At 42.4% G+C, this 72,089-nt stretch overlaps 1 protein-coding gene across 1 annotated transcript; it reads left to right on the top strand.

The window, feature by feature from the left end:
* The first annotated feature begins 47,770 nt into the window (after positions 1-47,770).
* On the top strand, positions 47,771-52,241 carry LOC118400964 (dual specificity protein phosphatase 6-like). Its single transcript, XM_035798022.2, has 3 exons — positions 47,771-48,718; positions 48,935-49,369; positions 50,413-52,241. Exons 1-3 carry the CDS (start codon positions 48,319-48,321, stop codon positions 50,724-50,726), a joined length of 1,149 nt encoding a protein of 382 aa, XP_035653915.1. The 5' UTR covers positions 47,771-48,318; the 3' UTR covers positions 50,727-52,241.
* The last annotated feature ends 19,848 nt before the right edge of the window (positions 52,242-72,089 follow it).

Genomic DNA, 72,089 nt, shown 5'->3' with positions numbered 1-72,089 from the left:
TCTTTTTACCACAAGTGGGGTGATGCCCTTCAACGCCCTAATGGGTGGGCCACCGCTGCGTCTATCCTGTTCTCAGACTCCTCCATCCCTGGCATTTCTAATTGCTTTGATAGTTAGCATCTTTCCCAGTCACTTCATACAACTTACCAGCATGGTGTGCTTTCGCCGTAAAGCCTTTTTGAAATCTGACACAGTGGCTGGATTACCAAAAGATTAAGCATTATTTTGATGTATAACACTTGTATTTTCGTGAATGTTAAATATTTATATTTCTGTCATTTGAATTTCGCGTTCTGCAATTTCATCGGATGTTGTCGAGGTGGGTCGCTAGCGGAACGCCTGCGCTAGATAGGTTAAACAAATCAATATTTTAGATTATATGTTCTTCAAAGAGGTCACCCTTTGCCTTGATGACAGCTTTGCACACTCTTGGCATTCTCTCAACCAGCTTCATGAGGTAGTCACTTGGAATACATTTCAATTAACAGGTGTGCCTTGTTAAAAGTACATTTGTGGAATTTCTTTCCTTCTTAATTAATGCGATTGAGCAGTTGTGTTGTGACAAGGTAAGAGTGGTATATAGAAGACAGACCTATTTGGTAAAAGACCAAGAACATTATTATGTATTATGTATTATGGCAAGAACAGCTCAAATAAGCAAAGATAAACTACAGTCCATCATTACTTTAATACATGTAGGTCAGTCAATACTGAAAAGGTCATTAACTTTGAAGTGAAGTTTCTTCAAGTGCAGTCGCAAAAACCATCAAGAACTATGATGAAACTCCTTCTCATGAGGACCCAGAGTTACCTCTGCTGCAGGGGATAAGGTCATTAGAGTTAGTAGGCTCAGAAATTGCAGCCCAAATAAATGCTTCACAGAGATCAACTATCAGACACATGAACTGTTCAGAGGAGACCGCCTTCATGGTTCAATTGCTGCAAAGAAACCATTACTAAAGGACAACAATAATAAGAAGAGACTTTCTTCGACCAAGAAACATGAGCAATGGACATTAGACCGGTGGAAATCTGTCCTTTGGTCTGATGAGTCCAAATTGGAGATTTTTGGTTCCAACTGCCGTGTCGTTGTGAGACTCAGAGTAGGTGAACAGATGATCTCCGCATGTGTGATTCCCACAGTGAAACATGAAGGAGAAGGTGTGGGGGTGCTTTGCTGTTGACACTATCAGTGATTTATTTAGAATTCAAGGCAAGCTTAACCAGCATAGCTACAACATTCTGCAGCGATACGCCATCCTATCTGGTTTGCACTTAGCAGGACTATCATTCGTTTTTCAACAGGAAAATGACCCAACACACCTCCAGAGTGTGTAAGGGCTATTTAACCAAGAAGGAGAGTGATGGGGTGCTGCAACAGATGACCTGGCCTCCACAATTACCCAACCTTAACACAATTGAGATGGTTTGGGATGAGTTGGATCGCAGAGTGAAGGAAAAGCAGCCAACAAATGCTCAGCATATGTGGGAACTCCTGCTGTAAAAGTATTCCAGGTTAAGCTGTTTTTTTTTTGGTTACGACATGATTCCATATGTGTTATTTCCTACTTCTGATGTCTTCACTACTATTCTATAATGTAGAAAACAATACAAACCTTTGAATGATTAGGTGTGTCTAAACCTTTGACTGGTACTGTACATCTATAGATATATTTTAAATATGTATATACAGTACAGTATATACAGCTCTGGAAGAAATTAAGAGACCACTGCAAAATTATCAGTTTTACTATATATATGTACTGTGTTTGGGTCAAATTAAAATTTTTGGTTTATTCTAGATACTACTGACAACATTGCTTCCAAATTCCAAACAAAAATATTGTCATTTAGAGCATTTATTTACAGAAAATTACAACTTGTCAAAATAACAAAAAAGATGCAGTGTTGTCACACCTCGAATAATGCAAAAATAAATAAGTTAATATTCATTTTTAAACAACACAATAAGAATATTTTAATTTAGGAAGAGTTCAGAAAATCAATTAAAGCGGCTCAGCTTTGTTTGATGGCTTGTGACCATCCATCTTCCTCTTGATCACATTCCAGAGGTTTTCAATGGGGTTCAGGTCTGGAGATCGGGCTGGCCATGACAGGGTCTTGATCTGGTGGTCCATCCACACCTTGATTGACCTGGCTGTGTGGTATGGAGCATTGTCCTGCTGGAAAAACCAATCCTCAGATTTGGGGAACAATGTCAAAGCAGAAAGAAGGAAGCAAGTTTTCATCCAGGACAACTTTGTATGTGGCTTGATTCATGCATCCTTCACAAAGACAAATCTGCCCGATTCCAGCCTTGCTGAAGCACCCCCAGCTCAACACTGATCCGCCACCAAATTTCACAGTGGGTGCTAGACATTGTGGCTTGTAGGCCTCTCCAGGTCTCACACCCATTGTAAAATTTGGTGGAGGATTAGTGATGATCTTGAGGTGTTTCAGCAAGGCTGGAATCGGGCAGATTTTTTGTTATTTTGACCAGTTGTCATTTTCTGCAAATAAATGCTCTAAATGACATTTTTTTTTATTTGGAATTTGGGATACATTTTGTCAGTAGTTTAGCAAACATTTTCATTTTACCCAAATACATTTCGCAGTGGTCTCTTAATGTTTTCCAGCGCTTATGTTTGACCAATCATAAGTGGTATTTTCTTTTTACCACAAGTGGGGTGCTGCCCTTCAACGCCCTAATGAGTGGGCCACCGCTGCGTCTATCCTGTTCTCAGACTCCTCCATCCCTGGCATTTCTAATTGCTTTGATAGTTAGCATCTTTCCCAGTCACTTCATACAACTTACCAGCCAATAGGAAATCACCTGTGGTCGACCAAAGTGATAATTTAAAAGTTATATTTATTGTCCGTCAGAATTTATTTTTGTTTAAACAAGGAGAGAACATATTGTAATAGGCACCTGTAAAATGGTAAGCTTAGGTAACTTTTTGGGAAAGGGCAAGTGTGTGTGTACATGTGCGCATGCTAGTTTTCCTATAATTATGAGTACCGGAAGTACTCACAAGAATAGTAAACCAAAGGGGTTAGGAGTTAGGTTTAGGGTTAGGGAAAATAGGATTTTGAATGTAAATCAATTGTTGATCCCCCAAAAGTCCTCACAAGTAAAGTAAATATAGTATAGTGTGTGTGTGCAAGTGTGAATGCAGGCGTGAAGCTCCAGTTCCTCCACACAGACGCTGTGACTCAAGTCTAATCCCGAGAGGTGTGTGCGTGTGTGTGTGTGTGTGTGTGTGTGTGTGTGGGAAGCCCCAGTTCCTCCACACACAGGCTGTGCCTCAAGTTTAATCCACAGAGGTGTGTGCGTGCGTGTATCTGTGTGTATGGGAAGCCACAGTTCCTCCACGCTGTGTCTCAATTCTAATGCACAGACGTTCCAACAAAGCACTGGCCTAGAGAACACAACAAGCGCTCTGGGTTTACCCGCCTCTCTCCATCCCTCCCTCCTCCCTACACCCCTCTTTAATCCTCACCAGATGCTCTCCTGTCCAAACCCCAAATTGCCCCCCTGACCTCTCCTCCTCTCTCTTCCCCACCGCCCACCCTTCCCGCCTCTCCTTCCCCGTCCACCTCCCACAATCCCTACATCTCTGTAATCAGACAGATCCTCAGCCCGTAGGGAGGATTTTGAACCTGGCATCTCGCAATGTTGTTTTAGCTAGGCCCATCTGTAGGGCCATCCTAGGCCCATCTGTCAGCTAGTCTACCCCAAACTGGAGTGAGGGAGGGAGGAGGGAGAAAGGGAAAGATGACAGATGAATAAACGTGAGGATGAGAGCCTGTAGCCGTGCATATGCTCAGCAAAAAATGAAACGTCCCTTTTTCAGGACCCTGTCTTTCAAAGATAATTCGTAAAAATCTAAAACTTCACAGACCTTCATTGTAAGGGGTTTAATCACTGTTTCCAATGCTTGTTCAATGAACCATAAACAATTAATGAACATACACCTGTGGAACGGTCTTTAAGACACTAATAGCTTACAGACGGTAGGCAATTAAGGTCACAGTTATGAAGATGTAGGACAGAAGAGGCCTTTCAACTGACTGAAAAACACCAAAAGAAAGATGCACAGGGTTCCTGCTCATCTGTGTGAACGTGCCTTAGGCATGCTGCAAGGAGGCATGAGGACTGCAGATGTGGCCAGGGCAATAAATTACAATGTCTGTACTGTGAGTCGACTAAGAGTGCTACAGGGAGACAGGGCGGACAGCTGATCATGCTCACAGTGGCAGCCCACGTTTATGAATACCTGCACAGGATCGGTACATCCGAACATCACACTTGCGGGCCAGGTACAGGATGGCAACAACAACTGCCTGAGTTACACAAGGAATGCACAATCTCTCCATCAGTGCTCAGACTGTCTGCAATAGGCTAAGAGAGGCTTGACTGAGGGCTTATAAGCCTGCTGTAAGGCAGGCCTCACCAGACATCGCCGGCAACAACATTGCCTATGGGCACAAACCCACCGTCGCTGGACCAGACAGGACTGGCAAAAATGGCTCTTTGCTGACAAGTTTTATTTCACCAGGGGTGATGGTCGGATTCTCGTTTATCGTCGAAGGAATGAGTGTTACACCGAGGCCTGTACTCTGGAGTGGGATCGATTTGGAGGTGGAGGGTCCGTCATGGTCTGGGGCAGTGTTTCACAGCATCATTGGGCTGAGCTTGTTGTTATTGCAGGAAATCTCACCGCTGTGCGTTACAGGGAAGACATCCTCCTCCCTCCTGTGGTATCCTTCCTGCAGCCTCATCCTGACATGACCCTCCAGCATGATAATGCCACCAGCCATATTGCTCTTTTGTGCATGATTTCCTGCAAGACAGGAATGTCAGTGTTCTGCTATGGCCAGCGAAGAGCCCGGATCTCAATCCCATTGAGCAAGTATGGGAACTGTTGGATCAGAGGGTGAGGGCTAGGGACATTCCCCCCAGAAATGTCCGGGAACTTGCAGGTGCCTTTGGTGAAAGAGTGGGGTAACATCACACAGCAAGAACTGGCAAATCTGGTGCAGTCCATGAGGAGGAGATGCACTGCAGTACTTAATGTAACTGGAGGCCACACCAGATTCTGGTGTTGCTTTTGATTTTGACCCCCCCTTTGTTCAGGGACACATTATTCCATTTATGTTAGTCAAATGTCTGTAGAACTTGTTCAGTTTATGTCTCAGTTCCTGTTATGTTCATACAAATATTTACACATGTTAAGTTTGCTGAAAATAAACACAGTTGACATGGAGAGGACTTTTCTTTTTGCCCTGACCACATCTGCAGTCCCAATGCCTCCTTGCAGCATGCCTAAGGCATGTTCACACAGATGAGCAGGAACCCTGGGCATCTTTCTTTTTGTGTTTTTCAGAGTCAGTAGAAAGGCCTCTTTTACTGTCCTAAGTTTTCATAATTCTATCCTGGTACCTCAGGAACTGGACGAGGAAGGGTCCTGGCTTTTGATCGGGGGATGGGCTAGGGGCGAGTGACCTATGTGCCCGTTTGATAACCAGGGGCTCAGAAAAATGTTCTTTGCCCAGTAGGGAGGGGATAATGGCAGCAGAGAAATCAATGGGGGCCGTCCCCTCACAGTGGACGATAATTCTAAGGTTGTTTCGCCTGCTGTAGTTTTCCAAATGGTCGACCTTAATCAACAGGTATTCATTGTTTTTGTGCAGTTTCTGTTATTCCGTCCCCATGCTCTCTAGCGTGTCCTCAGCAGTGCTGATGCGCTCTTCAGCTTCTTCAATTCGTGACCCTATCATGTTGATAGATGTGGTCAAACCTGAGATGAAGTTGTTGATTTCAGCCAGCTGTGCTGAGATATCATGGTGCCATCTTGGGTTTCTGAGGAGGCCATGGTCAGAGGTTCTATGTCTGTCATTTCTTAGTCTTGTTGTGGTGCTTCCCTTGCTTTTTTTTGTCTCATAGGTATATCACCACTCTACAGTGTTGTTATCAGTATGGGTGAAGTTATCAAGTTTTAGAATATATAAAGATTTCTCGGGAGCTCTCGGTCATGTTTCTTCCTAGCTTCACGGCATCATGTGACCCCCTATTTTCCTCCTTTGAATGTCATTCTATTTCCAAGCCACTGTAAAGCACTTTAGATTACATGTTCATCAGCACTCATTGACGATGTATTAACTAGAATGCTCATTTGGGGATCAGTCCAAAATGAACATTCAAAACAATGTTGTGACAAAACATGCAATAATGACAAACCTCCTGACATTGACAATGTTACGAATCCCTTTTGGCCCGACAGTCTAGGGGGAATGGTAATGAGACCCGTAACATAACTCATGCAAATTATAATAGTGACAAAGTAAAAGTGTGAACGAAATAACCACGACAACTGAAATCTACCGTCAAACTCAGGGTTTATTGTAAGACACACGGTAATTGGGGGGGCAGGAAAAGGGGCTGAGCTGGACCCAAGGAAAGAAACAATAAGTATTCAAAAACACCCCTAAGCTAGACACGCCTACTTTAACAACAGCTAACTAACTAACCAAAAATACAGTGGGTGGTCCGCCCAGTTCTAACTAGTGTATTTAACAAAGTTTTACCTACTGGTAGTGTATGCCCATGGGCGACTTGTCTTGGTTCCCCCTTTTCCCACCAGCAAACACCATAACCAAAAACAATACTCACAGGTGATGACAAAGTGCTATGGAGGGGCTCAAACAAAAGAGAGGTCAATACACAAAGAGTGAGTGAAACACAGAGACCTACAGACATGGCATTTACAGAGAGATTGAGCTCTAGAGGGTTTTAATTGACAGGGTTTTTAAACCAAGGGAAAGGAACTGTGATAGGGTAGGAAACAGGTGGAGGTGTGTCTTCTGATTGATGATTGGATTGGTGACTGATTGGGGAGTGATGATTTTCACCTGTGAGGGGAGAAGGGGAGAAAAGAACACAGGATACACACACACACACACAGGATACACACACAGGATACTGGTATCCGTAACAGACAACTTAGATGGAAAGCTACTGAGGATGGTAGCTGGCTCTATCGCCACTCCTATTTGTCATATCTGAGTCTTGAGGAACATGTTTGTCCTGAGGCCTGGAGGGAAGCCAAAGTAATTTCGCTACCCAAAAGTGGTAAAGCGGCCTTTACTGGTTCTAACAGCAGGCCAATGAGCTTGCTGCCCAAGTTCAACACGATTTCTCTGTAAACAAATTGACAAGACTTTCAGCACGCCTACATAGAAGGGCACTCAACATGCACTGACACAAATGATTGATGATTGGTTGAAAGAAGTGATAATAAGAAGATTGTGGGAGCTGCACTGTTAGATTTCAGTGTAGCCTTTGATATTATTGACCATAACCTGTTGTTGAGAAAACACAAGTTTTATAGCTTTTCAACCTCTGCCATATCTGGGATTCAGAGCTGTCTATCTAATATAACTCAGAGGATGTTCTTTTATAGAAGCTTCTCTAATGTCGAATATGTAGGGTGGGGTGTACCTCAGGGCAGTGCTCTAGGCCCTCTACTTTTTAAAAATATTTTTACAATTGACATGCCACTGGTATTAAGCAAAGCCTGTGTGTCTATGTATGCTAATGATTCAACCATATGTGTCTGACGTCTTTGATTCAGTCTTATGTAGCTTAATTTGAAATTGTGTTTTTTTGTATTGGATAAAAGCAAAGACACAGAGCTACAAATGGTATATCATACACTGCGTTTGAGGAACAATGGGAAAGAAATTCATCTTTGAAAGTTGATAAACTGAGAAAATGGCCTTTGAATGTTTTGGTACCAACTGGAGAGCCCTTCTTTGTCTACACTCATTCAGCATCGTTCACACCCTCTTAAGCTTTAGCCCAACCCATCTCTTTAAATGTTGATCTGAGCGTTCTGTACTAACAACAGCAGTCAAGCACGCAAGCTAACTAGCTAACTTGCTAGCTACATCCAGACACAAATTTGAGCAGCTCACTGAACATTACTCGCCCTAGAATAGCTGGTTAGGCTCTTTTTATGTTATCCAGAGCGTTCGTGACTGCAACTATGCTATCAGATTGTCCATTCGTAAATTCAGAGCGCACAATGGATGCTTTGGCCAATGAGTTGGGTTGATCCGAGCGTTCTGACCTCACAACAGCAGTCAAGCACCCAAGTTAACTGGCTAACATTGGCTAGCTTGCTAGCTTCTTCCAGACACAAATGAGAGAACACCCCACTCCAACCATTTTACCCGCCCTAGCAGAGCTGGTTAGGCTATTGTTATGTTATCGAAAGTGTTGGTTTCTGTAGCTGTGCTGCTGGCGCCAATTTAATTACGCCTTTTTGCCAATGTTTACTAACAACGGTCATATTCAATGGGCATTGAGAGTTCATAAATTCATCAGTTATTCTGCTCTCCCGCACACTCAGATGAGACTGCTCTGAAATCAGAGTAGATGGCCAGACTGAATTTACGAACGCACCCAAAATGGTTACTTGCATAGTGGAGTCTTCTGTTACGACATGTAGCTAGCTAGCTAGGTACACAATGAACCATAATCCCAACTCATGAATTGCATGAATCTGCAGGTAGCTAACCAACCAAGTTCAATGTTAGGTAGCTAACATTAGGCTATAACTAGCCAAGCAAATGGCTCTGAGATACGAATAATAAGAGCATGTAATACATGTAATGTTAGCTAGCAAGCCAACCAGCTAATGCTAGCTAGCTAACTGTACATTTCAACTTTAACTAGACTATTTTACCACTGCTCTGGAATCGGAGTAGATAGCCATAGCCCATGTCTATCAACAGTTGTCGCAGTGATATTCTATTGAAATGGATACTTGTATAGTGGAGTCTTTTGTTAAGACATGTAGCTAGCTAGCTAAACAATGAACCATAATCCTAACTCATGATGTTACTACCCTGCATTAATCTGCAGGTAACTAACCAACTAGGTTCAATGTTAGCTAGCTAACATTGGGCTATATCTAGCCAAGCAAATGGCTCTGAGATACGAATAATAACAGCATACACGTAACATTAGCTAGCGAGCTAGCTAGCTAACTTGAAATGAAAATCACTTTGTCAAAATTAGAAACCTGTAATATCAGAAAATGTAGCTAGCTAGATTATTTTACTCTGTCACAGATGCCATGGTTGCCCTTAGTTTGAAGATGTAATCCGTAGACAGGTGTTTTCTCCGTCTCCTTAACCTCTTGCTCCTACCCGACACGCAGGCGTCCCATCTAGACATCTGGAAATGCAAATGCGCTACGCTACATGCTAATAGCACTCGTTAAAACTCAAACGTTCATTAAAATACACATGCAGGGTACTGAATTAAAGCTACACTCGTTGTGAATCCAGGCAACAAGTCAGATTTTTAAAATGCTTTTCAGCGAAAGCATGAGAAGCTATTATCTGATAGCATGTAACACCCCAAAAGACCCGCAGGGGACGTAAACAAAATAATTAGCATTGTCGGCGCTACACAAAACGCACAAATAAAATATAAAACATTCATTACCTTTGACCATCTTCTTTGTTGGCACTCCTAGATGTCCCATAAACATCACTATTGGGTCTTTTTTTAAATTAAATCGGTCCATATATAGCCTAGATATCGAGCTATGAAGACTGTGATCAAGGAAAAAAAGAGGTCTGTCCGTAATGAAGTAATGTTCTGCTTTTTTGACATCACACATCGCAAAGCAAGTCCTGCAGGCTCCAGTTTTGTATTATCTTGATTATTATCCAGCCATGTGGTCAAGTGCTGTTAGGAAAGACCTACTTAAGCTGCAACAGGCTCAGAACAGAGCAGCATTTCTTGTTCTTCTGTCACGAGTCCGACCGAGGGTGTTTCCCCTTCCCGGGCGGGTGGAGCTCGGCAGTGATCTCTTCATATTCGTCGCCAAACCCACTGGCTCCAGGTCATCTATAAGTCTTTGCTAGGTAAAGCCTCGCCTTATCTCAGCTCACTGGTCACCATAGCAGCACCCACCCATAGCACGCGCTCCAGCAAGTATATTTCACTGGTCAACCCCAAAGCCAACTCCTCCTTTGGCCGCCTTTCCTTCCAGTTATCTGCTGCCAATGACTGGAACAAATGGCAAAAATCACTGAAGCTGGAGTCCTATATCTCCCTCACAACTTTAAGCATCAACTGTCAGAGAAGCTTAATGATCATTGCACCTGTACAAAGCCCATCTGTAAATAGTCCACCAACTGCCTCATCCCCATATTGTTTTTTTTTTTTTTTGCTCCATTACACCCCAGTATCTCTACTTGTACATTCATCTTCTGCACATCTGTCATTCCAGTTTTTAATTTCTAAGTTGTAATTATTTTGCTGCTATGGCCTATTTATTGCCTTACCCCCCTGATCTTACTACATTTGCACACACTGTATATAGACTTTTCTATTGTGTTATTGACTGTAGATTTGTTTATCCCATGTGTAACTCTGTGTTGTTTGTGTCGGACTGCTTTGCTTGGCAGGGTCGTAGTTGTAAATGAGAACTTGTTCTACACTGGCCTACCTGGTTAAATAAAAAATAAAAACACAAATGCTTTGTTTGTAAATTATGTCTGACTGTTGAAGTGTGACCCTGGCTATCCGTAAATTAAAAACACAAGAAAATTGTGCCGTCTGGGTTACAAATACTTTTAGAGTTTTACTGAAGCAGTATTTTACTCAGTGACTCTTTCTTTTAAGGTATCTTTACTTTTACTCAAGTATGACAATTGGGTACTTTTTCCACTACTAGTGTGGAGCCCTAGACAGAATTTTCACGTGGGATGAGGAAATCACCTCAAAAACCTCTAAACTCAGCAAGGAAATAAAGATCCTCTCACTGTCAACTGTGTTTAGTTTCAGCAAACTTAACATGTGTAAATATTTGTATGAACATAACAAGATTCAACAACTGAGACAAACTGAACAAGTTCCACAGACATGTGACTAACAGAAATGGAATAATGTGTCGCTGAACAAAGAGAGGGTCAAAAACAACAGTAATAGTCAGTATCTGGTGTGGCCACCAACTCCATTAACAACTGCAGTGCATCTCCTCCTCATGGACTGCACCAGATTTGCCAGTTCTTGTTGTGGAATGTTCCCACGCTCTTCCACCGGGCACCTGAAAGTTCCCAGACATTTCTGGGGAGAATGGCCCTAGCCCTCACCCTCTGATCCAACAGGTCCCAGACATGCTCAATGGGATTGAGATCCGGGCTCTTCGCTGGCCATGGCAGAACACTGACATTCCTGTCTTTCAGGAAATCACGCACAGAAGAGCAGTATGGCTGGTGGCATTGTGCTGGAGGGTCATGTCAGGATGAGCCTGCAGGAAGGGTACCACATGAGGGAGGAGGATGTCTTCCCTGTAACGCACAGCTTTGAGATTTTCTGCAATGACAACAAGCTCAGCCCAATGATGCTGTGAAACACCACCCCAGACCATGACGGACCCTCCACCTTCAAATCGATCCAACTCCAGAGTACAGGCCTCGGTGTAACGCTCATTCCTTCGACGATAAACGAGAATCCGACCATCATCCCTGGTGAAACAAAACCGTGACTTGTCAATGAAGAGCACTTTTTGCCAGTCCTGTCTGGTCCAGCGACGGTGGGTTTGTGCCCATAGGCGACGTTGTTGCAGGTGATGTCTGGTGAGGACCTGCCTTATAACTGGCGTACAAGCCCTCAGTCCAACCTCTCTCCGCCTATTGTGGAACACATTCGTGTACATTGCACAAATTCTATTTTGTTGTGGCTAACGTTAGCTAGGCGGCTAACATTAGTTAAGGTTAAGGTTAAGGTTATGGGTTAAGGTTAGGGATAAGGATAGGTTTAGGGGTTAAGGTTAGGGCTAGTTTAATTTTAGGAGATAGGTTAAAGGTTAGGTTTAGCTAACATGCTAAGTATTTCCAAATCAGCTAATATGCTAAAGTTATATATGATTTGAACACACATCCCTTGGGTTGCTAGACGCTCGCATTATATGCCAACCCATCCTCCCCGACCAACCTCCCCCCTATCGTTTAAGTAACCTACTCTCTTTATCTGTGATTAAAATGCACTGTAATTGAAATTGTGTACTGCACACAAAAAAAACTTTGTGTGCCTGTCACATATTTCCAAATATGCAATTTGTGTCTATTGCACAATAATTTGTCATACTGGGTTGCTAATATATGCATTATAAATACTGTACAATTTTGCTTTCTGATCACGCTTCATGATACTCATAGTCATTTCTACACTTATTTAAACTGCATCTATGTAAATGATTTAAAAGCCCTGTTGGAGTAAAATGACATTTTCAGTCAACTGCGTAGATCCCTACTGTAGTCATTTTGTAGTCGCCTTGTTTTGTTAAAATCTAGCTGCGCTCCCTTTACATTTTGAACCGTTAATCATGAAGACATTTAGTTTATGTCGCCTGAGGTGTTGTCAGCCTGTCATACAGAGAATGTGTTGTCTCATTGAGTGCCTTGGACAACCAAACAATCAGTGACCTAACGCCCTCTCATCCTCCCTATCTGACTGCAGTTTGGGACTGCAGCATTCTGTAGTGACTATGTCATAATCAGCTGCCAGGAAGTCAGGAAGCAGATTTTCACATACAAACAATGTTTCATTACACTTTTATGTTTTATATTATTTGGATTATTGAGCAAATTGATGCTCTGTTTCTTACACAGTGCACAAACAAAACACAACTACACACAGAAACCACACATATCTTTGGCGATTCATTTGATCCAAGAACGACGAAGCACAGTGGAGGTTACCTCACCACCACACAGACATGACTGCATCTACTCTAGGATATGCCTTATTTATCTTGGTGTGTGGATATGTGCACATACGCGTGTGCGTGTATTAGAAAGGCATGGTACACAGCCACAAATGATGATCTAGAAAGACAGATCAATAAACAGCGTCATTGCAAACCTTTAAAATGACACATACAGATACAGTAATTCCTACCAGGCTGTCTGGAGAGAGCTTAGCTATAGTTACAGTGGACTCGTGACTTTGGTGCAGTCGGGTGAGGACTGTGACGTTTGAACTAAGGCAGGCTGAGCCCCTCTGCTCTCTCTCTGAAGCGCTTAAGTGGCTTTAGGGCCAGGGAGATCCTTTAAGATGCTGCTGCCGTGGACGAGACCCACTGGCCCTACTGGCGGCCGTCGCAGATGGTATGGATGAAAGGAGGGATGAAGGGAGGGAGATGAGGGCGGTATGCCAGGGCACTACGGGGGCAAGCTGCCACGCCTGTCTCACTCCACCAAAGCCCTGACATCACTCATCCCGGTTGTACAGAAGAACACAGAGCAGCATAGAGAATTAGGGATGTTTGGCTGGGAATGGAAATAGGGGTGTATGGGCTTGTGGTGAGGGTGGCAGGTTGTGTGTGTGTGTGGGGGGGGGGGGGTATTTGAATCTTTCTTTTAGATTTTACAGAAACAACTTGGTCAAATGTGTGTGTGCATATGTTCTGTCTTTGTGTGTGTGTTTTATTTATCTTTATTTTTTATTTTACTAAGTAAGTTGACTGAGAACACATTCTCATTTACAGCAACGACCTGGGAAATAGTTACAGGGGAGAGGAGGGGGATGAATGAGCCAATTGTAAGCTGGGGATGATTAGGTGACCATGATGGTATGAGGGACAGCTTGGGAATTTAGCTGGGACACTGGGGTTAACACCCCTACTCTTACGATGCCATGGGATCTTTAATGACCTCAGAGAGTCAGGACACCCGTTTAACATCCCATCCGAAAGACGGCACCCTACACAGAGCAGTGTCCCCAATCACTGCCCTGGGGCATTGGAATATTTCTTCTTAGACCAGAGGAAAGAGTGCCTCCTACTGGCCCTCCAACACCACTTCCAGCAGCATCTGGTCTCCCATCCAGGGACCAACCAGGACCAAACAGGACCAACCCTGCTTAGCTTCAGAAGTAAGCCAGCAGTGGGATGCAGGGTGTGTGTGTGTGTGTGTGTGTGTGTGTGTGTGTGTGTGTGTGTGTGTGTGTGTGTGTGTGTGTGTGTGTGTGTGTGTGTGTGTGTGTGTGTGTGTGTGTGTGTGTGTGTGTGTGTGTGTGTGTGTGTGTGTGTGTGTGTGTGTGTGTGTGTGTGTGTGTGTGTGTGTGTGTGTGTGTGTGTGTATGTGTGTATGTGTGGAGATGCCAACTTCCAGGAGTTTATGAGTGATGAAAAGGCAGTACAATGATGCATTGTTGCACTCCCGCCCATTTCTCTGGACTGGGGCTATGCCCATCGTTAGTTTGCATGTTGTTCTGTGATTTTTGTTTTACAGACATTATAGTATTCAGCTGGTGCAGAAATAGTTACTACAAAAAATACTAAAAGCAACCACCACCTGCAAGTTGTCATGCGGCCATCTCTGTCCGGCACCGACAGAGATGGCCGCTTCGCTTCGCGTTCCTAGGAAACTATGCAGTTTTTTGTTTTTTTTTACGTGTTATTTCTTACGTTGGTACCCCAGGTCATCTTAGGTTTCATTACATACAGTCGGGAAGAACAACTGAATATAAGAGCAACGTCAACTCACCATCAGTACGAGCAGGAATATGACTTTCCCGAAGCGGGTCCTGTGTTCTGCCTTTCACCCAGGACAACGGAATGGATCCCAGCCTGCGACCCAAAACAAAGACCTTGTAAAAGAGGGAAACGAAGCGGTCTTCTGGTCAGGCTCCAGAGACGGGCACATCGCGCACCACTCCCAAGCATACTTCTCGCCAATGTCCAGTCTCTTGACAACAAGGTTGATGTTCTTTGCTTCACGGAAACATGGCTCACTCGAGAGACGCTAATGGAATTGGTGCAGCCAGCTGGTTTCTCCACGCATCGTGCCAACAGAAACAAACATCTTTCTGGTAAGAAGAGGGGCGAGGGCGTATGCCTTATGGTTAACGAGACGTGGTGTGGTCACAACAACATACAGGAACTCAAGTCCTTCTGTTCACCTGATTTAGAATTCCTCACAATCAAATGTCGACCGCATTATCTACCAAGGGAATTCTCTTCGATTATAGTCACAGCCGTATATATTCCCCCCCAAGCAGACACATCGATGGCTCTGAACGAACTTTATTTGACTCTTTGCAAACTGGAAACCACATATCCTGAGGCTGCATTCATTGTAGCTGGGGATTTTAACGAGGCTAATCTGAAAACAAGACTCCCTAAATTGTATCAGCATATCGATTGCGCAACCAGGGCTGGTAAAACCTTGGATCATTGCTATTCTAACTTCCGCGACGCATATAAGGCCCTCCCCCGCCCTCCTTTCGGAAAATCTGACCACGACTCCATTTTGTTGATCCCTGCCTACAGACAGAAGCTAAAACAAGAAGCTCCCGAGCTGAGGTCTGTTCAATGCTGGTCCGACCAATCTGATTCCACGCTCCAAGACTGCTTCCATCACGTGGACTGGGATATGTTCTGCATTGCTGCGAACAACAACATTGACGAATACGCTGATTTGGTGTGCGAGTTCATTAGAACGTGCATTGAAGATGTCGTTCCCATAGCAACGATTAAAACATCCCCAAACCAGAAACCGTGGATTGATGGCAGCATTCGCGTGAAACTGAAACCGCAAACCACTGCTTTTAATCAGGGCAAGGTGACCGGAAACATGACCGAATACAAACAGTGTAACTATTCCCTCCGCAAGGCAATCAAACAAGCTAAGTGTCAGTATAGAGACAAAGTATAGTCGCAATTCAACGCCTCAGACACAAGAGGTATGTGGCAGGGTCTACAGTCAATCACGGATTACAAAAAGAAAACCAGCCCCGTCACGGACCAGGATGTCTTGCTCCCAGGCAGACTAAATAACTTTTTTGCCCGCTTTGAAGACAATACAGTGCCACTGACACGGCCTGCAACCAAAACATGCGGACTCTCATTCACTGCAGCCGACGTGAGTAAAACATTTAAACGTGTTAAACCTCGCAAGGCTGCAGGCATCCCCAGCCGCACCCTCAGAGCATGCGCAGAACACCTGGCTGGTCTGTTTACGGACATATTCAATCAATCCTTATCCCAGTCTGCTGTTCCCACATGCTTCAAGAGGGCCACCATTATTCCTCTTCCCAAGAAAGCTAAGGTAACTGAGCTAAACGACTACCGCCCCGTAACACTCACTTCCGTCATCATGAAGTGCTTTGAGAGACTAGTCAAGGACCATATCACCTCCACCCTACCTGACACCCTAGACCCACTCCAATTTGCTTACCGCCCAAATAGGTCCACAGAAGATGCAATCTCAACCACACTGCACACTGCCCTAACCCATCTGGACAAGAGGAATACCTATGTGAGAATGCTGTTCATCGACTACAGCTCAGCATTTAACACCATAGTACCCTCCAAACTCATCATCAAGCTTGAGACCCTGGGTCTCGACCCCGCCCTGTGCAACTGGGTACTGGACTTCCTGACGGGACGCCCCCAGGTGGTGAGGGTAGGTAACATCTCCACCCCGCTGATCCTCAACACTGGGGCCCCACAAGGGTGCGTTCTGAGCCCTCTCCTGTACTCCCTGTTCACCCACGACTGCGTGGCCACGCACGCCTCCAACTCAATCATCAAGTTTGCGGACGACACTTCAGTGGGAAGCTTGATTACCAACAACGACGAGACGGCCTACAGGGAGGAGGTGAGGGCCCTCGGAGTGTGGTGTCAGGAAAATAACCTCACACTCAACGTCAACAAAACTAAGGAGATGATTGTGGACTTCAGGAAACAGCAGAGGGAGCACCCCCTATCCACATCGATGGGACAGTAATGGAGAGGGTAGTAAGTTTTAAGTTCCTCGGCGTACACATCACAGACAAACTTAATTGGTCCACCCACACAGACAGCATCGTGAAGAAGGCGCAGCAGTGCCTCTTCAACCTCAGGAGGCTGAAGAAATTTGGCTTGTCACCAAAAACACTCACAAACTTCTACAGATGCACAATCGAGAGCATCCTGTCGGGCTGGCACAATCGAGAGCATCCTGTCGGGCTGTATTACCGCCTGGTACGGCAACTGCTCCGCCCACAACCTCAAGGCTCTCCAGAGGGTAGTGAGGTCTGCACAACAAATCACCGATGTCACAGGAAGGCCATAAAGATCATCAAGGACAACAACGACCTGAGCCACTGCCTGTTCACCCCGCTATCATCCAGAAGGCGAGGTCAGTACAGGTGCATCAAAGCTGGGACCGAGAGACTGAAAAACAGCTTCTATCTCAAGGCCATCAGACTGTTAAACAGGCACCACTAACATTGAGTGGCTGCTGCCAACACACTGACTCAACTCCAGCCACTTTAATAATGGGAATTGATGGAAATTGATGGAAAATATATCACTAGCCACTTTAAACAATGCTACTTAATATAATGTTTACATACCCTACATTATTCATCTCATATGTATATGTCTATACTGTACTCTATCATCTACTGCATCTTTATGTAATACATGTATCACTAGCCACTTTAAACTATGCCACTTTGTTTACATACCCTACATTACTCATCTCATATGTATATACGGTACTCGATACCATCTACTGCATATATAATAATAATAAATGCCATTTAGCAGACGCTTTTATCCAAAGCGACTTACAGTCATGTGTGCATACATTCTACATATGGGTGGTCCCGGGAATCGAACCCACTAACCTGGCGTTACAAGCGCCATGCTCTACCAACTGAGCTACAGAAGGACCATGCATCTTGCCTATGCAGTTCTGCACCATCACTCATTCATATATCTTTATGTACATTTTCTTTATCCCTTTACACTTGTGTGTATAAGGTAGTAGTTTTGGAATTGTTAGGTTAGATTACTCGTTGGTTGTTACTGCATTGTCGGAACTAGAAGCACAAGCATTTCGCTACACTCGCATTAACATCTGCTAACCATGTGTATGTGACAAATAAATTTGATTTGAAATAAAAATTAATATCATACGTGTGTCATCTTGACAGGATGTCCTGTGTGTTGGTGCATGTGAAGACTGGGTTAATAGGTGTAACGGCGTTCGTCTGTTGAAAGAGGAGTGGACCAAAATGCGGCGTGGTGGTTACTTACGTTCTTTAATGAAAAAATGTAGGATACATGAAATAACTTAAATCTACAAAACAACAAACGAAACGTGAAAACCTATACAGCCTATCTTGTGACAACAAACACAGAGACAGGTACAATCACCCACGAAACACTCACAGAATATGGCTGCCTAAATATGGCTCCCAATCAGAGACAACGATAATCACCTGACTCTGATTGAGAACCGCCTCAGGCAGCCATAGACTACGTAGACACCCCACAAAACCCCAATACAAAAAACACACCACAATAACCCATGTCACACCCTGGCCTGACCAAATAAATAAAGAAAACACAAAATACTAAGACCAAGGCGTGACAATAGGTTAATGAATTAAGCCTACCCCCTAGTTTTTCAAACATTCTGTTAAAAATCGCGCAACATTTCAGCGTCCTGCTACTCATGCCAGGAATATAGTATATGATTAGTATGTGCGGATAGAAAACACTCTGACGTTTCTAAAACTGGTTAAATCACGGCTGTGACTATAACATAACGCGTGTTTCATCGAAAAGCGGAGGAAAAACTGATCACCAAAATCTGGAAAATATATCAATGTGCCACTTGCATGTATTGTCTATTCGAAAGCAAATGACATGGGGCTGAGATTGCAAGTCCTACAGCTTCCACACGATGTCACCAGTCTTGTCAATTGCCTGGGCTTTGTTTCGTGGTCAAACGAGTAAGAGAGAGAGCCCATTCCTTCCGGTCTCCGACAGGATGTTTTGGAGGAGAAATTTCCGAACATGATTTCAAGACGTGGAGCTATTGAATACACATCGCCCCGTGATCAATTTGATAGATTATTAACGTTTACTAATACCTAAAGTTGGATTACAAAAGTATTTCGAAGTGTTTTGTGAAAGTTTATCGTCGACTTTTTTAATTTAAAAAAATGACGTTGCGTTTTAAAACAGTGTTTTTTCCTGGATCACACACTTTTCATAGATCGATATTTAGGGTATATATGGACCGATTTAATCGAAAAAAAGACCCAATAGTGATGTTTATGGGACATCTAGGAGTGCCAACAAAGAAGATCGTCAAAGGTAATGAATGTTTTATATTTTCTTTCTGCGTTTTGTGTAGCGCCGGCTATGCTAATTATTTTGTTTACGTCCCCTTCAGGTATTTCGGGGTGTTGCATGCTATCAGATAATAGCTTCTCATGCTTTCGCCGAAAAGCATTTGAAAAATCTGACTTGTTGGCTGGATTCACAACGAGTGTAGCTTTAATTCAGTACCCTGCATGTGTGTTTTAATGAACGTTTGAGTTTTAACGAGTACTATTAGCATTTAGCGTAGCGCATTTGCATTTCCAGATGTCTAGATGGGACGCCTGCGTGCCAGGTAGGAGCAAGAGGTTAATGTTTTATTGTGCGATCGATAAACTTACAAACGCTTGGATGTCTTTTGCTGTAAAGCATAATTTCAAAATCTGACACGACAGGTGGATTAACAAAAGGCTAAGCTGTGTTTTCCTATATTGCACTTGTGATTTCATGAATATAAATATTTATAGTAATATTTATTGTATTCAGCGGTTATCCCGACACTTATCCCGATATCGGATTGCAGCCATAACAAGTTATTAACTGACTGAACACTGAATAAAAAATAACAAAAGAATAGCCGAAACAGTTCTGCAAGGTGCAACCAACACTAAAAAGAAAATAACCACCCACAACTAACAGTGGGAAAACAGGCTACCTTAGTATGGTTCTCAATCAGAGACAATGAAAGACAGCTGTCCCTGATTGAGAACCATACCTGGCCAAAACATAGAAATACAAAACCTAGACATACAAACATAGAATGCCCACCCACATCACACCCGGACCAAACAAAAAATAGTCCACGGTCAGGGCGTGACAACGGCATGATGTTGCCTTTGTGCAACCCAGACAAAGACTTGAACTATATGAAGTAAACACTGAGCCATACAATAACAATGTGAAGTCATACAGTCACACAAAGGTGTTATGAACTAAATAAAGCCACATATAACAGCCCCATCCCTTCTTTGGAGCTGTCAAATGCAGCTTAATATATGGAAAAAACACTTCACCAATAACACTTTACAGAGTTATACAAGGAAGTTAGAAACAAAGAAAACAACACATGATTGTTACCACACCTCAGACGAAGGTCACTACTGACCGAAAGCTTAGAAAATTGGCTTAGCATCTGTAGAGACATTCTATGTTACCACAACTCACCCAGCTTTGAGATTACAGTCTGTTAATTTCCCTCCCATAGCTTCTGAGGGGGTCAAAGGTTATTCTCATAGTAATTGTTTCAAGAGGGCGTAATGATGGTAGAACTGCTTATCCTGGACCTGTTCCAAGGAGCCAGAGAGGAGAACAATGACGACCGTGGGTGGTGACCTGTGCTGGGGTCTGGGCCATATCTCTGCCTGGGTGGTCTGGGTGTCTCTGGTCTGCTGTGTGTGGGTATGCTGTAAATCCAACCACCCCTCCTGCCTGAAATAGTCTGTGACCTTCATATAGGTCTATAGACGATCCCCTTGGGTGCTTCAATAGAAATAACTCCAGTAGTCAAATTGACTTAAATATGAGTCTCTTGTTACACAGTCAAACCTGACCCCTTTTTTTTACCACTATCTATCTAACAAATGGCATGGTGAAATAGTAATGACACAGTACAAATATATAAATCACTTTTCTTTTGAGGTTCATAATACCTGGTAGTTTCCCACCGTAAAAAGTGCTACAAGTATCACGTTTGAGGCCAGTTAAAAGAAAATAGTTTTTCCAATGTGTAAGATGTGATGTAAATGTGATAATAATATGTGAATTCTGTGAAAGGAAGGAGGGTAGGTGGTGCTGTCAGATGTTTGTATCTGAAGTTTGCATTTTTCCCTATTGAGCAATACAATACATGTTATTTTTTTGTAACATTTTACTGTACGTATTTTTTTTGGACAACAAACGAAGACAAAAACGTAATGTTTACATACATTTCAACAAACATGTCTGATAATTGTGCACTATTTGGTACAACGTCATCCATTTCGTTTGATTATGTTATGACTTTCAAAAATGATGTACAACGAATTCCAATAACAAAGCTAAACTACTTAATTGTGAAGATGCCCAAAGCTTCTGCGATGGTGTTCAAATGTCGGCAAAGTTTTTTTGTTGTTCTCCTTAAAATGATCATGAGTGGGAGAGGGAAAGGAAGGGTAAGATATTTTTTATTTACTAGTTGAATCAAAAAGCTCTGAAAATATAAACTGAATTCTGAAAATGGTATCTGCTGCTATTGGTTACCAAGTGATAATGCTGTTACGTCCTTCGGTCGAATGAGACCAAGGTGCAGCGTGGTAGGTGTACATTTTCTTTAATATATTAAATGTTCACCAAAAAAAACTATAAACAACTCAACGAACGACAAGCTTAGGAGTGCAACCCATGCAACAAATAAAGACAAGATCCCACAACAGAAAGTGGGAAAAAGGGCTGCCTAAGTACGATCCCCAATCAGAGACAACGATAGACAGCTGCCTCTGATTGGGAACCATAATCGGCCAAAACAAAGAAATAGAAATAGACAACAACATAGAATGCCCACCCCAAATCACAGCCTGACCTAACCAAATAGAGAAATAAAACGTCTCTCTAAGGCCAGGGCTTGACAAATGCTAACTGTACATTAACTGCATTTGCTTTTTTTTTTCTATATAATATATGTGATTTTCTGTTGTTATAAGTATTGCACAAACTTTTTTTTGGGGGGGGGGGTATTTCTGTTTTCTCTGTTTTCTCACTGAAAATGGTTTCTTATTCTCTTGGCCTTTGTCAGAGCTTTAAAACTGAATGATAAACCATCTTTTGATTTCTGAATGTGTTGGCAATGTGGACTCGAGATGTGGCTGCGGTATTAATGTCATGGAAGTCAGGACTTTTAGTTTTAACATATTGGTTGTTATAGGTTTGAATTATTATACTTATGGATAAAGCCTTAGCAGTCATGCTGATCTTGTTCCCAATGATCAGTGCTTTAGTTTATTATGTTGCTGTCTAGTGGTTCTGATTTGAATATTTAAAAGGTTTTGGCGTGTGTACTGGGCTATCTAATTGAATTTATATATATGTTACAGCACTTTGGTTTCACTAGTAAATATGTTGAAATGGAACCAAATCACCTGTTTCTGTCTTCAGACATTTTTATATAATATGTCAAATGTGATAGTCGGCCTATAACCAGTATAACCCATTACTATTCTGTTCAGACTTTAGAGAAATTAATCAATTTGGAAGGAGCTATTATCAAGCTGGTTAATGTGATGCATATCTGTTGAATTTGGAAAAATCAACCTGCACTCGGCCCACCCCACCTACTCAGCCAATCAGGAGCCGCTACTGTGTTGCGGCCATGGCATACTGCATACTTTTTTACTAAACCGTACGTGCATTTCAAGTATGTAGTGCGCTAGCATTGGTATTCAGACACAGCCACTGTGTCCTAAAGAAAGCAGAAGTGGTCAGAGTAAAGTGTCTTGTGTCGAGTTGCTTGTGTCAAGAAAACTAAATCCTGTAGTTGGGACACTCGATTTAGTATGTTACGCTACATTTGGTATGGTTACATAAGACATAAGGTTACTTAATGCAAAAACGAAAGTAGGGTGGTTGATTAGCAACTTTGCAAATACTTTGGGATAGTATGTTAGCTAACCCTAATCTGAACCCTTTAACCTAACTCCTAACCCAATGTTACATATATTCATATGAATTCAAAAACATACAGTGTCATATGGAATGATTGATGGACATCCACAAATTAATACATACCATACAACACAGAACAAATCCCAGATTTACTTCTACTTAAGGTCCTTTGTAGCTCAGTTGGTAGAGCATGGTGCTTGTAATGCCAGGGTAGTGGGTTTGATTCCCGTGAGCACCTATACGTAAAACGTATGCACATATCACTAAGTCGCTTTGGATAAAATCATCTGCTAAATGACATTTACTCTGTCATGTCTACCCCTGAGTCCAGGCTGGTTAAGCAGATTTTGATATGCTGCTGAAATTGACCCCCAATGTCCCTACACACGCACACACATGCACTGTCACACACATACCAACACAAACACACAGTCTTTCCTCCATGTTTGAGCTTGCCGTATTGAAGGATGTGGTGAGGCGGAGGCCTCAGCAGCGTGGCGTTTAGGTCTGCCGATTTGGCCTGACTCTCATAACATTACAGTGCAATTACAGGGTTCCCTGCACGGCAAAGTCAGACAGCAACCATCTAACAACCACCTAACAACCATATAATGGCCCTCATCCTGCTCTCATCTAATCAAGGGCTCTGCTCCAGGGGTCATTACCCACGATGATCTTGGGCCACCCGGGCCCCCGTCTCGCTCAATGTTTACTAAATTCCTCCCATACTTCACCCACTCCGGGAGCTGTGGAGAGGGAGAGGGGGGTGAAAACAGCTGTCGAGGAGTGAAGGAGTTCATGTCGGAGATTGTACAAAATGTGTGTCTTGATTCATTTCCTGGCATGCGTTCGCTGCTTCGATAGACAGAGGGGCCGCCATGGATGTTCTAGTGGAAAGCCCGCAGCGCCGGAATGTGCCATTTACAGACTTCATCATGAGGATATGTTGTTAATTTGAAAAAAGCCCAATTGTTTGTTTTTAAAAAGTGGAGGCCCATTTGTTATAAGGTAAAGGTGAGGTAAATGGAGTTGCAAGAATATTTCGATAAATACACCAAGCAGAGGACGAGAGGTCAATAGGGTACTAACAATCAATGGAAACGTTTTTTTTCTGTAACAGGGGATTAATGAGCAATGGGTCAGATACATGGGAGGAATTTCTCTATATACTGAGTCTGAAATAGGAAAATGGTTATTTGGCCATTGGCCCAGTTTTATTGCAAGGAATTCCAATTTGATGTCTAATCTAATTTTAACAGGCTAGGGCTGGGTTATAAAGTACGTCCTGTCCCTTTGTTATGTGGAGAGAATCACAGGAGAGGATTACAGAAGATAATCACTCTGGAGAGAATCACTGAGGACAGGGGAGCATGAACATCTACCATCTACCTCCCAACAGGATGTGTTCTCTTTGAATAAACCTATTTTCCACCCCCTGATTTGCTTTGGGGTCTGTGTTATTGAAGAATAAACATCAACTGCTTGTTGTAATTCTTGTGGCGACATTGGTGTTAAATGACATCTGATTGGGTGACACAATGCGCCTTCGTGTGTGTGAAACACTGACTAGACACACCCTATTGTGATGATAGTCTGGAAAACTGGACAGTGCTTTCCATATCACAAACAATGAGACTATTGCACAACAATACTGGGTGGGTTAGAAACAGTTAACAGCACAGTGAAAATAGTGAGGTGTGTTTGTGTACACATTGGATGAGTATAGTTAGCATTTGCTTCCCTGAGAGCGGAAAGGACACATCATACCATAACATGGGTAAACAACTCAATTGCCTCACTACACACCCTTTAACTTCTTGTAATGGGCCCGAAAAGGAAATATAATGGGGCTTAAGGAACTACTGTTTCCCAAAATTACACTGTCATACATTCTCTCTCTCTCACACACACACACACACACACACAAGTCAGCCCTATGGTTCGCTCCCCTATGTTGCAGATCTCACTTCTTGTTTTCTCCTGTTTGTTTACGGCTGCTCTCGAGGGCAACCTTTCAGTGTAACATTACTTCCTGTTTTCATTAGGCCAGTGAGAGAGAGAGCACTTGGTAGGAATGTGTTTCCCTCTGCAGTGCCCTGCTGGCTCAAAAACACTTATTTTAACTTTCCATTAACTGCTGTACTACAATATGCAGGCACACACACACCGACACACACACACCCCTTGCCAAGTGGTTCTTTGTTTACTAAATTCTTAGAAAAAAGGGTTCGTGAGTGCTTTTGGTGACAAGACAAATTTCTTCAGCCTCCTGAGGTTGAATAGGCGCTGCTGCGCCTTCTTCACGACACTGTCAGTGTGAGTGGACCAATTCAGTTTGTCTGTGATGTGTATGCCGAGGAACTTAAAACTAGCTACCCTCTCCACTACTGTTCCATCGATGTGGATAGGGGGGTGTTCCCTCTGCTGTTTCCTGAAGTCCACAATCATCTCCTTAGTTTTGTTGACGTTGAGTGTGAGGTTATTTTCCTGACACCACACTCCGAGGGCCCTCACCTCCCTGTAGGCCGTCTCGTCGTTGTTGGTAATCAAGCCTACCACTGTTGTGTCGTCCGCAAACTTGATGATTGAGTTGGAGGCGTGCGTGGCCACACAGTCGTGGGTGAACAGGGGGTACAGGAGAGGGCTCAGAACGCACCCTTGTGGGGCCCCCGTGTTGAGGATCAGCGGGGAGGAGATGTTGTTGCCTACCTTCACCTTATTGATGTCACTTGTTAAATCCACTTCAAATCAGTGTAGATGAAGGGGAGGAGACGGGTTAAATAAGGATTTTTAAGCCTTGAGACAATTGAGACATGGATTATGTATGTGTTCCATTCAGAGGGTGAATGGCCAAGACACAATATGTAAGTACCGTTGAACGTGGTATGGTAGTAGGCGCCAGACGCACCTGTTTGTGTCAAGAACTGCGACGCTGCTGGATTTTAAGCTCCATGCCCCTTCAAATTAAGGTTGTTCTGAGGGCAACAAATAAATCTTACTGTTTAAACAGTAAGATTGTAGCTAGTTACTTCCAAATACTTTTCATGAATATCACAATGACTTGATCCAGAAGTTGAAGTCAACACTCTATTGCTTTCTGATGAAGCTGGAATCATTTGGTCACTTGTCAAATCAAAAATCTAATCAAATCATTAGAACACTTGTAAGAAATATTATATAAAACATTAACATCAAACTCCATTATATACATAAACAAGAGGTAGAAGTATCTATACCGCAGTGTAGTTGTGAGTATGCTAGGTATTCTACAGTATATTATACTACAACTTCAGTCTAACTGAATATGGATGTTGTGTTGGCTGAATGCTCCAGGCAGGGTCCTGAATATTCTTCAGCTGATGAACCTTGTGTTGGGCAATGGCAGCTGTTCTAGCAGAACTTCATGACCTCCATGACATTGAACTCGGACACTTTGGCTCTTGCCAGCTGTGTGCAGTCTTTTCCTCTTCTGAGTCTGATGTTGAGCTTGAGCTTGTTCCTGCTTGAAAGCCTTCATCCAATGGGTCTACAGGATCTGTACTACTAAGGTTGGTGTCAGGGTCATCATTAGGAGCAGCAGTTGTAGCCTATTTATAGGGTTTTTATTCTGAAAGGCCCCGTTCATCATCTCATTCATGGATCCACTGTCACGCCCTGGCCATAGAGAGGCTTTTATTCTCTATTTTGGTTAGGCCAGGGTGTGACTACGGTGGGAATTCTATGTTCATTTTCTATGTTTTGTATTTGTTTGGCCGGATGTGGTTCTCAATCAGAGGCAGCTGTCTATCGTTGTCTGATTGACAACCATACTTAGGTAGCTTTTTCCCACTGGGTTTTTGTGGGTAGTTTTCTGTTTTTGTGTCTGCACCAGACAAAAAAATGTTGGTTTCATTTTGTTCTCTTTGTTGTTTTTGTCATTCAGTGTTCTGTTCTATTAAATAATCATGAACACTTACTACGCTGCGCTTTGGTCCACTTCTTCCAACAGCCGTTACATCCACAAATAAAATGTGGGAACATTTCATACTATGCATCTTAGAAACAATAACAACAATTTTACTTTGGTAGTTTTAGCAAATGTTGAATGGGCACATTTTTCATTTTGTGTAGGATTTGTTAAATGGCCAAATTGTAATGCAAGTAGAAATGAAACACACCAGGCCAAAGGCTTCTTCGACTCAGTGAGGCGGAGGATGATGAAGACTGTAGACCCACAGCTAAACTCCTAAGTTTAATTCAGGCTAGAGTCTGAGGTCGATCTCAGCTCGGAAGCTTCACGATCAAAGAAAAATCTAGATTTTTATTCTCTGATGAAAGATTAATTTAGTTCTGGATAACTGTTGTTTGGCCATTACATTCCCATGACTTGAGTAATATTAACAATATTTATGCCCAAACCCACCTTTTCCCTTGCAACTTTCTGAGTGCATATGTTTTTTTACACTCTCATTCCTCTACCCACTCTCACATTTACTCCTCCTTTAAAATGTCTGATTCAATTTGTTTGATTCTTGGGTTTTGGCAGATAAGGCGTAGGGTGGCCTGGTTGTGCAATCTATATTTTAATTCCTTTGTCCATTCTCCTTATCCCTTTAAGATACTTGGGGTACCTAGGCAGAGTGTGTGTGCATGTGGAAAAGGTGGCTAAATCCCTCACCCCTTTCATCCCGCCCTGGTTCATTCCCCCTCTCTATTTATTCCCCCTCTCTCTATTCATTTTTTACTGGTGAGTTTTTGCAAGACAGGGGGTTCGGCCGCCTCACTCCACATGTGAACTTTAGCTGCAATTCTCCAGGCACACATGCATTGTGAAACACAGATGGAAAAATGTGTACTTTTTTCAGCACAAACAATTCTGTGCCTGCCTCTCCCTCTCCCACGCAGGGCTCAGCCTCTGTGAGTGGCGATACAGTTGCTCCAGGATGTGATTGAATGTGTTTTTCCTCTGTGATTGTAAAAGTGATGAGGTGTTTCGTTGGTATAAAGTTTAGTAATGAACTCCCTCAGCAGATCTCTGTGAGGCTTTAGTGTGGTGGTAATGAATATTCCATCATTCAAAATGCTTCATTCTTTTACACTTCAGCCAGAGACTTGCCTGCTCAGCTGTCATGTACACTTATCATGGCTAATATCTTGATTTGAAATGATCGTCAGTGTGATACCCATTTTGTGAGAGGGTTTGGCAGAGTTTCTAGAGGAAAATGTGTCCACTTCTGCCCTTGAAATGTACTACAAACATTCTGTATTATATTACGCTCCATGTTCTAGTTGATGGATAGAAATAGGACCAGCTACCTATGTGATTCACTCTATATATTTTTCTCCTCTTCACCTCGTGTTGAGATTAGGCCAACAGTGCTAACAGGTCAGTGAACGGCAGGGATCCACTGAGTACAGCTAACCCTCCTGGAGATAACAGAGTGGACATAGGCAAGAGAGATAGAGCTCATCCACAGAGAAGGGAAGTTCTTCAGAGGAAAGAAATGCATTTTTCCTCCAGGCCCTAACAACATTCTATAACATGCGCCTGGGTTCTACACAAGCATTTGGGAATCAGACACAGAAGATCAGAGGAAGGTTTTCAGAGCCTGTGGCTATCCTCCATACTATCCAACCAACTTTAAACCTCGATCCGCTTCCGCAATTCAATGGAGCTGCCCGTGTCATAGTATATGGTCAAGATCATATTTTTAAAGTTGATAGATGGATGAAGACCTGCTTTGGTTTAAAAAATGCTTGGGGGCCAAAAGCGTAGGCAGAACTTCAGGGCATTTGAAGTAGAGACACGTCCATTCAATAAATACTATTCACATCAATGTGTACTGATATAGCTACATTTAGATTTAGCAAAGGTGACTTATGCTGGTGCTGTGCTTGATGTTGATGCTGCTGCAGATGTTGATGGAATTGGACTGTAAATAGAACACATAGGCCAGTCACGTTATCCTCTGCAGTAGTTAGTTAGCTAGCTATTGGTTAGATAGGTTACATTAGCTACAGCCTACTGTACCGTAACTTAGCTTACATTAGCTCGCAAAGTTACAAATCACGTCGCCAGATAACAGCTGGCTAATTACATTGATTTACATAGGAATGTCTATTCAGCGTATTATGAAAGCTATCTAGCTAGATGTTGGTTTAGATAAATATAGTTCGCTAGATACGTTAGCTACAGTACCTTCAGAAAGTATTAATAACCCTTGACTTACTCCAATAGTTACAGCCATAATTAAACATGTATTAAATAAAAAACATTCTCACCCATCTACACACAAAACCCCATAATAATGAAGTGAAAACATGTTTTTAGAAATGTTTAGAAATGTTTTGAAAACAAAATACAGAAATATCTCATTTGCGTAAGTATTCACACCTCTGAGTTAATCATTTTAGATGTACCTTTGGCAATGATTACAGCTGTGAGTCTTCCTGGGTAAGTCTCTGAGACTTTTCCACATCTGAATTGTGCAACATTTGCACATTATTATTTTATTAACTGTAACTCGGCCACTACGGAACATTTCCTGTCTTCTACCGGTGTGTCAAATTGGATGACCTGTTGTCCGGACCTCTGGCAGTCCCTATGGGAGTGCCACAGGGTTCAATTCTCGGGCCAATTCTCTTCTCTGTATACATCAATGATGTCGCTCTTGCTGCTGGGGATTCTCTGATCCAACTCTATGCAGACGATACCATTCTGTATACTTCTGGCCCTTGGACACTGTGTTAAGTAACCTCCAGACGAGTTTCAATGCCATACAACTCTCCTTCCATGGCCTCCAACTGCTCTTAAATGCAAGTAAAACTAAATGCATGCTCTTCAACCGATCACAGCCCGCACCTGCCCGCCCGTCCAGCATCACTACTCTGGACGGTTCTGACTTAGACAACTACAAATAACTAGGTGTCTGGTTAGACTGTAAACTATTTTTCCAGACTCACATTAAGCATCTCCAATCCAACATTAAATCTAGAATCTGCTTCCTATATCGCAACAAAGCATCCTTCACGCATGCTACCAAACATACCCTCGTAAAGCTGACCATTCTACTAATCCTCGACTTCGGCGATGTCATTTATAAAATAGCCTCCAACACTATACTCAACAAATTGGATGCAGTCTATGACAGTGCCATCCATTTTGTCACCAAAGCCCCATATACTACCTACCACTGTGACCTGTACGCTTTTGTTGCCTTGCCCTCGCTTCATACTCGTTGCCAAACCCACTGGCTCCAGGTCATCTACAAGTCTCTACTTGGTAAAGCCCCACCTTATCTCAGCTCACTGGTCACCATAACAGCACCCACTTGTAGCACACGCTCCATCAGGTATATCTCACTGGTCACCCCCAAAGCCAATTCCCCCTTTGGCTGACTTTCCTTCCAGTTCTCTGCTGCCAATGACTGGAAAGAACTGCAAAAATCACTGGAGCTGGAGACTCATATCTCCCTCACTAGCTTTAAGCACCAGCTGTCAGAGCAGCTCACAGATCACTGCACCTGTATATAGCCCATCTGTAAACAGCCCATCCAACGACCTCATCCCCATGCTGTATTTATTTATTTATGTTGCTCCTTTGCACCCCAGTACATCTACTTGCACATCTACCATTCCAGTGTTTTAATTGCTATGTTGTAATTTACTTTGCCACCATGGCCCATTTATTGCCCGGGTAAGTCCTTATCTTACCTCGTTTGCACTCACTGCATATAGACTTTTTTTTTTCTACTGCATTATTGACTTTATTAATTTTTTTCCATGTGTAACTCTGTGTTGTTGTATGTGTCGAACTGCCATGCTTTATCTTGGCCAGGTCGCAGTTGTAAATGAGAACTTGTTTTCAACTAGCCTACCTGGTTCAATAAAAGTTAAATAAATGAAAATAAATTATTGGTAAGGAACTCCAGTACAGATTTGACCTTGTGTACTAGGTTATTGTCCGGTTGAAAGGTGAACTAATCTCCCAGTATCTGGTGGAAAGCAGACAACCAGGTTTTCCTCTAGGATTTTGCATGTAGTAAGCTCCATTACATTATTTTTTTCCCCTGACAAACTCCTCAGTCCTTAAGGATTACAAGCATACCCATATCATGATGCACCCGCCACTATGCTTAAAAATAGAGAGTGGTACTCAGTCATGTGTTGTATTGGATTTGCCCCAAATATAACACTTTGTACTCAGGACAAAAAGTGAATTGCTTTACCAAATTTGTTACCCTCTGTAGTGCCTTGGGGTCAGAGGCCGAGCAGTTGCCATACCAGACAATGATGCAACCAAGCTCTCAATGGTGCAGCTGTATAACTTTGAGGATCTGAGGACCCATGCCAAATTATTTCAGTCTCCTGAGGAGGAATAGGTTTTGTCGTGCCCTCTTCACGACTGTCTTGTTGTGCTTGGACCATTCTAGTTTGTTGGTGATGTGGACGCCATGGAACTTGAAGCTCTCAACCTGCTCCACTACAGCCCTGTCGAAGAGAATGGGGGCGTGCTCGGGTCCTCCTTTTCCTGTAGTCCACAATCATCTCCTTTGTCTTTATCACGTTGAGGGAGAGGCTGTTGTCCTTGCACCACACGGCCAGGTCTCGTCGTTGTCAGTGATCAGACCTACCACTGTTTAGTCATCGGCCAACTTAATGATGGTGTTGGAGTTGTGCCTGGCCATGCAGTCGTGGGTGAAGAGGGAGTACAGGAGGGGACTGAGCATGAACCCCTAAGGGGCTCCCCGTGTTGAGGTTCAGCATGGCGGATGTGTTGTTACCTAACTGGGGCGGTCCGTCAGTAAGTCCACTATCCAGTTGCAGAGGGAGGTGTTTAGTCCCAGGGTCCTTAGCTTATTGATGAGCTTTGAGGATACTATGGTCTTGAACGCTGAGCTGTAGTCAATGAACAGCATTCTCGCGTAGGTGTTCCTTTAGTGCAGGTCGGAAAGTGCAGTGCAATCTCTATTACACTATCTGTGGATCTGTGAGGGCGGTATGCAAATTGAAGTGGGTCTTGGGTTTCTGGGATAATGGTGTTGATGTGAGCCATGACCAGCCTTTCAAAGCACTTCTTGGCTACAGACGTGAGTGCTACAGGTCGGTAGTATTTTAGACAGGTTACCTTAGTGTTCTTGGGTACAGGGACTATGGTGTTCATGGGTACAGGGACTATGGTGGTCTGCTTAACTTCTTGGTGACAGGGGGCAGTATTTTCAAGTCCGGATGAAATTCATGGCCAAATTCAACTGCCTGTTACTCATCCCCAAAAGATAAGATATGCATATTATTAGTAGATTTGGATAGAAAACACTCGGACGTTTCTAAAACTGTTTGAATCATGTCTGTGAGTATAACAGAACTTATGTAGCAGACGAAACCCAGAGGAAAAACCATTCAGCTGTAGTTTTTTGAGGTCACTCTCTATTCAATGGGTTTTCATTGGGAATCCCGATTTCTAAGGGACCTTCTTGCAGTTCCTACCGCTTCCACTGGATGTCACCAGTCTGTAAAAATTGGTTGAGGTTTTTGCTTTGTGTAATGAAGAAGTAGCCCTGTTCAAAACGAGGGTCACTTCAAGTGTACTGTTAGATACAGTAGAGGCGCGTGACCAGAAAGGTAGCGTCAGGTTGTTTTCTTCCTGTATTGAATTACAGATCATCCCGTCTTCAATTTTATTGATTATTTACTTAAAAAAATATCTAAAGTTGTATTACAAAAGTAGTTTGAAATGTTTTGGCAAAGTTCACAGGTAACTTTTGAGATATTTTGTAGTCACGTTGCGCAAGTTGGAACAGGTGATTTTCTGGATCAAACGCGGCAAATAAATTTACATTTTGGATATATATCGATGGAATTAATCGAACAAAAGGACCATTTGTGATGTTTATGGGACATATTGGAGTGCCAACAAAAGAAGCTTGTCAAAGGTAAGGCATGATTTTATATTTTTATTTCTGTGTTTTGTGTCGCGCCTGCAGGGTTGAAATATGTTCTCTCTCTTTGTTTGCGTAGGTGCTACCCTCAGATAATAGCATTGTTTGCTTTCGCCAAAAAGCCTTTTTCAAATCTGACATGTTGGCTGGATTCACAACACGTGTAGCTTTAATTTGGTATCTTACGTGTGATTTCATGAAAGTTTGATTTTTATAGTAATGTATTTGTATTTGGCGCTCTGCATTTTCACTGTCTTTTGGCCAGGTGGGACGCTAGAGTCCCACATATCCCAGAGAGGTTAATCTACCCATCGTGTCTGATTTAAAAAATGCTTTACTGCGAAAGCACAACATATGCTTATGTTAGGTCATAGCCAAGTCAAAAAAACACAGCCATTTTTCCAGCCAAAGATAGGAGTCACAAAAAGCAGAAATATAGATTAAATTAATCACTAACCTTTGATGATCTTCATTAGATGACACTCATAGGACATCATGTTACACAATACATGTATGTTTTGTTCGATAATGTGCATATTTATATCCAAAAATCTTTACATTGGCGCCTTACGTGCAGTAATGTTTTGATTCCAAAACATCTGGTGATTTTGCAGAAATACTCATAATAAACATTGAAGATAAAATATAGAGCCCAAAACAGCCAGAGAAATATCTGCCATTTTGGAGTCACCAGAAGTTGAAATAACACCATAAATATTCACTTACCTTTGATGATCTTCATCAGAAGGCACTCCCAGGAATCCCAGTTCAACAATAAATGACTGATTGGTTCCATAAAGTCCATCATTTATGTCCAAATAGCCACTTGTTGTTAGCGTGTTCAGCCCACTAATTCATCTTCATGAGGCGCAAGCACTTCATCCAAACAAAAACTTGAAAAGTTCCGTTACAGTCCTTTAGAAACATGTCAAACGATGTATGGAATCAATCGTTAGGATGTTTTTAACATAAAACATCAATAATGTTCCAACCGGAGAATTCCTGTCTGAAGAAAAGCACTGGAACGAGAGGTAACTCTGTCGGGAGCACGCGTCATGAGACCAAGGCACTCTGCCAGGCCACTGACTCAAAGAGGTTTCATGAGCCCCTCCTTAATAGTAGAATCCACATTCAAGTTTCTACAGACGGTTGACATCTAGTGGAAGCTGTAGGAAGTGCAACCTGACTCCATAGACACTGTGTATTCGGTAAGCCAAGCTTTGAAAAACTTCAAACCTCAGATGTCCCACTTCCTGGTTGGATTTTTCTCAGGTTTTCGTCTGCCATATCAGTTCTGTTATACTCACAGACATCATTCAAACAGTTTTAGAAACTTCTGACTTTTTTCTATCCAATGCTAATAATAATATGCATATATTAGCATCTGGGACAGAGTAGCCACCACGTCTGTCTCGATTATTGGGCTTCTGTCCTTTCTGAGCTTTTTCTGAATCCTGATGCTGGCCAACCTGGAGGATGTTGGACTTTACACCTCCCGCACATCACTGGACTTTTGTAGTTTTGGACCAGGATGAGAGAACAGGGTTTTGAAACTTTGCATTTTCCCTTGAACATCTTGTTTCAGAGAATCTTGCAAGTATTTCTGTCTCTGAACAGTTTGTTGTTGGTTTTCCTCCATTTGACGGGGGAGCCAACCTCAGCTGCACATCTTTCTGATGAGCCTCCACACCTTCACCGAGTTTGCGAACGGTATTCTCCTGCATTGTCAAACTATGGTTGGTGTGTGTCCATTATTGTTCCATTTGTCCAGTGAGCCCAGAGACACCTCTCACAGTCTGTCTGGGCAGGGTAACAGGAAGAGGTTGAGGGGAGGGTAATGGTGGAGAAGTTATAGGTGAGCCAGAAGCATGGGGATAAGGGCCAGTGCTCTCCAACTCATTACATAATCAAGTCCTTCCGCAATGAAAGAATCACGGTCATAATTTCCATTACGTGTGTCCACAGCGCCAATTCTGTAGCGGCTTTGTAAGAGAGGGGTAAAGATAAAGATATTGTTCAGGCGCCAGGCAGGTATTATAGTTTTTCTTGATTGCTTTAACAGAAAACCTGGTTCCTGTTGCACAAATACCCATATCCTTACGTAATTCCCAAAAACACACACACATCCCCACACTTCCCATAACCGTAAACACTATTCACCTGTTTAAATATTCAAAACTCTTTCTGCAAAGACTTACATAAGTGGCCAAATAAATCATTAATTCCACTATATCTTCATTCAGCAAACACATTCTCTCACATTCTCTATAATTAACTTAATTGTAATGAATTTCCTCCTCCTCCTCCGAAGAGGAGAGGCGAAACGGATCAGAGGACCAATACGCGGCGTGGTAATTGTCCATGGTTCTTTTTTAATGCGTAAAGGTACACATGAACAAACTAACAAAAAAACAAGAAATGTGAAAACTCAAAACAGACCTATCTGGTGCACACACAGAGACAGGAACAATCACCCACAAACACACAGTGAAACCCAGGCCACCTAAGTATGATTCTCAATCAGAGACAACTAATGACACCTGCCTCTGATTGAGAACCATACTAGGCCGAAACATAGAAATAACCAAAACATAGAAAAACAAACATAGACTGCCCACCCAACTCACGCCCTGACCATACTAACTAAATACAAAACACAGGAAATAAAGGTCAGAACGTGACATTAATTCATCACAACCTAACTCAAAGAGCATACCTTTATCTAGGTGCAAACAATATGCCTCAAAATTCTTAACACACCAATCAGAATTGCAGGATCAATAAATAGGGCCTGGAGGCATGTCCATGTGCTTTGGAACAATGGATCCTAACAATGCCGAAGTTGCGAGACAACAGAGAGGAAGAGGATAAGGATGAGGATAACAACAACAAAGACAAGTAATCTGAGATGAAATCCGTGCCACACTAGTTCATCATGTGCCCATACATGGGAGGACTATGAGAGAATCTGGACAGCTAGTGCAAACCAACCTAAGCCGTTGCACGGTTGCATCCATTTTCTATACTTTCAGAAGGGAAAACAGGTGATTTGCCTTGTTACTGTGACAAATGTAAGTTGTAGTGCATACAGACTGAATCTCCACAGTAATGGATGACCATATGTCAGTAATGGTCAAATAACATTTTTGCTGAACTGAGAGGCAGCCTTTGGAGGTAAACAGAGACATCTCACAGCTGAGCAAGAGACTGCCCTGGTGAATATGGTGATTGCCAATAATGCCATCCGTTAGAGGGAAATTTAAACCCAACTAGTTGAACACCAGGTAGTCTTCCAAGGAATTGACAGCATCAGCATTTCCACCATTGACCGGATCGATCAGAAGAACCACATAAGGACAAAGCAGCTGTACCATGTACCTTTTTGAAAGTAATTCAGACAGAGGTAAGGAGCAGTAATTGCAGTATGTAGAGTATGGCCCATCTCTCCAGCATATCAATGCAGTACTGTATAGTAATGTGTTACAGTAACTGCATTACACAATCTTTCATTCCAGTACAGTAGTACTTGTAGTACAGTAAATTGTGTTTGTTTTTTTTTACTTCTGTAGAGAATCTTTGAGCTGGATGCCACGGCTGACCCACAGGAGTACATCTTCATTGACGAGGCAAGGTTCAACCTAACAAAAAGGCGCAAAAGGGGGCGCAACATCATTGGTCACCATTACATCATACACGTTCCTGGCCAGAGGGGAGGCAACGTCACCCTATGTGCAGCCATCAGCAATCGTGGCGTCCTCCACCGCCATGTCAAAGTGGGTCCATGCAACGCGGCACAACTCCTTCAATTTCTAGATCAGATGCACAATAACACTCTTCAACAGGAAGGGGAGCCAGGGCAACCAGAGCAAGCCCAATATGTTCTCATTTGGGATAACGTGAGTTTCCATCGGACTGCCCTGGTTCAAGGACCATCCCAGGTTCACCGTTCTTTTTTTTGCCAGCATTTTCCCCATTTCTGAATCTGATTAAGGAATTTTTCTCAGCATGGCGGTGGAGAGTGTATGACTGCAACCCCTACGCACAGCAAAACGTCCTGGAGGCAATGTTGGGCACCTGTGGTGATGTGTCTGTGGAGTCTATCCAGGGTTTTCTAAGGCACACAAGGACATTTTTCCCACACTGCCTAGCAAGAGCAAACATAATGTTTGACGTTGAGATATTATGGCCTGACCCAGACCTGAGACGATGAGAACGCTGATGCTGAGTAACCTGTACATTTGCTGCATTTGGAAAGAATGCTTTTGGAAATTGGGTATTTTACTGTGCATGGACTCTTCCTTACATGTTTTGCGAGTGTGACATTTCAAATGTCAAGTTTCTGACTAAAACAGCATATAGAGTAGCATTCCCTTATCCAATAATGTAAGAGGCATTTGTTACAGTACTGTTTTGAATAAGTTCCAAATAATTTCTCTGAAAACCTATTCTAAACATTTTGGTAGCAGTGTTTTGAATTAATCCCTCCAGTCTGTAACAACCAGTCACGTAAATCAAATCAAATTTTATTTGTCACATACACATGGTTAGCAGATGTTAATGTGAGTGTAGCGAAATGCTTGTGCTTCTAGTTCCCGACCATGCAGTAATATCTAACAAGTAATCTAACAATTTCACAACAACTACCTTATACACCCAAGTGTAAAGGAATGAATAAGAATATGTACATATACATATATACATGAGCGATGGCCGAATGGCATAGGCAAGATGCAGTAGATAGTATAGAGTACAGTATGTACATATGAGATGAGTAATAGGGTATGTAAACATTATATAAAGTGGCACTGTTTAAAGTGACTAGTGATACATTTATGACATCCAATTTTGTTTTTATTATAGTGGCTAGAGATTTGAGTCAGTATGTTGGCAGTAGCCACTGAATGTCAGTGATGGCTGTTTAACAGTCTGATGGCCTTGAAATAGAAGCTGTTTTCAGTCTCTCTGTCCCAGCTTTGATGCACCTGCACTGACATCGCCTTCTGGATGATAGCGGGATGAACAGGCAGTGGCTCGGGTGGTTGTTGTTCTTGATGATCTTTTTGGCCTTCCTGTGACATCGGATGGTGTACGTATCCTGGAGAGCAAGTAGTTTGCCCCCGGTGATGCGTTGTGCAGACCTCACTACCCTCTGGAGAGCCTTGCGGTTGTGGTCGGAGCAGTTGCCGTACCAGGCGGTGATACAGCCCAACAGGATGATCTCGATTGTGCATCTGTAAAAGTTTGTGATTGTTTTTGGGGACAAGCCACATTTCTTCAGCCTCCTGAGGTTGAAGAGGCGCTGTTGCGCCCTCCTCACCACGCTGTCTGTGTGGGCGAACCATTTCAGTTTGTCTGTGATGTGTACGCCGAGGAACCAATTTCCAATTTCTCCACTACTGTCTCGTCGATGTGGGTAGGGGACTGCTCCCTCTGCTGTTTCCGGAAGTCCATGATCATCTCCTTTGTTTGGTTGACGTTGAGTGTGAGGTTATTTTCCTGAAACCACACTCTGAGGGCCCTCACCTCCTCCCTGTAGGCCATCTCGTCGTTGTTGGAAATCAAGCCAACCACTGAAGTGTTGTCTGATGATTGAGTTGGAGGTATGCTTGGCCACGCAGTCATGGGTGAACAGGGAGTACAGGAGAGGGCTGAGAACGCACCCGTGTGGGGCCCTGGTTTTGAGGGTCAGCGGGGTGGAGATGTTGTTTCCTACCCTCAACACCTGGGGGTGGTCCGTCAGAAAGTCCAGGACCCAGTTGCACAGGACGGGGTTAAGACCCAGGGTCTTGAGCTTACTGACAAGTTTGGAGGGTACTATGGTGTTAAATGCTGAGCTGTAGTCGATGAACAGCATTCTTTGATAGTTGCTACTAGTCCATGCGAACTATGACAGTTGCACTGTCTGTCCGTCTGATACACCTGGTTTGTTGGTTTGTTTTTCAAAGCTTCGCAACAATGTTGCTACTAGTCCATGCGAACTATGACATGAGCGGTCCCAAAAGGGTAACAACCACGACCTAGAACAGTAATACTGCCGATCGACTTAAACACTTTACAATTGATCATGCTAAAATAGTGTTCTGCAGAGTTGCACACACTGTCAAACTGCCACGCCAACCGAGTGCTCCACAGAGAGAGCCAGATTAACTATCTTTATTTCCTCCTTCCTGACTGCTGATGCACTCTTAAAATGGCAGGGCACGTTGAAGGCTCCGTGCAGGATTTCGCCACATACTCCTCAATGCCATCGGATGAAACATATTCCAGTCTGTGCCAGCAAAACAGTCCTGTAGTTTAGCATCTGCGTCATCTAACCACTTCCGTAGTGGGTGGTACTGGTACTTTCTGCTTTATTTATTGATTGTAAGCAAAAATCAGGAGGATATAATTATGGTCAGATATGCGTTGTACGTGTCTCTGTGTGTGGAGTTCAAACCTTTTTTGGCCAGGGGGCAGTATTTTCACGTCCGGATGAAAAGCATGCCCAGAGTAAACTGCCTGCTACTCAGGCCCAGAAGCATATGAATGCATATCATTAGTAGATTTGGATGGAAATCACTCTGAAGTTTCTAAATTTGTTTGAATGATGTCTGTGAGTATAACATAACTCATATGGCAGGCGAAAACCTGAGAAAAATCCAACCAGGAAGTGGGAAATCTGAGGTTTGTAGTTTTTCAAGTGGTTGCCTATCCAATATAGTGTAAATTTGGTCAGATTGCACTTCCCAAGGCTTCCACTAGATGTCAACAGTCTTTAGAAAGTTGTTTCAGGCTTCTATTGTGAAAGGGGAGCGAATAAGACCACTCAAAGTAGGTGGTCAGGCTAAAAGCCTTTAGCTAAGTCTCGTGCACGGCCGTGAGCGCGAGATCCGTTTCCTTTCTAATGACAAAGGAATATTATTGAAGATTTATGATAAACATCCTAAAGATTGATTATATACATCATTTGACATGTTTCTACGAACTGTAATGGAACTATTTTGACTTTTCGTCTTGACTTTGTGCTCGTGCCTTGTGCATTTGGATTGGTGAACTAAACGTGCAAACAAAAAGGAGGTATTTGGACAAATGATGGGACTGCGCTGTACTCAGATTTTCACAGGGTATGCTTTCGCCGTAAAGCTTTTTTGAAATCTGACACAGCGTTTGCTTAAAACTATGTGTAACACTTGTATCTTTCATCAATGTTTATGATGAGTATTTCTGTAAATTGATGTGGCTCTCGGCAAAATCACCGGATGTTTTGGAGGCAAAACATTACTGAACATAACGCGCCAATGTTAACTGAGCTTTTTGGATATAAATATGAACTTTATCGAACAAAACATACATGTATTGTGTAACATGAAGTCCTATGAGTGCCATCTGATGAAGATCATCAAAGGTTAGTGATTCATTTTATCTCCTTTTCGGCTTTTTGTGACTCCTCTCTTTGGCTGTAAAATGGCTGTATGTTTTTTGCGACTAGGCGCTGACCTAACATAGTCGTTTGGTATGCTTTCGCCGTAAAGCCTTTTTGAAATCGGACACGGGGTTGTATAAACAAGACGTTTATCTTTAAAATGGTGTATAATACTTGTATGTTTGAGAAATGTTAATTATGAGTTTCCTGTTGTTTGAATTTGGCGCCCTGCACTTTCACTGGCTGTTGCAATATCGATCCCGTTAGCGGGATCTAAGCCATAAGAAGTTATTCATTTAGATTTTGCACACCAGCTATTATTGACAAATAGACAGACTGCCACTCCTTGTCTTACCAGACACAGCTGTTCTGTCTTGCGGAAAACCCAGCTAACTGTATAATGTCCATTCTGTTGAAACATAAGATATTACCGTTTTTAATGTCCCGTTGGTAGGATAGTCTTGAACGGAGCTCATCCAGTTTATTTTCCAATGATTGTATGTTGGCCAATAGGACGGATGGTAGAGGCGGGTTACCCACATGCCGACAAATTCTCACAAGGCACCCGGACCTTGTCCATGATGGGGATTTGGGCCTGGTCTGATATCTGCAGTAAATCCTTTGCATCTGACTCATTAAAGAAAAAATCTTCATCCAGTTCGAGGTGAGTTATCGCTGTTCTGATATCCAGAAGCTCTTTTCGGTCATAACAGACCGTGGCAGAAACATTATGTACAAAATAAGTTACAAACAACACGAAAACAACACAAAATAGCACAACTGGTTAGCCCATAAAATGGCAGGCATCTCATCCGGTGCTATTCTTCATTATCTCAGGCTCCAACTGGAGTATAATATGCTGCTCATTTGTGTACATGGAAGCATTTAGAAAAAGTTGCCCTCTTCACCGTGCTTGGGTTAAAGCTGAAATTGATGGTTGTCACGGAAGTGAGTGCTTGTGATCCCAGTGTGGGTTGACTACATCAGATAACATAATTGTTGTGGTAACAGGAGAAAGACGGTGGTTCTTATCACCCAGTGACAGTCGTCTGTTAGGTCTCTGTGTTGTGTCTTTTCTGGGATGTCTGGAACTTTCTCTCCGTTGGTGGCCGACGTAGGGAACTTACAGGAAGTTGAATATTGTGAACCGGCCATAGAAAGTTAAGCTGCTACCCTGTTCAGCCTACACACTTTATCACACATGCACACACATTCTCTCTAGGTCAATCTCTCTCTCCCTCAAGCTCTCTCACACACATGCACACAAGCATGCACACACTCCCTCCCCGACCCCATCTGTAGTCCCGTGGCTCCAGTCCAGGCCTCACGACTGCTGGATACAGGGAGCTTTTGTGAACGGACAAAGGATTTCCTAGTTAGACAACAAGCACCCAGTGGCTGAGAAACAAGGAGGGCAAGTAGATTAACAGGAGAGCGAGGGAGGGAGGGTGGTGGAGAGGGGAGGGAGGGAGGGAGGGAGGGAGGGAGGGAGAGAGATGAATGGAGAAAGGGAAGGGAAAGAGAGAGAGAAATCAGTATTGGAGAGATTGAAAGATGGACGGTATAGAGAAAGAGGAAAGGGAGAGATGTTGGATGGGGTAAAGGGGGCAGAGGCCATTTGTTCCTGAAAAGAAACAGCTTGGCTCCATTCAGCCAGAACATGGGGCTATTTGAATGTGACAGGCAGAAGGTTTAAAGGTCTGTTGGTGGTGCTGCTCCACATTTCATATAACTACACAGACTCACCTCGGCCTAAGAGAATCCTGTGTGTGTGTGTGTGTGTGTGTGTGTGTGTGTGTGTGTGTGTGTGTGTGTGTGTGTGTGTGTGTGTGTGTGTGTGTGTGTGTGTGTGTGTGTGTGTGTGTGTGTGTGTGTGTGTGTGTGTGTGTGTGTGTTTGCGTGGGATATCCCTAAGCGCTAAAAAAATATCAAGCTCATTTTGTCACCCGAGTAAGATTCAGTAAACACAATCAACAGTGGAATCACTATTGTCCTAACCTCATTGTAAAACTTTTCCTTGTAAATGTACAACATTATACTGACACCACAGGGGGCAGCTTAATACTGTAATTTTGCTTTACAACAGATATGCTGTAATATGTTTTTCAGTACTATTTGCTTACTGTAAATGTACAGGAATGCTGTAATGTACCAGGATAATGCTGTACATTTTGTGAAATTCTACCTGAAATCTAAATGTAAGAAACAATTTTGTAGATAAAATACATTTATTCAAATTAATAATAACATTAACAACGAATTAACAACATAATTGACAACAGAAGTAACAAGAAGTTAACACATATGGTACCAGTCAAAAGTTTCGACACACCTACTAATTCAATGTTTTTTCACTATTTTCTACATCGTAGAAAAATAGTGAAGACATCAAAGGTAGTGGTGGCTATTCAGCAGCCTGTTGGTCTGGGGTTAGATTTTATTCGCCAGTCTTCCTGTTTGTACAGCACGTTAGAGTAATGTTTACAGGAGGCTTCCGAAATTACAGTTAATAACAGTATTTTCCAGCATTTTACCCATTATCCAGTGCAATCTACAGCATTAACGCTGTGAAACATGTGTGTTGTATTATACTGTGTAACCTAGTGTTTTACTGTTGAAATTACAGAAAAGTCTTAGTCTTGGCATGTTAGGTTTTCTTATGACAAAGCCTGCAGGCTGAATCCGGACCATGACACATTTCTATCTGGCCTGCGCAATGATTTGGGTTGTCAATTAGTTTCGGCCATCTTCCATACTGTCCGCGATGAGCTGCACTACAAGTTACAGCAAGCACTGCCGTCATTAGGCCTTCATTGTAAGTAGGAATTTGTTCTTAACTGACTTCTCTAGTTAAATAAAGGTTAAATACAAAATAAATGACATTAAACTGCCAAACTGCTGCACGCAGTGAATTGCCACGCACCTCTCCTCCCAGCCCCACACCCACACACAGATAGCCAGTGCCCTGTATCATATCACTAATGGCACTGACCAAATCTTCTACCAGACCCAATGTTTAAACGTGTTGTAGGCTAAATGTCTATGCCAAGTTTCGGTACCAATGAGTAATTGCTGTAGCCTACATATAACGTAATCTTGCTTGTCAAAAAGTGTGCTTTATAAAAATACAGCCTGGTGAGATTGCGTTCCTGAATGCAACATCAATTGCACTGCTTTTCCTGTGTACGGTTTACAGCGTGCAGAGGAGGGAAAGTGTACAGACACAGTCCACAGCCCTAGCTAGGCTACTAAAATGTTGCAGTCTGGCTTTGGTGTTTAAAGCTTGTCAATGAATAACCAAAATACAAAACCTGCAACAAAACGCCATGCAAATGCAGGCCTATTACAGCAACATTTGAGCAATAGCCTAGGCTTGCTACTCAATTAACCTCTAATGACTCCCCATCCCGCATGAGGGAGCGTAATCATCGACTGACACTAATTACCATAACGCAACGGACATAAATATTCCTAGAAAATATTCCTATTCATGAAAATCACAAGTGAAATATATTGAGACACAGCTTAGCCTTTTCTTAATCACCCTGTCATCTCAGATTTTCAAAATATGCTTTACAGCCAAAGCTAGACAAGCATTTGTGTAAGTTTATTGATAGCCTAGCATAGCATTTTGTCCAGCTAGCAGCAGGTAACTTGGTCACGGAAATCAGAAAAACAATCAAATTAAATAGTTTACCTTTGATGAGCTTCGGATGTTTTCACTCACGAGACTCCCAGTTAGATAGCCAATGTTCCTTTTTTGCTAAAATATTATTTTTGTAGGTGAAATAGCTCCGTTTGTTCTTCACGTTTGGCTGAGAAATCGCCCGGAAATTGCAGTCACGAAAATATTCCAAATTAGCTCCACAATATCGACAGAAACATGGCAAACGTTGTTTATAATCAATCCTCAAGGTGTTTTTCAAATATCTATTCGATAATATATCCACCGGGACAATTGTTTTTTCAGTAGGACCGATTGGAATAATGGCTACCTCTGTATTTTACACGAGAATCACTCTGGGAGCCATCAGGTGACCAGTTGCGCAATGTAGCTGCTTACGGGTATTCTTCAACATAAATGCGTAAAACTACGTCACAATGCTGTAGACACCTTGGGGAATACGGAAAAAGAGTAATCTGGTTGATAGCTCATTCACTGCTCAATAGGGACGCATTGGAACACAGCGCTTTCAAAACATGAGGCACTTCCGGATTGGATTTTTCTCAGGCTTTCGCCCGCAATATCAGTTCTGTTATACTCACAGACAATATTTTTACAGTTTTGGAAACTTTAGAGTGTTTTCTATCCTAAGATGTCAATTATCTGCATATTCTAGCATCTTGTCCTGACAAAATATCCCGTTTACTACGGGAATGTTATTTTTCCAAAAATGAAAATAATGCCCCCTAGTCACAAAAGGTTTCAAAGACATTTTGAGTGCACCATACAGCAATGCTGCATTCAACCACACCGGTGATCCATGCAGTACCACAAAATGAAAAACATGTTTTAAGTTTAAATGTTACAACCCACCTAGCTAAGTTGTTGTTATTTGGAGTTATTAAATCCTTTTTGATTAGCATACTATCCATCTGCAACTATAGCAACAAAGGCTGGATACATATATTATTTATCTCTTATTTTGTTTTAATATGTTAGGATGCAAAATATAGCATTTTATCTACATCAGTGGACATTACAAAAGGCCATATTTTTTATATTAGAACAATGGCCAGTTTGCAGTTGTATGCAAGTTTTTTTTGTAAAAACAAACATAATAGGTTATGTCTGGCCTACAATAAAAAAATATTTAAAAAAAATATATATATTTAATTTAACCTTGATTTAAGTAAGCAAGTCAGTTAATAAGAACAAATTCTTGTTTACAATGACAGCCTACACCTGCCAAACCGGACAATGCAGGGGCAATTGTGCGCCGCCCTATGGGACTCCCAATCACAGCTGGTTGTGATACAGCCTGGAATCGAACCAGGATGTCTGTAGTGACTCCTCTAGCACTGAGATGCAGTGCCTTAGACCAGTGTTTTTTCAATGTCACTCTGTGCACTGATTGAGTTTGACATCCCTGCTTCATAACAACTTTAACTTAAAACAGCCTTAAGATTTTACAAGATAAACATTACTCTCTTATGTGGTACTGTTTTGTGACATCATGCAAGGCAGTTCAGATTACTGAGGTGTGAGAGAGGACATAACATAATATAGTGATAGGCCAACCAATATGGCTGATGAGAGAGAGATGATTTTAACAATAAAACGTAAACTGATCCTAGACAAAGCTCTGAAACCCAATTATTTGTGTATCAAAAGGACAACGATATAATAGCGACAGGCGCCATAGCATTTAACCCATGCACTTCTGTTTCAAAAAACCATAGCATACAGTTGAAGTCGAAAGTTTAAATACACTTAGGTTGGAGTCATTAAAACTAATTTTTCAACCACTCCACAAATTTCTTGTTAACAAACTATAGTTTTGGCCAGTCGGTTAGGACATCTACTTTGTGCATGACACAAGTAATTTTTCCAACAATTGTTTACAGAAAGATCTCTTATAATTCACTGTATCACAGTTCCAGTGGGTCAGAAGTTAACAGACACTAAGTTGACGGTGCTTTTAAACAGCTTGGAAAATTCCAGAAAAATTTGTCATGGCTTGAGAAGCTTCTGATAGGCTAATTGACATTATTTGAGTCAATTGGAGGTGTACCTGTGGATGTATTTCAAGGCCCACCTTCAAACCCAGTTCCTCTTTGCTTGACAACATGGGAAAATCAAAAGAAAAATTGTAGACCTCCAAGTCTGGCACATCCTTGGGAGCAATTTCCAAATGCCTGAAGGTACCACATTCATCTGTACAAACAGTAGTATGCAAGTATAAACACCATGAGACCAGGAAGGAGACGCACTCTGTCTCATAGAGATGAACATACTTTGGTGCGAAAAGTGCAAATCAATCCAAGAACAACAGCAAAGGACCTTGTGAAGATGCTGGCGGAAACAGATACGAAAGCGAGTCCTATCTCGACATAACCTGAAAGGCCGCTCAGCAGGGAATAATCCACTGCTCCAAAACCGCCACCAAAAAAAACAGAATACGGTTTGCAACTACACATGGGGACAACAATCTTACTTTTTGGATAAATGTCCTCTGGTCTGATGAAACAAAAATAGAACTGTTTGGCCACAATAACCATCGTTATGTTTGGAGGAAAAATGGGGATGCTTGCATGCTGAACAACACCATCCCAACCGTGAAGCACAGGGGTGGCAGCATTATGTTGTGGGGGTGCTTTGCTGCAGGAGGGAGTGGTGCACTTCACAAAATACATGGCATCATGGGGTAGGAAAATTATGTGCATATATTTAAGAAATATCTCAAGACATCAGTCAGGATGTTAAAGCTTGGTCGCAAATGGGTCTTCCTTATGGACAATGACCCCAAGCATACTTCCAAAGTTGTGGCAAAACGGTTTATGGACAACAAAGTCACGGTAATGGAGTGGCCATCACAAAGGCCTGACCTCATCCCAAAGAAAATTTGTGGGCAGAACTGAAAAAGCGTGCGAGAGCAAGGAGGCCTACAAATCTGACTCAGTTACACCAGCTCTGTCAGGAGGAATGGGCCAAAATTCACCCAACTTATTGTGGGAAGCTTGTGGAAGGCTACCCTAAACATTTGACCCAAGTTAAACAATTTAAAGGCTCTGCTACGAAATACAAATTGAGTGTATATAAACTTCTGACCCACGTGGAATGTGATGAAAGAAATAAAAGCTGAAATAAATCAGTCTTATTATTTTGACATTTCACATTCTTAAAGTGGTGGTCCTAACTGACCTAAGACGAGGAATTTGTCAGTAATTGTGAAAAACTGAGTTTAAATGTATTTGGCTGAGGTGTATGTAAACTTCCGAGTTCAACTGTATTTAATCCTTTCTGTATCATAGGCCTATAGCCTACTGTACGTGTGTAGCACATATATACTGTAGGTGAACGTTTGTATGGACATTGGAAACTTGTCCACGTTTGATTTTACGCATTCATTATGCACATCTTTTCCACCCAATGAATTGGAATCTTAACATAATTTACAAACCATGTTAAATTGCAATATATCCATGTATTAATTAAATTATTTAAAATGTCATGGAATCATAAACATGTTTCATTTAATTGACAAATACAACAATGAAAAACTGATTAATTTAGACAGAGGTTCCAAAACGTTCAAAAAAGCAATAATGTGTCCCATACGCAAATAGGCTGCCTCTCTACAACTCTGCCTCAACGTGCACATATCTTGTTATAGCGCAACTTTGACATTAAGAAATCTGAGGACAAGGTAGGATCCCCCTCTACGCAATAAGTAATAGCCCTCTTCTTCCTTCCCCTGCAGTGCCGCTTCTGTTTGTTTGCACTCACTTGATCCCGAGCGGAAATTCCTTTCCGTTTTTGTGAATGACAAACTTATTAACAATTCATCAACACAGTTTCTTCCATCCGGCCCCGTTTCCAGGGTAATGACTGCTCGGCGCCCTCTGATTGGCTGGCGGATATAATGTATCCATTGAAACGCCTCGCGTTTGTAACCATTCACTAGCTTGGCGCTGCGGAAAGCACATCATCAACGAACCAGCCTCGACAACAACAAAAGAGGCTTATTCACAACGAGAAGGTTGGGAATAGACGACAGAAGAATACATTGATTATTGGAAATTGGTGACAAATGCTTTGCAACTGTCCTGCAGTCAATCCGCTTAAGTTAGATTTTTACAGAAGAATAATATTTTCTACAGCAAAAGCCTGAGTTATATAATACGAAGACAACGTCAGTGCTGACTAGTGAGTCATTGATAAATACATGGACATTCTTCCAGCCGCTACATGAATGAGTGCTAGTGTTTTGGCAATCTGCAGTATGATTTCTAAGAAATTCGTGTTTTGCTGATTTCCGGGAGAAATGCAATAGCCGATATCCGTTTTCATTTCTGCAGTTATTCCAGAATATTTTTTTTCTCGACCAGTGTGCGCTGCCATTTCCTCAATGCTCTAGTCGTCATAACGTTGACGGCTTTTTTTGCTGTAGCCTACAGGGACCAACCACATACTTTTCCTGCAGTGAAGTGAACATATTTGTTTTGCTAAATGCTTGACAAGCCCAAGCCCGCTCAGTTCGAATCGGTAATGGCAATCAGCAAGACCGCGGAGTGGCTGCAAAAGCAGCTCCAGACGCGCAAAGACTGCCTATTGGTAATGGACTGCAGAGCGCTGGAGCTATACGAGTCCTCGCACGTCGAAACGGCGATTAACGTGGTCATCCCAAGCCTGATGCTCCGGCGGCTGAAGAAGGGCAATCTTCCCATCAAGTGCCTGCTCTCAAACGGCGAGGATCGGGAGAGATTTGCGCGGCGGTGCAAGACGGACACTATCGTGCTGTATGACGAGTACAGCAGGGAATGGAACGAAAATGTGGACGGGGGCTCCGTGCTGGGCTTGCTCCTGAAGAAGATGAAAGACGAGGGCTACAAGGCGTTTTACCTTGAAGGTGAGTGTTGTTATTGTTTTTCCAGAAGCGCACATTTTCTACTAAAATGTTGGCCTAATTCGGTAAATAAATTAATAACCAATAAGTGAACATTTTGATGAATTTGCAGCTAAAAACGTATATGATAATGCAAATATATTAGGTCATCACATTGTGTAGCCTCTGCCTGTTATATCAATGGATTTGTCTAACAATATTATTTCCTTCATCTTACAGGTGGTTTCAATAAATTCCAAGCCGAGTTCCCTGCCCTGTGCGAGACCAATCTAGATGGCTCTTTCAATAGCAGTTCTCCCACTGCCCAGGTGCTCGGCCTCGGGGGTCTGCGGATAAGCTCCGACTCATCCGACATCGAGTCAGACATCGACAGGGACCCAACCAGCGCCACAGACTCAGATGGCAGTCCCCTCTCCAACCCCCAGCCCTCCTTCCCAGTGGAGATCCTCCCACACCTCTACCTGGGCTGCGCCAAGGATTCCACCAACTTAGACATTCTAGAAGAGTTCGGCATCAAGTACATTCTGAATGTGACTCCGAACCTGCCCAACATGTTCGAGAACGCCGGGGAATTCAAGTACAAGCAGATCCCCATCTCTGATCACTGGAGCCAAAATCTGTCACAGTTCTTCCCGGAAGCCATTAGCTTCATAGGTAAACGCAATAGCTTAAATTCAAGCACATGGATAGCTCTCCTATTCTAATTTACGCACAGTAAACGCACAGGGTTAATAAATAAAACAGGTCTATTTTATAGTTGTTGTACATTTCCGCATATATTGGCCTAACAAGTGAAAACCACGGGCTCACAGTACAGGAACTGAAACGTATTAATAAGATATCTTATCACCAGGAAGTTATTTAGTTGTTATTGTGCAATTTGGATTATAGGTGTCCTAGAGTACTTTCTTATCAGTCAGAGGGAACCAGATTAAGTCCATTGTGCCAAGCAGATACATTTTATTCTAGTTCTATGCCCCATAACAATAAACTACTCCCAAATTACAATTATTAAACTTCAATGGAACACTTCCTGTGTCTGCCTTTTTGGTCTGCAGCCGGGGCCTAGCTTACCTCAGGCTTGTGTAATTGTAATACAAAGGCCTGTGTGGAAATTGGAGAGGGGTAGAACGAGCGGAGGGAGGGGGTAATTTGAGCACAACAGGAAGGAAGCGGCCATTGAAAGTAATCTAGGACAGCCCAGCGATGTGTTCCCTTCACAAAGAGAGCCATTTACAGGCTCTGTTGACATCCTGTTAGCCCTGACAGGGTGCCCTCATAACTCCTACGTTTATACGCCCTAATGGCACCATTATCAAGTAACTCGGGCAGCCTGATAGAGCGTTAATTGTCAATTTCCAAGTCGTGGTACTCCAGGCCAAATTAAAGAATGTCTGCTCTGTTTATGCTCAGAGTACCACAGCGGTTTGTTGATGGATGTGTCTGGGCCTGAGACTGTTATGATCGTTTCAGACTTCCGCCGCTTAACCGTGGAACTGGTTTAGTCAGTGTTGACCACAGGCACTGTTTTATCTGGTTGCCCTTCCACTAGTCCTTCCACAGCCTAAGTTTCTTTTTCAGTATCTATATGTTCAGAGCAATTGTTTTTGTATCGCTGTGTTTTCTCAGAATACACTTGATGCGTATCTGACTAAAGTCTAACATGTTCCTCCTCTTTTTTCCCCCCTCCTTCTCAGATGAGGCTCGCAGTCAGAAATGCGGCGTCTTGGTCCACTGTCTGGCTGGCATCAGCCGTTCGGTGACAGTCACCGTGGCGTACCTCATGCAGAAGCTCAACCTGTCCATGAACGACGCCTACGACATTGTCAAGATGAAGAAGTCCAACATCTCGCCCAACTTCAACTTCATGGGCCAACTCCTGGACTTTGAGCGCACCCTGGGCCTGAAGAGCCCCTGCGATAACCGTGTTGCGGCCCCCACACAACCCCTGTACTTCACCACCCCCACCAACCACAACGTCTTCCAGCTGGACCCTCTGGAGTCCACGTGAGGCAGCGCCATCGTCGCCCCCTACTGGCTTGGAGATTTAATGAAACCTGAAACGCTGCAATGTTTCTCTACTTTATTTCCGTCACCTGTTGTGACATGATGACATCCTGCCGTTATTGACACAGTTGGCTTGAGGTTACCAGCTGCCAAGAATGGCTGCTGAAGGGGCACGTGGTCGGTCTGCCAAACGGCTCAGAAGCAGCTGCTGCAAAAACAGGGACAGAGAAAGAAAGAAAGAATGAAAGAGAGAAGATGGGGAAGAGAGAGAAAAAGAAAGCACATTAACTTTCTAGAACCCTATATTAATTTTGGACTGGACTAGGTTTTTGCCTCCATTTTTTTTCTGTAAATGCGTTGAAAGAGAAGTAAAGTGATCTGGTGGTCAATTGTACGTTTAATTTCACGATGAAAGGCTGGTGTGCCAAAGAGACATGATTGTTCTATCTGAACATACATATATATATATATGACTATAAATACCTTTTTGTTTTTTGGGCTAGCACATGCACCTTCAATACTTTAGTTTCGGGTGCATATTACATGTCTTCTGTGAAGATTTGCCTGTTTAGGGTAAAACACCCCCGGTTAAGACGCCACAGTATATTGAACTCAATTTTACATGTGTGGAGTCATTTGAATCATTTATACATGTGTATATTTCTTAATATAAAAGACAATAAAGTATAGCCTTGCTCTAGTATACCCTTTGCAACAAGTGGGTGCTGAAGATTTTTTGTTCATCTTCTACTTTATTTAAGCAAACCAACTGTTTATTGATCAGTATGTTTAAGTTTATTATGCCAACAAAAAAAATGTAGTGTGGTTTTCCAAGAATTGTTAATAAATGTATTTGTGTAATATATTTCATATATTTGCTTTATATATGAATTCAGCCCGACAGGCCATTTTTGCACCCATCTCCACACAAATCAGAGTCACATTGGTTGTAAGCCTTAGTTCTGGACATAGAAGGGTTCTTGTGCATTAACCCTCCAAGGACTTTGCCCGAACTATGCTTTCACCACCTATCACAATTCTACCAAATTGAGCCACAGCAAAATGACTGTTAAAAATAATTTTACAACAAATCACTGAAACCGTCTGTCAGTGCATGGCTATGTTAAGAAACTTGATTTGTTATTCATTTATGGTAGAACTAGCTTTATGGAAGCCGACTTAAGATTGCTACGCTCTGTTGATGTTTAGTGGGGAACAATGGGGGTTAACATAAGTTCATTCTTATCTGTGGTCAAGGCTTTTCAAAGTCTGGGAGATGTTGACAAAGCAGTAGGCCTTGCTCACCTTGCCTCTGTGAAATGTCGTTTTTTTGTTGGTTGAGAAGAAAATCCTGATTATGGGAGGATTTTGTTGTCCCTCCCTTCTGAGAGAATGCCTGTCTATGGGGGAAGAAAGACATTTTGGTTTCAACACCCACCACTCCTCGAGTCTACACTCCTCTCTTACGAATGTAAAGAAATGATAAGTTATTAATAAATTCTTATTTTGTCTACTTCTACCAATGTCTTTTTTTCATTGCTCAACAGTTTGTTGATGTTTTTTTACACAGTGTCCACACATTGTCTTTATGTACATTAAGTGGACTCTCCAACTCCTCGGTTCCACTTTAACCATCGCACATACTGTGTGTGTGTGTGTGCACGTGACAATCATCAGCCAGATGACACAGAATGAGCCATTCACAAACAAATGGGAGTTCTTTAACCACATAGGTTAATGCAGCTCTCAAACGCAGCAATTATCCAATACAAATAACACTTAACACTGTCACACCACCAGTGTTGTATAACATGATGTGTCTCACTGGCACATTATGTTCCTTTGGGAACTCGTCCAAAATGTTACTGAACTTGTGCTGTACATAATTAGAAGTACACACAGTGATTCCGGTCACACTAACAGATTGCATGACTGATTGACTGAATCTCTGAAGGACTGGTTTTTCTAGGTTGGGGAGCACACACACACACACACACACACACACACACACACACACACACACACACACACACACACACACACACACACACACACACACACACAGTCAGTCCCTGTGAGGCACTTCCTGAAGGTGATTGCCTTTCTTTGAGCAAAGCAGCCCATCAAAGGGAACTTAAAGTCCTTAAACATAGTGTTCCCTGACACTGTGGATGGTGCGGTGTGGTGCGTACTTGTTAAGACCTGGAGAGCATTGAGAGACAATCCTCACGGCTAAACAGGAGATCATGTTCACACTCAATGCTAACAGGTGTTCACACATTTAAATAATGCTATGTCGGTGAAGTGACTGTGTCACACACACGTATATATTAGTACATATAGGCTATTGGAGTGTATTAGTGTGTCAATGCTTTGGTGTGACGTAAAAGCAGGACTATCTATAGGCCTACAGTACATGCAACTCCGTAGATTAGCCAATTGTTTTCAGATGGTGGACCTAGGATTTCCACATGCTATGATCTGAATTGTCAAGCAATGCATTTCCAAGATCTCTAATATTTTTAACACAAAGAGACATAATTAAAGGGCTTCACAAAAAAGTGTTTGCTTCATACCATGACAAACTAAACACATTCAAAATATAACTGCGAGCACCAATGAACTGGGTTCACAGGTTGACAGAAAGGACAAGATCAGTTGGATAACAAAGCACTATCATGTAGGAACTACAGTAGCTTATGTGCTAACGTGCATCTATACGTACAGTGCAGCCATATTTAAATGCAGCAACAAGTTTAACTTTAAAAAGCATTTAAACAACTGGTGTAATGAGCCTAAATAAAACATTTGAAAGGAAACGGATGTATTGTTCATGAGGAGAAGACGATTGCAGATGATTCTGAGCATTATCACTGCACATGCAAAGAATGAGTTGTTAATAGTTTACTTGTTTTTTGAGAGATTAATACCAGTGGGGTTCATCTTATGAATGTCCATGATTGCGATGACAAGTTTCATTTTGATAGACCACTGTGCAGTGGATTTACGGTGGTTTAGAATATCACGTAAAATCGGATTTTGATTTGTCAATAACTTAGCCATCTTTTCACCAATTATCTTTTTGTTAGACTAAGTTAAGACATGCACCATGGACCTACATTCCAAAGTTGGTGTCATTTGGTTCTATGGTTCATGGGAAGAATATTTTGAATGTATTTTTAGCATATTAGCATATGTGCTAATTTGTATTATTTAGCAGTAAACCTCTAATAAATTATCAATAGTACTTTGGAACCAACAGCCAACAACTGTGCCAGAGAGAATATAATGCAGACACCGTACCAGAGCGACTATACTATATTTAGTATCCCCCTGATGTAATGTTGGGTTGGACTGTTGATTGACAGCTGGGGGGAATGTGTGGTACGCCAGGCTCTCTGGGCCTCTTGCTGGCTCTTCCTGTCCACTGGCCTGGCCTTTGCTGTTTTAATGCCCCGTATTACAGGGCACAGGAAACTACCTCTCTATATTTAGAAGGGCATGGGGACGTGGAGAGGGACTGGCAACCTCACCCCTCACACTCACTCTCACGGAGGCACCTCTTTTGGGACATGACAGACCATACAGGGCACTGGAGGGGTGGGGGTGAAGGTAGTTATGTATGTGTGTGGGGAAAAGAGAAAGCTTTTGTATGTAGACAAAATGGTGTGTAGACAGAGTTACTTCAAAACAATTGTAACATATGGTACACATGTATGACTATAATGGGTGCATTTTTGGCAATTGTTTATAACCAGTTGTCAACATAGTTGTTCTGGAGCTGTGCTCAATAGTCTCACATTCAAGTCTCACATTCATTTCAATACAAACTCACATACGTTGTTTGACATTATCCACACAAACTCTGTTTGATCCCAGCTGCTCTTGTCGCTAAATGTCTGACTAAAGTCAAAGTAGTTGAGTCAGACCAAAAGCTAGCTGGCTCCTGACAGCTCCTGGTTGTCCATTGACTTCCTGTGAACAGCCCCTAGATCAGATCAGTGAAGGCAGGGGCCAGCTGGCTGTGACTTAAAGGGGGCACGCCACACAGGCATTCCATTCCTCAGCTGATATGAGTGGCCTGTCATTCAGAGCTCTGGGAGAGCTATGCTATTGATGCGGGTCGTCATAACCCCTGTTGGAACATGGACATATTTTGTGGGCAGGACATTTTCAAATATCTTATTTTTTTAACCATGACAGTGGTTTTGGATATCAATGTGTGATATAATGTGTGATATATGATTGTGAAATATAGTGCCTTCAGAAAGTATTCACACCCCTTGACTTGTTCCACATTTAGCTGTGTTTCAGCCTGAATTCAAAATGTATTAAATATATTTTTTCTCACCCATCTACACACAATACCCCATAATGACAAAGTGAATACAAATGTATTGAAAATGAAATACAGAAATATTTAATTTCCATAACCATTCACCCCTCCTATGACAATACTGTGTAGAAGCACCTTTGGCAGTGATTACAGCTTTGAGTCTTTCTGGGTCTCTTCCACACCTGAATGGTGCAACATTGTTACTACTATTATTTAAAAAATATATATAAAAAAAAATATTCAAGCCCTGTCAAATTGGTTGTTGATCATTGCTGGCACACAGAGTGCTGGGAATCCATAACTACTAAAATGGCCATGACAGTCATTCTGACCACTGATATTTCAATTGTATAAATAATTAATACATAATACCTCAGGAAACCAAATGCAAATCAGTCAGAAAATATTGATTGATGCAGAAGTGCATAGACTGTAAATTCTAAAATAAGATGATAGTGTATTTTCTGGAGACAACCGTTTCCAGTCCAGCTGGCCCATCCAAACACACATACACTATATTTGAACTAATTTCACACATAAAATAACAATAATAATAGATGTGACCAAAAGTCATGATGAAAATTGACAACAGTGACATTATTATCAATTGTCGAATAGAGAATAAAGAGACTGATTACCTGCGCAGCTTGCATTGACAGTGTGCATTAACAAAGAAACTAGGAGCTTACCAAATAGCACTTATTCCATATCATCCTGCAGAGGTCAATGCAGGTCAGATGTTTTGATTGCTATACGCTATCGGAAAGAGCCGATTCCAAGGTTTCTAATGAACCAACTTTTGCCAAACATGAAACAACAAATATAACTTTTCTAGAATAACCATGGCTCCATGCATTCCTCATGTGAGTAGGCTACTGGTGATTATCAGCAATAGCAATTTGGGATATTTCATTATGTTCTTACTGTAAAATATGTGTGTTCCATTGTGGTAGGGCAGGGCCTGTGATGTCTGCTAAACAAACAAGTTGATTTCATTGACATGGCGCAGCCATAGACTGGCATGGCGCAGCCATAGACTAGCATGGCGTAGCCATAGCCTTGGCTACTAAGCACAGATACAGTGGGACAAAAAATAAGTTATTAGTCAGCCACCAATTGTGCAAGTTCTCCCACTTAAAAAGATGAGAGGCCTGTAATTTCCATCATAGGTACACTTCAACTATGACAGACAAAATGAGAAAAAAATCCAGAAAATCACATTGTAGGATTTTTAATGAATTTATTTGCAAATTATGGTGGAAAATAAGTATTTGGTCACCTACAAACAAGCAAGATTTCTGACTCTCACAGACCTGTAACTTCTTCTTTAAGAGGCTCCTCTATCCTCCACTCATTACCTGTATTAATGGCACCTGTTTGAACTTGTTATCAGTATAAAAGACACCTGTCCACAACCTCAAACAGTCACACTCCAAACTCCACTATGGCCAAGACCAAAGAGCTGTCAAAGGACACCAGAAACAAAATTGTAGACCTGCACCAGGCTGGGAAGACTGCATCTGCAATAGGTAAGCAGCTTGGTTTGAAGAAATCAACTGTGGGAGCAATTATTAGGAAATGGAAGACATACAAGACCATTGATAATCTCCCTCAATCTGGGGCTCCAGGCAAGATCTCACCCCGTGGGGTCAAAATGATCACAAGAATGGTGAGCAAATATCCCAGAACCACACAGGGGGACCTAGTGAATGACCTGCAGAGAGCTGGGACCAAAGTAACAAAGCCTACCATCAGTAACACACCACGCCGCCAGGGACTCATATCATGCAGTGCCAGACATGTCCCCCTGCTTAAGCCAGTACATGTCCAGGCCTGTCTGAAGTTTGCTAGAGAGCATTTGGATGATCCAGAAGAAGATTGGGAGAATGTCATATGGTCAGATGAAACCAAAATAGCACTTTTTGGTAAAAACTCAACTCGTCGTGTTTGGAGGACAAAGAATACTGAGTTGCATCCAAAGAACTCCATACGTGGGGTGGAAACATCATGCTTTGGGGCTGTTTTTCTGCAAAGGTACCAGGACGACTGATCTGTGTAAAGGAAAGAATGAATGGGGCCATGTATCGTGAGATTTTGAGTGAAAACCTCCTTCCATCAGCAAGGGCATTGAAGATGAAATGTGGCTGGGTCTTTCAACATGACAATGATCCCAAACACACCGCCCGGGCAACGAAGGAGTGGCGTCGTAAGAAGCATTTCAAAGTCCTGGAGTGGCCTAACCAGTCCCCAGATCTCAACCCCATGGAAAATCTTTGTAGGGAGTTGATAGTCCGTGTTGCCCAGCAACAGCCCCAAAACATCACTGCTCTAGAGGAGATCTGCATGGAGGAATGGGCCAAAATACCAGCAACAATGTGTGAAAACCTTGTGAAGACTTACAGAAAACGTTTGAGCTCTGTCATTGCCAACAAAGGATATATAACAAAGTATTGAGATAAACTTTTGTTATTGACCAAATACTTATTTTCCACCATAATTTGCAAATAAATTCATTAAAAAATCCTAAAATGTGATTTTCTGGATTTTCTTTTCTCATTTTGTCTGTCATAGTTGAAGTGTACCTATGATGAAAATTACAGGCCTCTCTCATCTTTAAGTGGGAGACCTTGCACAATTGGTGGCTGACTAAGTGCTTTTTTGCCCCACTGTAAATACATCTCAAAACATGCTATTCTGTTTGTTTTAAATAAATTGCCTTGTATCATGTTTTTATATGACCTTCCGAAACAAAATATTAATGAATTTATTTGTGATTGTGTTTATTAACACTAGAACGGCAGAGAGCATCATAATGACACAAAACGAATTGAAATGTTGAATTACTCTGTCATTTTTAAATGTCATGCCTGCCCTTCATTACGCACACCTGTCACCCTCATTATGCGCATCAGCGCTCATTGGACTCACCTAGTCTCCTTCACGCTGTTTGTTCCTCAGTTTTGTTCCTCGTGTCAGCATTATTGTCGTGATGTCATGTTGTTCCCCCTGTCCAGACGCTGTCTGTGTTTTGTTTGATGTCCAGTTTCCATTAAATGTTCACCCCCGTACTTGCTTCTCGTCTCCGGCATCGGTCCTTACATGTCCCCCTTATCCTTGACTTTTCCTAGTCGTTGTTCAAATCTTAACAGAACTGGAGTTATAACCAGTTTCAGGAGGGCATGTCATTTTTGGATTGGTTTATCTGGGCCTGCTCTGCTCCTTCTTCAATTTGAATGTTCCATGCTCAGTTGACAATCACCCCGATAATTGCCTCGAAACTAAACCTAAACTAATTTCAATACAATATATAATAACAACAGATTAAATAACTGAAGTATAGTTTGATGGAGGAGAAAAGGGGAGAATGGGTGAGTTGAACTATGCATAATTATGCCTTCTAAAAAAATGCTGGGTCAAAATTTACCCAATTTTGGTAATTTCTGTAACCCATTTCTGGGTTACTATAGTACATACTGTACCCAGCACTGGGTTATTTTAACCCAGCACTGTTTGGTTATGTGAATGACACAACATGCTGGGTTACTTGATTTATCCCCCCAAAAAATGTTATTTTGACCCAGCAGTTGGGTTGTTTTTTACTCTTTTGCTGGGTCATTGTTATTCATGTATTCACGTATGTCACGAATCCCGCCGAAGATGGTTCCTCTTCCTGTTTGGGCGGCGTTCTGCGAGCGTCGTTGCCGGCCTACTAGCTGCCACCGATCCCCTTTTCTGTTTCAGTTTGTTTCGTCTGATTAGTTTCACCTGTTTCTTGTTTGGGTTTTGTTTTGGGCTATTTAAACCCGGTAGGACCGCCTGCTTTTGTGCGGGCTTGTTTTTCTGTTCATGGTGTGTGTATTTACGTGGATTCCTTTTTCCGGACAGTTTCGTCCTGTTTGTTGGACTTGGTATTTTATGCACCCTTGTGTTTGGCATGGCCGTTACTCTGTTCCTGGAATAAAGACCCACGTGTGAACTATCCCTGCTCTCTGCGCCTGACTCCTCCACCCACTACTCCTAGAAGCCGTGTCAGAAGCCTGTCGTGGAGTCAGCAGAAGCAGCGATCACCCCTCTTCCATCGGATAGGTTCGGCAATGGACCAAATGATGGAGAGGATGGAGCGATGGGAGAGGAGTGGTCTCCTGACAGCAACCCCAGCTCCCCCACGGATGACGCAACCCACTCCCACCTCCGGCTGCGTCCGGTCTCAGCGCGTTGCTTCCCGCGCCCCCGAGGGAGTACGATGGAGCTGCGGCTGGGTGCCAGGGATTTTTAGCTCCAGCTCTACCTGGCTACCGTTTGTCCGACTCCCTCTGGTGAAGAGAGTGGGAGCCTCCTCGTCTCCTGCTTGATGGGTAGAGCCCTAGAATGGGCCAACGCAGTCTGGAACGGCCCAGACTCTGCTCGATACCACTACCCGGAGTTCACCCGCCATTTTCGGGCCGTGTTCGACCACCTTCCTGAGGGCCGAGCGGCGGGTCGCTTGTTTGATTGCCTTGAGGAGGGAACAGCTACACTGTTTATAGTCAGCCATATTACCAGACCTATTTCCATGGTTAAATGTGGTGGTTCGTGCTTTCAGTTTTGCGCGAATTCTGCCATCCATCCACGGTTTTTAATAGTCACAGTGAGTAAAACATCTCCAATGCACTTCCTTAAAAACTCACTCACAGAGTCAGCGTACAGATGTTGTTCTCTGAGGGTGACCGGAACACATCCCAGTCTGCGTGATCAAAACAATCTTGAAGCATGGATTCTAATTGGTCAGACCAGCATTTAATGGTTCTAGTCACTGGTACTTCTTTGAGTTTCTGCCTATAAGACGGTAGGAACAAAATGACGTTGTGGTTGGATTTGCCAAGGGGAGGGCGGGGGAGGGCTTTGTATGGATAGCGGAAATTAGATTAGCAGTGATCGAGTGTACTACCCCCGTGCGTAGTGCAATCATAATGCTGATAGAATTTAGGTAGCCTTGTTCTCAAATTATATATTTTTTAAATCCCCAGCCACAATAAATGCAGCCTCAGGATATATGGTTTCCAGTTTACATAGAGTCTAGTGAAGTTCCTTGAGGGCCATCTTGGTGTCGGCTTGAGGGGGAATGTACACAGCTGTGATGATAACTGACGAGAATTCTCTTGGGAGGTAATATTCCTGCCATTTTGTTGTAAGGAATTCTCGGTTGGCTGAGCAGAAGGACTTGAGTTTCTGTATGTTGTTATGAATATACCATGATTTGTTAATCATGAAGCATACACCCCCGCCCTTCCTCTTCCCTGAGAGGTTTTTATCTCTGTCGGGGCGACGCAATGAGAAGCCTGGTGGCTGAACCGATTCCGACATCCTATCCCAAGAGAGACATGTTTCCATGAAACAGAGAATGTTACAATCTCTGATGTCTCTCTGGAAGGCAACCCTTGTTCAAATTTTCGTCTACCTTGTTGTCAAGAGACTGGACACTGAGTAATATACTCAGGAGCGGTGGGCGATGTGCACGTCTACGCAGCCTGACCAAGAGGCCGCTTCGTCTGCCCCCCCTGCGCCGCTGTTGTTTTGGGTCGGCTTCTGGGATTAACAGCAGTCAAGACACTCATCACACTCTTGCACAAGCCCGCTCATGCACAAACACAAATTGTGGACTTTTATATTGCTCAGAACATGCTATACTCCGATACAGTCTATTGATATGTGAAGGAAGTTGAGTCCAGACACTGTGCGTGATTTGCAGCAGGGTGGCCTGCCTGGTAAAATGACTGACTTAAAAATACAAGTACTTTTAAAAGATTAATTCAATGTTACAGTACATTGAGAAAAGGAAGGGGGTATTTGCAGTAGGAACTGTATTTTAGTTGGAACAAGGCCATCTTTATGTAGTAACTCTAGTTTACAGTATTACATATTAAATAGTGTTCAATATTCCACATGTATACTTAAGCTACAATAAGACCACAATAATAAGTCTCATCAATGCTTGGGCAGGCAGTCTTCTTTCCAACTCATACACTGGTGGTGGGAGAAACACTCTCAGGATCATCTTTAGTATCTGGGGGACAAAGAAATAAGGTTTTAGGGAACAGTCAAAATGGATAAATGTAGATAAACATTTGAGACAATACTTTCATTTCAATATGTAGCTACCTGCACGAGGTACACTGGTGGTGGGAGAAACACAGTCCGGGCAATGCAGCCTCAAGTACAGTCTATTCGGAAAGTATTCAGACCCCTTGACTTTTTTTGACATTTTGTTGTTACAGCCTTTGATTAAATAGTTTTCTCCCCCTCAATCTACACACAATAGTCCATAATGACAAAGCAAAACACGCTTTTAGAAATATTTTTAAAAATAAATAATCAAAATATGACATTTACGTAAGTATTCAGACCCTTACTCAGTTCTTGGTTGAAGCACCTTTGGCAGTGATTACAGCCTTGAGTCATTTTGGGTATGACGCTACATGCTTGGCGCACCTGTATTTGGGGAGTTTTTCCCATTCTTCCCTTGCATATCCTCTCAAGCTCTGTCAGGCTGTATGGGGAGAGATGCTGCACAGCTATTTTCAGTTCTCTCCAAAGATGTTCGATCGAGTTCATGTCCAGGCTCTGGCTGGTCACTCAAGGACAATCAGAGACTTATCCCAAAGCCACTCCTGCATTGTCTTGGTTGTGTATTTAGGGTAGTTGTCCCGTTGGAAGGTGAACTTTCGTACAATCTGAGGTTCTGATTGCTCTGGAACAGGTTTTCATCAAGTATCTCTTTGTACCTTGCTCTCTTCATCTTTCCCTCAATCCTGACTAGTCTCCCAGTCCCTGCCTCTGAAAAACATCCCCACAGCATGGATGGTGCCAGGTTTCCTGCAGATGATTGGCATTCAGGCCAAAGAGTTCAATCTTAGTTTCATCAGACCAGAGTCTTGTTTCTCATGGTGCGAGAGTCCTTTAAGTGCCTTTTGGCAAACTCCTAGCATGCTGTCATGTGCCCTTTTACTGAGGAGTGGCTTCGGTCTGGCTAGTCTACCATAAAGGCCTGATTGGTAGAATGCTGCAGAGATGGTTGTCCTTCTGGAAGATTCTTCCATCTCCACAGACGAACTCTGGAGCTCAGTCAGAGTGATCATCGGGTTCTTGATCACCTCCCTGACCAAGGCCCTTCTCCCCCGATTACTCAGTTTCGCCAGGTGGCCAGCTCTAGGAAGAGCTCTTGGTGGTTCCAAACTTCTTCCATTTAATAATGATGGAGACCACTGTGTTCTTGGGGACCTTCAATGCTGCAGACATTTTTGGTAGCCTTCCTCAAATCTGTGTCTTAACACAATGCTGTCTTGGAGCTCTAGAGACAATTCTTCTGTAGCTCAGTTGGCTAGTTTCATGGCGCTTGTACACGCAGGGTAGTGGGTTCAATTCCCGGGACCACCCATACGTAGAATGTATGCACACATGACTGTAAGTCGCTTTGGAAAAAGCGTCTCTAAATGGCATATATTATTATTATATATTAATTCCTTGCTGTCCCCTCATGGCTTGTTTCTGCTGTGACATGCACTTTCAAATGTTGGGACCTTATATTGACAGGTGGGTGCCTTTCCAAATCATGTCCAATCTAGGACCATGGTCATTTATGAACATTTGAACATCTTGGCCATGTTCTGTTATAATCTCCACCCGGCACAGCCAGAAGAGGACTGGCCACCCCACATAGCCTGGTTCCTCTCTAGGTTTCTTCCTAGGTTTTGGCCTTTCTCTGGAGTTTTTCCTAGCCACCATGCTTCTACACCTGCATTGCTTGCTGTTTGGGGTTTTAGGCTGGCTTTCTGTACAGCACTTTGAGATATCAGCTGATGTATGAAGGGCTATATAAATACATTTGATTTGATTTGATTAGAATTTACCACAGGTGGACTCCAATCAAGTTGTAGAAACATCTTAAGGATGATCAATGGAAACAGGATGCACCTGAGCTCAATTTCGAGTCTCACAGCAAAGGGTCTGAATACTTTGGTAAATAAGGTTTTTCTGTTTTTTATTTGTAATAAATGTGCACGAATTTTGAAAAAACTGTTTTTTGTTCATCATTAAGGGGGATGTATATTTATGAATATTTTGTATTTATTTAATCAATTTTAGAATAAAAGCTGTAACGAAACAAAATGTAGAAAAAGTCAAGGGTCTGAATTATTTCTGAATGCACTGTATATGGGGACAAAGATAGCTTAATAAAATCTACAGCTACCTGGTCTAGCTAGCTATACCGGGTGAGAAACCTAGTTTGAGCTAGCTAGCTACATTAGCTAACTAAGCTAAGTTATCTAGCTAGCTACCTGACGTGAAAGGCAATGCACCACACAGTAACATTAAAGTTAGGCTCACGGAAGACACACTTTTTATAGCCACTGCTAACAAGATCTAAAATTGTCACTGACTGAGATAATTATGATAGCAAGGTCTATTCAACCTCATGTTAGCTAGCTTTTTACTCACCAGTTTTATGTCAGCCACAAAGCCTTGCCCATTGGTCTGTTGAAAAGTAATTCCATTCAGCACTGGCTCCACTGTGGTAGACTTGCTACAGCTGCAACAATCCTCATTCAGGAGCTTGCCAGATAATTTTGATTGATTTAACCCAGCATTAACAACCCAACCTTGCTCTTTTTAAAGAAAACAACCCAACTAAGTGACCCAGTACCTGCAACCCAGCAAATGGGTCATCCAAACAACCCAGAATGTGTGTTGAGTGTGTAATCATCCATTTTGAATGAAGAACAGGGTTGGTCATTCTATTGTATTCTAAATATAATCTCAAAAACGGTGTGCCCTCTATCAGTCCACCGAATCCAAGCAGTTTTATTAGTCTACTCCAGGCCTACTTGGAGAAGGCTACACAGTGAGAGCGGGCATTATTTACAATGGCAAGACCAAGTCGAATGGAATGCACATGCTGCATTAGTGTTGCTACAAGATCTGAACGAAAACAACTCAGATGGCAGGGAAGAAATGAATCATGAAACCTCTGACAACTATTATCCTGATTCATGCTGAATGGCTTTCCATATCTGGGAAAGGATCCATATCGGTCAGCAGGTGAGCGAGTTTCGGATGTGCAAGCAACTTGTTTGTGGGATAAAGTTAAAAAAAATGTTTTACCTTTATTTAACTAGGCTAGTCAGTTAAGAACAAATTCTTGTTTACAATGACAGCCTAGGAACAGTGGGTTAACTGCCTTGTTCAGGGGTAGAACGACAGATTTTTACCTCGTTAGCTCAGGGATTCGATCTCGTAACCATATAGACACATTCATAATAATACCAATATTGCTTTGGTGCTGATTTTCACTATTCACAAGCGGACCTAGCGCCGATACCAATGTTTATGCTAACAGATATTTTCTTAATTGACAGCGTGTCTTGTGGTTGGGTATTTTTATTTGTTTCGTCAATATAAAAATAAGGTTGTATCGTGTGTCAGCGCACATGATTTTTGTTTCATAGTTGTAACAAAGCCATTCCATATACTTTACACTTGAAATTCTGTGTTTTTGGTGGTTTTTCGTTTTTTTACATAGCCTACAGTAACATATACTAATGACAATGTTATTATGTTCATTCAAATCTTTACATTTCTTATTCTAATGTTGACTAACGCCTTCATAAACACAACCAATGACATTGGCACGAAGGGGGGTCCTATGAGGCCAAGTTGTTCTATTTAAATTGGTTTATTAGACTGGTAGCTATTGGATACTCTTAGAGGCCCGGCTACTCTACTGCTAAATATGCATTTGTCATGGTGCTTTGAGGATGAAATGCTCCGAAAGTTTTTGTCTTTAATGATATTTTTCTGAAAGTACTGCTAGAGTGTAAAATACACATATTTAGGACAAGTCAGAGACAGGTGGGTTCAAGGTTTTTATTGAAAGTAAGTTATTTAAATTACGACATTGAAAATGTGAGACTGACCATCTTGGCGGTTCTGGTGCTCGACACCCATTTCCAGGTCTTGCCTTGTGCTTCATCTGTAAATTGGGAGGTGCCTGAACAAAAGTGAGCCTAGAGGGGTGTGAACTGGAGGTCTCTGAGGTACCTGAATCAACTTAATAATAAAGAATTGCATTCGTTATCATTGCTCTTGAGTGCTGTCAAAGTGCATTATCATAAAGGTGCTTGCAGAGGTTGCGTGCAGAGGTTGCTTGCAGAGGTTGCTTGCAGAGGTTGCTTGCAGAGGTTGCACACATGAATCTACATCAATTTAGACGACTGGAGACTAGCAGAATATTGTTTAATAACTCACAAATGATCGAAATGACAGGCTACTTTGACACCGACAAACTGAGAATCCATCAATGTCCTAGGCGGAGGTGTGTGGAGACACACATATTTTACAATATGAGGATGAATATAGTCCTAAAAAAACTTTCCAGTTTCACTGATTCACCCAATGATGCGTAGCTCACTCACTGGCAATGGCCAAAAGCCTACCTCTCTCTTGTTTTACTTTCTAAAACATAGATTTTCGCTCAATAGGCTTATTGGAACAATTATAACATATTTGGTAGCCTACAGACAGATTCGCCTTCTCTTTTCTGCTTTCCAACCTGTTTTTTTTTCCCAAGAATGTATTTGAAATATTTTGAAAGGCCTGTTTTGGCTGCATTCTGTTCACTGACAGATTTTCTGCACGTTCCTGACTGTAAGCATGTCTTGTAATTGGGCTACACTCACCATAAATAATGAGGTGCAATGCTATCAGAGCAGAGGAAGGGAGCGAGATCATAGAAAATGTATCACATTTTAGTTCTGTGAGAGATACAGGTGCAAGCTTCTCAACACAGCAATGTCTACCATGTTACGCAAACCAAATTAACTGCGGCCCAACATGATTCAACTCTTAGAGTATCAGGCACATTTTCACATTACATTTTTTAAGGGACATAAAATTACACAGCAGGCAACTTTAATGAGCTCTGATTGCTTATTATTTTTTACATTGCAACAGTGAAAATAATGTTTAATGCCATGAGAGGTACAGGAACCTGGAAAATGTGTCCCAGAGCGAAAGAATGCAAAAATGATAGGTGCAGGATCATGGAAAATGTGTTCAAGAGCGAAAGAACGCAAAACTGAGAGGTGCAGGATCCGACTCAAATTAAGCACTGTTTTTGCCATAGATTGTCAAGTTCAATTTTAAAGTCAACACTAACTCGGCCACTCAGGAACATTCACTGTCTTCTTGGTAAGCAACTCAAGTGTATATGGTCTTATGTTTTAGGTTATTGTCCCGCTGAAATCTGAATTCATCTCCCAGTGTCTGGTGGAAAGTAGACGGAACCCAGTTTTACTTCTGGATTTTGCCTGTGCTTAGCTTCGTTCTTTTTCTTTTTATTCTGAAAAACTCCCCAACACTTTGTATTCAGGACAAAAAGTAAGTTGCGTTGCCACATCTTCTGCAGTACTACCTTAGTGTCTTGTTGCAAACAGGATGCATGTTTTGGAAAATGTTTATTCTGTACAGGGTTCCTTCTTTGAACTCTGTCAATTACATTATTGTTGTGGAGTAACTACAATGCTGTTGATCCATTCTCAGTTTTCTCCTATCACAGCCATTAAACTATGTAACTGTTTTAAAATCACCATTCGCCATGGTGAAATCCCAAGGAGGTTTCCTTCCTCTCCGGCAATTGAGTTAGGAAGGACGCCTGTATCTTTGTTGTGACTGGGTGTGTTGATACAACATCCATAGTCTAATTAATAACTTCACCATGCTCAAAGGGATATTCAATGTCTGCTTTTTAAAAATCCATCTACCAATAGGTGCCCTTCTTTGCGTGGCATTGGAAAACCTCCCAGGTCTTTGTTGTTGAATCGGTGTTTGAAATTCACTACTCAACTTACAAATAATTGTGTATGGGGTACAGAGATGAGGTAGTTATTGAAAAATCATGTTGAACACTATTATTGTACACAGTGTTAGTCCATGCAACTTAGTATGTGACTTGCTAAGCACATTTTAATTCCTGAAGTGATTTAGGCTTCCCATAACAAAAGGGTTGAACACTTATTGACTCAAGATAAAATAATTCCACTTTTATTGACTCAAGACAAAATAATTCCACTTTGACTTCATGGGGTATTGTGTGTAGGAAAGTGACACAAAATCTCAATTTATTCCATTTTAAATGTAGGATTCAACACAACAAAATTTGGAAAAAGTCAAAAGTCGCGTGAAAAAGCCGCGTGAATACTTTCTGAAGGCACTGTATATTAAAGTGACACTACGTGAACATTTGTTTTGTCACAGGCAGAGTTACAGTCTTGCTTCATGTGTCTGTCCACATTCCATCACACTATGGTTAGTTGGTCTTTTGGATCTGTTCTTTGTTCCAGTGTGGGATCACAGGAGAGCAGAAACCTGATATTGTAACATCTGACAGTCAGGATCTTTAACACCTCAACATTCCAAGGACTTGAGCGAGTCTGGATGGTCTGGATCCGTAAGTGGATACTTCCTGACCTGAGTACTATGGCCCCAGTTCCCAATGTCCCCATCCCCCTTGTCTTGTGGTCCTCCCTTCTATTTTAAATAGTCTTTAAGCAGTGAAAATAAACCCAACAGGCTATTGTTTATGAAGCATGTGACAAATAAAATGAGATTGGATTACTTCGTTCATGTCCCTGTCACCCTCCAGTGATAGTAAACCAATAGCTACCTACACCCCACAACCCCTCGTACCCCTGTCCCCCCATTGCCACAGCACTCCAGAAATGTCCTGTTCTAGGGCAGATCATGTTCCCCATCGGATGCCTCTGCACATATGCACACACAGACACACATGCACACATACTGCCCTTGCATGCATGCCATGCTCTCTTGTCCACTGCGCTCTCTCTCTCTCTCTCTCTCTCTCTCGCTCTCTCTCGCTCTCTCTCGCTCTCTCTCTCTCTCTCGCTCTCTCTCGCTCTCTCTCTCTCGCCAACAACGCACACACACCTCCCTTGTGTACGAATCCCCTTCTAATAGTGTCCTTCACCCACTCCAGGGCTTGTTATCATGTAATGAGGTGGTGGTGATATGAAAAGGGTAAGGGGGGAGGTGGTGGGGTGACACACACAAGCACATCTGTGGAACACCGCACTCATTTAGGTGTGTGTAAGGGGTGGTTGTGCATGTGAGCGCTGGTTTTGTGTCTGTCTGTGTCTTGGGACAGAGGTAAATGTCTCCTAATTGAGTTGCAGAAAGACTGCTAATTAAAAGGCTTGCAGTGGTTTTTAATTTCCCCTTTAATCTGCAGCGCAGGGGGCACCTATTTATTCCTTTATTCATTCATTCATGCATGTGTGCCATTTAGCAGACACTTTCATCCAAAGCGACTTACAATCATGTGGAATACATTTTTTAACTGTAACCTCATTCATATAAATATTTTGGAATTTTAATTGATGATGGCCTCTATTTTAAATTGCATATTCAACAACTTACAAAAAAATTGAAGCTGAAATTGGGATTTTATTTTAGGAATCAGGCCTGTTGTTCTTTTGAAGCCAGAAGGAGGCTGCAAAAAAACAGAGAAACCCTTACGCACCACTGCACTTTGTATACCAGGGTTGGCTGGCCTTCTCTAGTCACTCGTAGGCTCAGTCACTGGTATACTTTTATTTACGAAGCCATTTGAGGTTTATTACCTTTTTATTTGGGCATTTTTATTGTTCAGAAATGTGGTGGGTAGTCTCTTCGCTGGACTTTATCCTGCTAACTGTTCCAAATGTTCGAACTGAATTTGGTAAAAGGGATTTTATGTCCTCTGCGCCATCGTCTTGGAACACTTTACAAAATACTTTTAAACTGGAAGAACTTGTCCCGATTGGTATTTTTAAATCACTGGTGAATGATTTTGAGACTGATTCCCTGACCTGTCAATGTTTTTAATTAGCTGTTTTATGATTTTGTTATACTCTTGTGAATTCTATGGTTTAGATGCCCTATTGTAAGTGGCTGTTCCACTGGATGTCATAAGGTGTATGCACCAATTTGTAAGTCGCTCTGGATAAGAGCGTCTGCTAAATTACTTAAATGTAAATGTTTTACTAGATTACTTGTAGTTTTTCATGTTGTTCGTCTGTAATTTTTGTAATGACTTGGTGCTGCCAATCTTGGCCAGGACGCTCTTGAAAAAGAGATTTCAAATTTCAATGAGCCCTTCCTGGTTAAATGAATGTTTAATTAAATCAAAACTAAAACAATTGTTTACTTAACCAGCAACAACCAGATGAAACCAAACCTACAGACAGAGTGTCAATGACAGTCAGGAGGACTGCTAAGATTATCAGTCTGACAAAATACCTTATAGGGACTTGTGTTCCACCTCTCAGCTCTCTCATCATGGCCTAACCAGACATAGAGGGCTGTGACTGTTGAGTAAAGATACTTTTTTTATGGTTACTGAGAGGGCTGCTATGATACTCAGCTATCAGCGCCTCTCCTATCTTGCTCTCCTCCCCTCCCCTCCCCTTCTCTTTCCAGAACCACCCACATGGAAAGATAGCTTCTGCCGGGCTAGCCAGCACTCACCACCACCGCCGGAACTAATAATCTCTTTCCCTCTGTGCTCTGTGTGAGCCTGGTTTTCACTCTGTCTCTGTCTGTCCCTCTAGCTTGCTATCTTTCTCTGTCTATTATGTAATTCTGTCTGTCTCTCTCTCCTCCCTCTCGCTCTCTTATTATCTCTTCCTCTGTGTGTGTGTGTGTGTGTGTGTGTGCCTCTCTCTCTCTGTCTGTCTGTCTTTCTCTCTCTTTATTACATAAAAGAGCTGAATGTAATATGGAGAGGGAACACTTTCAATCCTCTGCCAAAGCAATGTGTGCATATGTGTGTGTTCCTTTAACGTACAGCCTCTGAGTGACACTGTTAAAACCATCACATGCTCTGTTGACTGACCCCTGACCCCACTTACGCCCTCTGTAGAACTGTGGAATGCTGGGGTGGAATATCTCTAGAGTACTACGGGGGAGTGAGGTCAGAATGAACAGCTTTGTTTTGGAACTCAGTGTTTTGTTGGTTGTTGCTCTCCATGGCCACTGGTTCGGACTTGTTGTCGTGGAATACACTGGTTTCTCTATTACAGCCCTGCAGTCCACTCACTTTTCATAGCACGGCAGAATTTTGTTTTGCCAGGAGGGCCCTGTTGACTGTAATTGTCGGTTCTTTACAGCTTTAGCGAAAGGTTGTTGATTCACCAGTTCTGTCTATTTTTACTGATAACTCTGGCAGAGGGAATGGGGAATTGACTTGTAACTTTCCTGAGAAGTTTACTGACTCAAAATGTATGTCAGGTTGCGTTGGGAATATGGAAATACAATGTTTAATTTTAATGCCTAGTATTCACTGCCATGATAGTGTTTTCTGAGCCTCTGGTGCAGAGAGATGTCACCAGTCAGAGATGAACAGACCCAACCTATCTGTCTGTCTGTCTGTCTGTCTCAGGGGTTGCTCTTGTGATAGAAATAGATACACCTGTGAAAAGACAATGTCACACTTGCTCCACAGAAGCAGGTAATATTTGGTATTGGTATTTACCCTACCTAAGGGTGTCCTCAACACCCTTCCTTCCTTTCAGATCTGCTTTCATGAAGGAAAGGATATGGAGGAAATGGAGGCTGTACCTGGGATGACATGTCTTTATTTTCGGTTCAAATAAACCCTCGAAACATCTTGACAACCTTGGATCGACATCGGAATACCTGAGACTCTATGCGGCATCCTTGAGCTGCCTAGGATGACATTTCTTTTACATGGAGAGAGGCGGGGGCAGAGAAAGAGGGAGATGGAGGAAGAAGCAGGTAAAGAGAAAGCGAGGTAGAGATGGTTGACAGAAGGCAAGTTCCTGTGTCTCCATATAGGCCACGTGGAGGGCTTAGCTGAACAGGAGTATAAACAACACTGTGGAGAGAAAGAGATGAGAAAACATCACAGTCAAGTGGAGCCCACACACCCTTCAATAGATCTTGTGTTTGACCGGACTATAAATCGCTAATGGAACGCTCTCCATCTTTCTTTTTAATCTTTTCACTCCATCTACCCCTTTGTCTCTATAGTCTCCCAATATTTTAGCTATCCATTTATCTTTCCCAACTTTCTATCTCTATCTCTCTCTCTCTCTCTCTCTCTCTCTCTCTCTCTCTCTCTCTCTCTCTCTCTCTCTCTCTCTCTCTCTCTCTCTCTCTCTCTCTCTCTCTCTCTCTCTCTCTCTCTCAGCCCACTCCAGGCCGTTGGCACATACTGAACAGGAAATTAGTGGTTAGGGCAGTCAGACTCAGGCTCGCCACCCACCTGCCCAATACATCCGCTCCATGGGTGAGTAATGCTATTCACACAACACTGCTACACCATGCTACTTCAGGGAACAACCATACACAGAGTGTGAGGGGTGGAGAGAGAGGGTCTGAAAGGAAGACGAGAGAGGCATTGATGTGTTAGCATGACTATGTGCAGAGTTTTGTACATCTTTTTCTAAAAAGGTTTCTGGGTTTGGTGAGCGCTGACTTTCACCCTAAACCTGGTTTAGAGGAGAGTCTAAATGGGTGAGATGCCAGGACATCCCTGCTCAACTTTTTCATTGTCCTCAAAAAGCCTGTCACTAATAATCTCTATTTAGAGAGAATAATTAAATTTTGGGCATAACCATAACCCTCCACCCTCCCCTTTTTTTTTGTCTGCCTTCATAACAAACAGTAGCTGTTTGATTCAACACAATGCGCAGTTGCTATGCCAACAGCGACCTAAACAAACAAACATCCAATCCGAGCGACAGTCAGCCCCCGGCGGACGTTTGGAAAGCAACAAACAGAAAAAGAGACAGCCGTGGCACGACCAGACCTCGAGAATGAATGAGCTCTCACTCTGCCTGTGAATGAGTGGCGCCAGCTAAGCAGTGCAGGGAGGCAGAACCCAATTGGCATGGGATTTCCAGGAAAAGTTGCCTACTGTCAAGGAAGGAGAATACTGCAATGCTGCGTCTCCCCAACATTTCCACGTTTGTCTGTCTG

Source organism: Oncorhynchus keta, chromosome 22 (assembly GCF_023373465.1).
Source record: "Oncorhynchus keta strain PuntledgeMale-10-30-2019 chromosome 22, Oket_V2, whole genome shotgun sequence".
NCBI lineage: Eukaryota > Metazoa > Chordata > Actinopteri > Salmoniformes > Salmonidae > Oncorhynchus > Oncorhynchus keta.
The sequence above is the reverse complement of the archived record's forward strand: the minus strand, read 5'-3'. Positions and strand labels throughout refer to the sequence as shown.

Coding starts and splice junctions, on each gene's coding strand:
- LOC118400964 (XM_035798022.2), top strand. CDS start 48,319: ATGCTTGACAAGCCCAAGCCCGCTCAGTTCGAATCGGTAATGGCAATC. Junction 48,719..48,934: donor CAAGGCGTTTTACCTTGAAG/GTGAGTGTTGTT, acceptor TTCATCTTACAG/GTGGTTTCAATAAATTCCAA. Junction 49,370..50,412: donor GGAAGCCATTAGCTTCATAG/GTAAACGCAATA, acceptor CCTCCTTCTCAG/ATGAGGCTCGCAGTCAGAAA.